Here is a 72,089-nt window from a genome sequence, read left to right on the forward strand (position 1 = left end):
TACTGCATATGCAAAATGCACACTACATTTCAAAGACTGTAAAATATCTCATTAATAAATTTTTAAATTGCTTATAGGTTAAGATAACATTTTGGGTGCATTGAGTTAAATAAAATATATTATCAAAATTACTTTCACTTATTCATTTTTCAAATTTTAATGTAGCTATCAGAAAATTTATAGCTCATATTATATTCTATTGGATATACATTACTGGTCTATTGTATATTTTTCCCCCTTGGTACCAAGCATAGAGCTTTGCATCCAGTAAGTGCTCAACACAGCCTATTGAAAAAAGGTGAGCTGTAGTTGGTAGGCTAATTGCTGTCACCTTTCTTGTCAATGTCACTTGTGGGGAACATCACAGTAAATCTTCCATCCCCAGGCCCAGGTATACATGAAGTTTTCCCATCCTGGCCTGGAGGTGCCCTATAGATTACATCAACCTTTGGTTTCTTTTCAGAGGAAGCCCCAGTACAATCATATACACAGCAATCACTGGGGTTATGGTGGAGAACTTGCAGTTCTGGGGTAACTATTTCATGTTTGGCCCTGTGAAGAAAAGGGATCAGACATGATTCTGACTCTGGGCAGTTCTTGGGAGAGACAGACACACAAGTGTGGTATGAACAGGCTTTAGACACTAGAGGCAATCATAACAGAGAACAATTGTTTTCAGTGAGAGAAGCGTGGTCAGAGAAGGCTTTTCAGAGACAATGAACATCATTATTTTCTCTCTCCATCTTTTAAGATGTAGCTAAAATCTACTTTCCCAAGAACCATCTCTTTGCCCCCTGCCCTAGAATAATCACACTCTTCTGACAGCACTTTGTACTTTTGTCAAATTACTTATCTCAAAAACATAGTTCTTTGGGTGCATGCCTGCCCAAGAATCCCTCAATATGAGCTGAGGCTCAGATAGGCTGTGCATGATTTTTCAAGGGCATATAGTTAATGAGTTACGGAGGTGGGTCTATAACTCAGGAGCTAAAACCTACAGTGGAAGACACAATGACTCTGACTCAAAATTCAGTTATTCTTTCCATTCTGGTACTGAGTGAATAAATTGATGTGTCTACAGTGTGGGACTCCAGAACTGCCTAACAGCTCTCTCCATCCAACTCTCTCCTCCCTCATCCTTAATGGGCTAACCCAGTCACCACCCCCTAACCAAGTCAAAAAGCATCCAAAATGAGAGAACTGTGTATCTTTTTGGTGGACAACAGACCTAGAGGAAAGTTCCCTTTGTGCAAAGTTGGCCCTTCTCAACATTCTTTTTGCTTCTGAGGTAAAGAGGAACTTCAATGATCCCAATATATTTGCTCTAATTCAGGTCTTCTGCATAGATGGCATGATTTGCAGGTCCTTCTGGCTCCTAATGCATTCTTTCATGGACACACTGTGTGGTTCAAAGTGATCACTATTAATTACTATTTTAGGTAAAAAAATTGTCTCCAAAATGCCCCTGTTACAAAGCTAGTAGATTATTTTAACTGATGTGTCAGAAAAAAAAGGAGTGGAAAGCTGAAATTACTCAATCTCTGTGGAGTGAGTAGAAAGGAGGGAGTCCCTCCCTAAGAAAGTGCCACAGGACAATCCTGACTCTACCCCAAGCTTTTAGTCAGAAACAAAAATAAAAAGGAATTGAATCTTTCCAGAAGCCATATCTGGGGAAACTGTCTCAAGGTCATAGCCAATAAATCATTCTGGTAGAAGGAAATTTCTGCAAAGTAGTGTAACAGAAAGTGGGAATCTCTCCCAAGCTGAAGCCCACAATGAGAGAGGGGCAGGGATAGAGAGGTTTATAAAGAAACCAGGGAATATTTGAGTTGGAGAGGTCACTAAGAACATCTAGTCAAGCTTCTACTGAATAAGTGAAAAACCAAAGATAAGGGAGGAAACAGAGCTAACAGATCTGGGACTGGGGCACATGGTTCCTTCTTGGCTCCAGCATATAGGCTTTTCTCTTGAACCTTAATTTAAAAGACTGTATATAGCTTGGATAGATTATTCACCAGGGCTTGAGCACTGCTCAGGGTCCTACTTCTGTTATGTAGATTAAGGACTGGGACTTGAGCACTGCAATCATTGAAAGCAATCACAGGTATACCTTAAAAGCATTGAAAAAATTGTTTCTCCCTTCTGCCATGTTATCAGTATTCATGACATAGATCACTGCATAATGGGAATCCAATGTCTTCTAGGCTGTGAATGGGGACTGCCCAAGGATTACAAACACATGGTGCTAGGAAGTCACTCACTTTCTTCTCACACTTTTCATGAAGCCTGAAAGTCACAGTTGAACCTAAGGGTCTTTTACCATATTTTCCTTCTCAAGGTCAGCTACTTTACTCTCTCCTTGTAGCCATTGTGGGAGAGTAGAAAATGCTTAACATTTGGAATAAAAAAGATCTGAATACGAATTCTGTCTTCTCCATTAATTTTTAGTTTTGTGTTTGTAGGCAAGTTATTTATTTTCTATGTGCCTCAGTTTCTTCATCCTCTCATAGGGATGATGATATCGTAACAGAGAGTTGATGATTAAATGAGATAACACATGTAAAGCACATAATCTTATTATTAATAGATGTGAATTTCCTTCAAAGTGGCTGGATGCCAAAATATGATCTATAGTCAGAGCTGCGCCAGCAAGGGCCTGCTTCATAGGCATGTGACCTGTAAAATTTCCCAGGTGCCATGCTTAGAAGACCCCACACAAACAAAGGTTAATGTTCTGCTGTTACCATCCTTAAATTCTTATTATTTTTTTTTAATAGCAGGCCCCTCATTACGTTTCACACTAGGTCCTGCAAATTGTGTAGCTGAGAAGCCATGTGTTTGTGAGAAGCCATGCTACAGGGAAGTAAAAAGGGTACATCAGGATAAGGAGGCATTCTAAGAGTGAAAGAACCCTTGTTTTGGAGTTGATAGAAGTGGGTTTAAATTCCAACTATGCCACTAATTTGCTTTTTGATATCAGGCATTTTCTTTCAACTCTCGGATGGTCTGTTTCTCTTATTTTGACAACATGGATTTTCATTTGATAATGTCTCAGCTGTGACATCCCAGGATTCTCTCATTAACATTGGGAAAAGCATTAATGCAGCTTGGATCTCCCTTATTGCAGCTTGGAGAACCAGTATCTGTTAGAGGTCAGCTATGAGTGGGCGGAGGTGGGGGCATGAGGGTGGTTCATGACAGTGGGAACTGTTGCTGCAGTAGCAAACCCTTTCACAACAGCACTGTTTTGTCATTTTGCACCCAGATTTCCGTTGGTTAACCTCAGCCTTATCTTCCTCATTTCTGTTTCCTCTTGAAGACACCAAAGGCCCTTCAAAACACACGGCCTTCCTACTCCAGACAAAAAGCTCAATTACATCTGGCCTCTGCAGTTTGTCTCATCACCAGGGAACCTTTGCCTCCTCTGAGAACAAGGCACCACTCCAGTAACAGGTATAATATCTGTTTGTTCTCTCTGCTTGGATTCCCAGGTTGAAGTAGTGTTCGTGGCTACCAAACATGGCTTGGACCTGCCTATCACATTCTCCTTACACTCTCTTCAGAGATTCTGGGTCAAGGGTAGGTGAGAGGAAGGTTCCCAGTGGTCTTCTATCCTAAACATTCTAATAGTGAGAAGGTAGGATGACATTTCTTCTTCAAACAGGCTTTTAAGAGCCTCATGGAAGTGGAATATTTTCTGGACTCAGAGGTCAGGAAATTTGAGTAGTAGCCCTGATTTTGCCATTTACCTATATATGCTTTTAGTTTTTATAACCCTTATTTTGATGGTTGTCAACTCTCTGTTGAGAAAGGACATAAGAGGGATGCTGAGTAAATATTTCTGGGTGGGGCTGAATGGGGTGATGAACCATGCCTAAAAAAATCCATACTGCCTCCAGTATGTATGAGGAGGCCCAACTGGATCAGGTGCAGTGCAAGTCCTGTTGTTTGTTGTGTTAACCTTGCCAGGGTAGGTCAGGGGACAAAGGATGTTTTTTTATGTAATATGTTAGACCAAGGGAAGATCTTTCAGAGTTCCTTAATATTATTATGTAGTATTTATATCTTCTTCCTATGGGTCTGACCAGCCTCTCTCAACTGAACCTGATTTTCTTATGGATACTATTGTGGAGAGTCAGGGACTAGAACATCAAGAGTGGAAATAAAACCTACCTAGTTTCAGCTCAGCCACTGACTCCTTCCATTAATACTAGGGTAACATGGTCTCTAAGCCTCTTAGTACTCTTTGAGTGTACTAAGAAGAAATCTTTAGCCACTTCATATTACTCTCTCTGTCTGTCTGTCTGTCTCTCTCTCTTTTTTTGATGAAGTCAGAAAGGGCTTTCAGGAGGATTCTGACACCTCTAGTTTATCCAGGTCTTCTCATAGGAGGTGTAACCAATGAGGGTAATGAGAGAAAAAGGCACCAGTCCAGTTCTCTCTGTCTTGCCATCCTGAACTCAAACTCCATTAATCAGATTTCTTGGCTGGGCATACCCACAGCTCCAGGGACTGAGCCAAAGTGCCTGAGACCACCTATATGGGAAGCTCTGGAAAGCTCAACAAACACTTTCCTAACAATTCTGTCAGGTAAGTCTTCTTGTCCCCATTTCCAGAGAAGACATCTGAAGCTCAAAGAAAGACTTGCCTGATGCCATGATTGGCTAGTTGGTACCCAAGGCATTAGAATCCAATTTTGTATTATTCTTCACACTATACCATATATGGTGACCAAGATTATTGCTTTGGCTGAAAGACACACACTTCTGGGTGGCTTGAGGTGGATTGACTAGGTAACGGAAGTGAGGGGATGGGAAAAACTCTTTGTAGCCTTATATTTTAAGTCACTCCTAGATCTCAAATTTGAGAAGCATGTCACCCTCTCACCAACATACATTAAACTAAAAGAGTTGAGTTTTTTGTTTGTTTGTTTTGTTTTGTTTTTAAAACAACAATGTTGTTGTTGTTGCTGTTGTTGTTGTTCCTGAAAGACAAGTCCCTCTGCCTTGTCTTAACTAGGAGAGGGCATTCCGACCTCATGGGGGCAGTTTTCTATTCTTGACAATCTTGCAATGTTTGCCACTTTTCATCCAAGTGTTTAATATAGGCCATTTACTCTCTCACAGATCAATTGCCACAGTAGGGAGGGTGAGACATTTGACACAGACAACCTGGAATTTTTATCAACAGGATCTGTGTGTTACCAAGGGAATTTCCCTAGAAGTTCCAGACCTGACGATGTTGCTGGCAGCTTTCTCATTTCCCTAATGGCTGTGGGTGAAAAGATCCGTGTGCCTCACTGCCAAGTCTACTTCTTGTCTTTGCCATCCTTGTGGATGTGTCTCCCTTTTCCCAGAGAGGTATACATAACAGGGAGGTAAAGAACCAATGAGGAAAGCTGAAAGCCACAATGGGATGATATAGGGCACAGCCTAAACTGTGAACCACTTGTATAACCTTTAGCAACTCTCTTCCTCAATATGAACCTTAGTTTCCTTATTTATAATATGAGTGGGTAAGACTAGATGATGGTCATTTTATAGCTGCCATTCTTGAGTCCTGATGGGACAAGTGGGGCCATGTTAAGCAAACCTAAGACCATAAAGCATTCCTGTTTCATCTGTCCTGACCCTGTTAAATCAATTGTCAATGGCCCTTGCTTTCCTTCTGGTAGCACAACCACCATTTTTGAACATTTGTTATGTATCAAATACTGAATTAAAGGCTTTATATACATTATCTCATGCCATTTTCTCAAAAACTTATTAGGTAAGTACTCATACCCATTTTGTGCATGTAGAAAACAAGCTCAGAGAGATGAAATAATTTATCTGAGGTTTCCTAGCTACTTAATGACGGAGCCAAAATTCAAGCCCATGTTTAACTTCAAAGTCTATGTTCATTGGGGCGCCTGGGTGGCTCAGTGGGTTAAAGCCGCTGCCTTTGGCTCAGGTCATGATCCCAGCGTCCTGGGATCGAGCCCCACATCGGGCTCTCTGCTCAGCAGGGAGCCTGCTTCCTCCCTTCTCTCTCTGCCTGCCTCTCTGCTTACTTGTGATCTGTCTGTCAAATAAATAAATAAAATCTTTAAAAAAAAAAGAAAAAAAAAGTCTATGTTCACAACCACAAGACTGTGGGAGGGTTGGGAAGGGGTTATGGACACTGACTCTGGGATATAATTCTTTCCTGAGGTCAGAAAGGTGGGACAATGACCCAATTCTCTCCCTACTGCACATAGGAGCCCCACTGAAGCTTGAAACACCAAGAAATGTCATAGCTATAGTACATAGGCCTGAGGACACCAACTTGAGCCCTGGGGCCTCATCTGTGATCTCAATTAGGATCCATCTTCTGATTGGGATTCTTATGTCTATTTTGCTCACTTCCATATTCTGATGTTTCAGCTAGTCCTTATCCTCTGCAGTTTCTCTGGGGCTCAGGGTGTGACTCCTTTTTCTTTTTTTCCCTCCAGGGTCACATCTACCAGGAAGATCTTGCCTCCCCACTGAAGCCCCTGGTCTGGCCTCCTGCAGTGTCATGCTCCGTGTATTTGACAAGCTGAGTTGGACACTCCATGTGGCAGAGTGTCAGTTTGTCAAATACCCCAAGTGCGGCACATGCCTAACAGCTCCAGGCCAGGGTAGTTGGGATATAACAAATAAACTGCCGGCTGGATACAAGATCACTTGCCAAACAAAAACTAAGCTCTCACAAGTTATTTTCAGTGACTTTGAAGGAACTGAAGCATTGTATCTGAGGTTGCCAGGGGGAAAGTGAGGTGATTCTTGAAGCTCCAGCCTATACTGTTTCTATATTGTCAGAACCTGAGGGAGGGATAATGGTCTTGGAAAAGTACATAAGGGCCAGGGATGGAAGTGCTCTTTGATTCATATTTCCTTTCTTCACATTACTCTACAGAGTCTCCCAGTAAGGATACCAGAATTTTCACACAAGCTTCATGACAGGGCTTAGAAACCCACTTTCCTAATTTTCAACTTTGAATTCTAAACACATTTTGATTAGCATAATCCCCTCCAGTTTCATTCACGTCAATGCAAATGGTGGGTATTCATCCTTTCTGATAGCTGAGTAATATTCCATTATATATTCAATTGTATATATGAACCACATCCTCTTTATCTATTCATATGTTGAAGGGCATCTCGACTCCTTCCACAGTTTGATCATATGGTTTCATTTATATGTGGAACATAAGAAATAGCATGGAGGACATTAGGAGAAGGAAGGGGAAAATGAAGGGTGAAAATCAAAGGGGGAGATGAACCATGAGAGACTATGTACTGAGGGTTTCAGAGGGGAGGGGGCTGGGGAGATGGGTTGGCCCAGTGATGGGTATTAAAGAGGGCATGTATTGCATGTATTAGGTGTTATATGCAAACAATGAATTATGGAACAATACATCAAAAACTAATGATGAACTGTATGGTGACTAACATAACATAATTAAAAAAAAAAAGAAAAAAAACACATTTTGACCTCATCAGTCTTTTTCATCTTCCCCGTGTTTTTTTTTCCTTCTGGCAATACTTTCTCCATTTTTTTCTGCCTATTCAATTATTTCTTATACTTCTGGTCCAACCAAAGTCCAAGCTCTCCAAGGACTTTTGAAAGTTAACCTACACATCTTTTCTTCTTCATTCGAACACTCCTTGTTTTGGTCCTTATATGTACCCCTTTCTTCTCCTATTGCCTAATAGCACCTCTTGAACTATTAGTAAACTTTTCCAGGTGATATTTTTTAATTCCCCACTAAACTGTGAAGATAGCACAGTGTTTCCTTGATTGCTGTCTCCCCTTTCCATCCTTACCCCAGCATGTAGCTTAGTACTCTGGTTACAGAAAACAATAAATGTTTGCTAAATGATTGACTCTCTATTAAACCATTATCCTTGATTTTGGGTCAAAATGCCATCTATGATTTTTGTGAAAAAAAAAAAAACAAAAAAACAAAACAAACAAACAAAAAAAACCAACCCTAAACTGTTGTCATCATAATGCTGTAGGGTATGTGAGGGTTTTTCCTCCTGAGAAATATAATCAGGGTTGGAGGAGAAAGGAAAAAAAAAGTAGGCTCATATGTAGCCCTCAGAGGGCTAATATGTATTGGAATTATTTGGTAACTCAAAATTATACAAGTGTTTTATTACAGGATTTTCAGAGCCTTTAATAGTCTAATGTTGCATTGGAAATTTCCAATACAGAGCTATAGAATGAAACATTTCTCATGCTTATCCAATTGTGGAATTTTTTTCTGTAGGCCATCTCTTGGCCAAAACTTGGAAAAATGCCCTAGAAGGACCTCATATCTTCTTCTCTTGGGAATCTCCTTTAAACTTCCCCTGACTAGTCATCCACCTAAAACAATTTTATATTATCATCCCATGTTTTTTAGCCTATCCTGCAGCTTTGGGCTAGCCTAATACCCAAGACTCTCTTACTGGCTTGTCTTGTATGGAAAGAAAGTATTAGTTTTGGGGCAAAGATGATATCCAGAAGTTTTCTGCTGCAATGAATGTGCTCCTAGGAGTCCATAGACCTGCTTTCTGGTCTCTGTTCTGTCACCGACTAGATATATGTGAATTTAGACTGTTACTGTTCCTCTGTAGGTTTTATTTCCTCATTTATAATAAAGGAGAATTAAAATCAATGATCCTTAAGCTTTTTAAGACAAGAGACTCTGAAATATCCCTGGGAGTCCATAGCTTCTATGGGGGTAACAGGGGAGTGTCCCTGGGTTTGGGTTTCCTTTTATTAATGGACATATGATTAGGATTCTCTTCTTAACCCTAGTCAAGTAGTAGGAATAATGGTCCCCCCCCCCGAGACTGTGGGGTCTGGACACAGCTGTTTCGTGAAGGAAGCTGAGGTTTCCGTTGGGTGGATCCCTGTTTTAGAGGCTTGTAAGCATGATGGGGAAGAGTAAGTTGCTTCTTTCAGTAGCTATCTTAATCTGACATATGGGGGGAAACACTGAAGTTTTGACCATGGACTTGGTGGGTTGATGGTGGTGAAGCAGTAGATTCCTTCTTGTTCATTTCTTTGTACTATTTTGACTTCTGCAATCATCCCAAAGGAGAGAAGCTCTTGGTAAAACCTGAGCTGACCTTGGGACTGCACTGGAATTAAAAGTGGCAAAAACAGCTTCCATGAAGAGCAAAGAAGTTGATTTAACATGAATTATCTGAGGGAAAGGAAGCAGTGTTGAGCCAGCCTAGAAAAGGTCTTCAGAGAGGAGACCGAAATAAAGCTGTATGCATGTGTGCACATATGCAAATGGACACACACACACACCCCTACATTCCTATTTCCCATTTACACTTGATGAAGAAGACTTCCTTGCTTTGACCCTCATTCTACATTGTAGTAAGAGACCAGGGGATAGAGATGACCTATGATGAATACAACTACTGCAAAGAATTTAGGATTCCAGGAGGTAGAAATCTTTGAGGGTGGTGTATTCATACTTTGGAAAGAAAGGGAGCCCTTTATCTCTGCATCTACAGTCCCCTGAAACAGAAAAAGGGATCCTTCATTTTCATTTGTCCAACTAACTTAAGAGAGTCATCCAGGTGGAGATGGCAGGGTGACAGAGAAAGGAATGGAAGGCAGTTGGGTACTAACTTGCCAAAAATTCATTGTGTCCCAGATGGTGGATCCACCTCTGAAGTAAGGTAAAGGTGGTATGGTGGGAAAGAGAAAGACCAAAAAAGAAAAGGTGCTATTTATAATTTCAAGTCCCCAAACATCTCAACTAGTCTCACCTCAATCACTTGGTAGGTATTTGAGAGAAGACCAATACAACCAAGGTTGCTAACATGATTAGGTATTTATTGAGCATCAAAAGAACACCAGAGCACTAGAGTCACAGTTCAGGAGCAAAACTGAAATCCTGGTCTATTGCATACAAATTTTAATTAAAAGCTATCTGGCCCTAAAAAAGGGGAAGTGATCCTGAATACAACTGGTCCTCTGAGCTGGCAAAGCTGAGTTTCCCTCTGGTCTTCTGGTGGCAAGATGCCAAAGTTGAGCAGTGTCTGGAGGCAGGATGACCAAGTCTTAATGCTATGAGAAATTCCCTCTGGTGTTCAAAGAGAAGCAGTAGAAAAAGACAAAATAGATGGGTCTAAGGCCTGACCCAGTAGCAGGCTTGCCGATGTGCATATGGTAACTTCTTAGGCAAAAACCAGTCACTCTTAGGAACCTCAGTGTTGGGCAGGGAAGACATGTTGGGTGGTCCAGGAAGAGAGGTAGCAGGGAATATGTCTATGCAGAAGGCTGAATAGGAAATTATGTCAGTAGGCCCTGGCTTAGCAGGACATTTTTAGCAGACGCCAGTGTCCTTGGTGGCCAAAAGCTCATAATCTGGAGGAACTGTGTGCAGCAGGTGAGCACAGTCACTGTTGATCTGGGCGATGGTCTGGTTCTCCTGGCCCAGGCAGAGATCCTCAGAGTAGTCATTGCCTGGAGTCTGGGAAGATGGCTCTTTGCTGGAGCAACCACTTGTGAAAATTGCCACTCTCCAGGCTTCACCAGAATTGCTGGCCTCTCTGGCATGTGTCCTGTGGCCCAAGATCCCACCACCCATAAAGAGGGACTTGAGCCTGGGACTCTAGTTTCCCGCACTTCTGTCCTAAATTTGCCAACTAACCCTTAGGTTCTTGTTATCAAGGAATTCTGGGAACAGGAGGCTGATGGATCTGGTTATCCTGTGTGATCAGTGAGCCAAGAAAGAACTTCAGGAGGTTCTTCAGAGAGGAAAGAAAGCAGTGCTCTGACCCTGAAGGCCTTTGGGCTTAGAATTGGGTTTGTGCCAACCTCCCTTTCCTTCATGCCAGTGATTAACAGAATGAGGGCAGGGGAGGGTTCAGAAGATGGAAAAGCAGAGGCAGTCTTACCTGGCCACTTCATAGACATGCTCTAGAAAAGAAGGAGGCATCAAGTCAGAAGTCTCCATGGGGAGTGGACAAGGGCCAAATATGGACACTGGTTGCCAGTCAAAGGGTGAAGGAAGGGGAGACAGAAAGGGAGAACTGCGAGGTATTGGGAAGATAAACTGAAGCACAGGGATACAAATTTCTCAGAGAAAGGTCTAGGGAATCACACTTGGTTACGACCCTCTTTGGCATACTCTCACTTGGAACATTGGGCTGGAAGAGTTGCCTGGTGTGGTAGGGGAAGGGACACTGGAACTGGACACACTCACCACCCAGGAATCTTGCCAAAGATCCCAGGGAGTTTTTGTGGAAACTAGTTGGCCAGGCCAGAGCCTGGGCAGAAGGGATTGAATTAATCTGTCAGGGACCATGACCAAAGCCATTCCCAAATGCACTCATCTCCACTGGGCACCCAGAAAATGTCTTTAAGTAGATCACCATTGCCCCCTAGTGTCTGTGGAGGAGAACTATCTATATTCTGTGCAGGCTTAAAGGTTCTATAACCTGGTACAAATGTGGATGTCTCTTGATACTGCCTCCAGGAGTTTATAATCTTATAGGAATACAACTGGGAATGCATGCTTTAAGCCACAAAAAAGCAAACAGAGCATTCCCTACACCATCTACTTTGTGATACAGCCATATGTTTTCATGTCTTACCTCCCCCACTGGCCTGGTAGCTCCCATAACACAGGTGTTGTCTTTTTCATTTTATATGGTCACTGCCTGGCACATAGTGGGCAATCAGTAACTACATGTTAAATTGAATTGATGGCCCAAGGCTATCTCTCTCTTACAGAGAAGTAAATGATAGAAATTTTGGGAAGACAATCCAGAAGGGAAAAAGCATAAGGCCATGAGGTGTGTGGCCTATTTGCCTGTTGAAATTCAGTGATTCGAAATGAAAATAAGGAGTGGTGGGGGTAAAGAAGATAGGCTATATCAGAGAGGGCCTTAAATAGAATGCACCATTTTGACTTCTATCCCCTGGGCCGTGAGAATCCTTGGAAGGTTTTTGAGAGAGAAACAATAAAATATGGTTACAGTTTATACCTAGTTTCATTGAGACCATGATTAATAATTTTTAGTATTCCTGGGATTTGTGGCTACCTGGGACATCTCTACTTTCAAGTTCAACCTCATGAGTCATAGTCATGCTAACTGGCCAAGACCAGAGCTTATACTTAAGACCCCGGAGAAGGAAATTCTTAAGGCTGGAGGAAGTCATGGTGGAAACCAAGCTACTTGGGAATAGGAGCTGCTACAGAAAAAAAAAAAAAAAAAAAGACACTAATGTTAAGCAAAATGGTGAGTGCAGCAGGTATTGAGGCGTAGCTAGGTTTTACTTAGAAATGAATGTCCAAACTCTTTTCCTGCTCTGTTGGCTTACAGTTGTCAAATATCCCTGAAAAGTACACCTTCATAATGTCACTCCTTTGCTTAAAAAAAATTAGTGACTTCTAGTTCCTTTGGAAGGCCTAGAGAAAAAATTCCAGGTTCCTTCGCCTGCTATTTAAAACACTCTATAATCAAAAGTAAACTTCCCTTTCCCCTGCATTTGCTCATGTATTTTCTCCACTGAGGACCTTACTCACAGTCATCTTTAAAGCATTTGCACCTTACTTTTGTAGTTTCTCCTTCCTGGAATGCTGCCTTCTAATTTGTTTTCATCCTCCAAGGCCTGGTCTAAGTTCCATCTCCTTCTAAGAGTCCTTGTTAATCACTTAGGCTCTGACTCTCTTCTTCTCTGGAAAACTTTAGTATTGATTGTTTTCTCCAGGCTTTGAGTCTATAGCCTTTATTGCTATGTATGGATATTGATAAACTTCATGTTTCTACTTTGAATCTTCTAAATAAATTCTAAGCAACTTGAGACCAAGGATTGTGACTTCTGTTTCTCTTGCACCCTCATTAGACCATCCATTACAGAGATGGCTTGTACAAGGCTTTGTACCAAAGATTTGTGAATTAACTTCAATAAATCATATTGTTATTGTTGGCTTGCATGTCTGTCTCAATGCACCCTAAACTTCAATCCCAAACTATGCTAAGAGTCTTTTGAAGTGCCTAGCACAGTGGCTGATGCAATTTATGCTTAACTGTGCTCTCAGAATGAATTAATGAGCAATGTCACTTAGTCATACTCATCACTCACCTTGTTGGGATGTCTTCCGGCAAAACATAACATAAGCCATGATGAAGACCACAATACAACACAGGGAAATGATGAGAACAATGGAGAAGATAGGCAGGTCCTTTCCTAGAAGGCAAAACAAGACAAAGAGGTGTATTGTTGAAAATGAGTTCAGAAATAGATTCCAAGGATCAGCCCAGACCAGCCCATAACCCTTTTTTTCCCCATTTTTAATTTTCTCCTAGCTTTATTAGATAGCCAGAGAGACAAACAAGACCCAAGACCTATGAGAAAGGCTGGAAAGAGGCTAGAAACTCCATGTATAAGCACATTCTTCCAAACCCACTAATTGATGACTGATTGGCTTGGGCATTTAAATTAGTTCTCCATGCTTTCCACAGGATCAAGACTAGAGGTTTTCACCTACTCTTAAAAGAAAGTAGTATCTGACTTCCCACTTTACAAAAAAGCTTCGTTATTGATATTCTGGTCAATTACTTCTAGCCAAATTTTTTTTTTCCCCCTTGGGGAACCACTTGACACTGTGAGAATGCAAACTGGTGCAACCACTCTGGAAAACATCATGGAGATTCCTTAAAAAGCTAAAGATAGAACCATCTTATAACCCAGTAATTGCACTTCTAGGTATTTATCCAGAGGTTACAAACATAGTGATTCAAAGGGGTACATGCACCCTACCTAATGTTTATAGCAGCAATGTCCACAATAACCAAAATGTGGAAAGAGCTCAGACATCCATTGACAGATGAATGGATAAAGAAGATGTGAGAGATATATAGATATATATCTATATGTATATAGATATATAGATAGGTAGATATCTATATCTATATAGATATCTATATATAGATACACAGATATATAGATACATAGATATATAGATAAGTAGATATAGATATCTATCTATATATCTATATCTACCTATCTATATATAGATATATCTATCTAGATAGATCTAGATAGACCTATATCTATATATAGATATCTATATCTATCTATATATATAGATATATATATAGAGATAGATATTTATATCTATAGATATATAGATATAGCTATCTATCTATAGATAGCTATATCTATATATATCTATAGATCTAGATATATCTAGATCTAGATATATCTAGATCTATAGATATATATAGATATAGCTATCTATAGATAGATAGCTAGCTATATCTATATATAGATATCGATATAGATCTATCTAGATCTATCTACATAGATCCATCTAGATCTATCTATATAGATATATCTATATAGATATATAGTAGCCTATATATATATAGGTAGATATTTATAGTAGATATAGATATAGTAGATATAGTAGATATATAGATATAGTAGCCTATATATAGATATATAGATATATCTATATATCTAGATATATCTATATCTATATAGGTATATATATCTCCCAGCCATCAAAAGGAATTGAAATCTTGCCATCTGCAATGATGTGGGTGGAACTAGAAGGTATTATGCTAAGTGAAATAAGTCAGTCATAGAGAGACAAATACCATATGATTTCATTCATATGTGTAATTTAAGAAACAAAAAAGATGAGCATCGTGATGCCTGGGTGGCTCAATCGGTTAAGCATCTGCTTTTGGCTCAGGTCATGATCCCAGGGTCCTGGTATGGAATTCCACATTGGACTCCTTGCTCAGCGGGGAGCCTGTTTCTCCCTATGCCTTCTCTGCCTGCCACTGCCCCTGCTTGTGCTCTCTCTCTCTGACAAATAAATAAATAAAATCTTTTTTAAACGATGAACATAGGATAAAATAATAAAAATAAAATAAGATAAAAACAGAGAGGGAGGCCAACCATAAGAGACTCTTAACTCTGGGAAACAAACTGAACATTGCTGGAGGGGAGGTGGGTGGGGGGTGGGGTAACTGGGTGATAGGCATTAAGAAGGACACTTTCTGTAATGAGCACTGAGTGTTTTGTAAACTGATGAATCACTAAATCTTAACCATGAAACAAATAATACACTATATGTTAACTAAATTGAATTTAAATTAAAAAAAATTATCATTCCAATTTTAGTATATGTGCTGCTGAAGCAAGCACTGAATTAAAAATAAAATTAAATAATTCTTTTATTCACACTCTTTGGGCACATACTCAGGTTTCTCTTTCTTCAAAACATATTTCAAAAGATTCTCCTAAATAGCTATCCCAATTGTGCCTACAAACTCAAGGAAACCACTGGTCCGGGCTTCCAGTCCTGGATCTGTTATTTACTTCTTGTATGACCGTGGTAGGCAGAATAATGGTTATCTAAAGATGTTCATATCCAAATCCCCAGGATCTGTGAGTATTTAAGTTTAAATTATAAGGAGGAATTAAGGTTGCAGATGTATTTAAGGTTGCTAGTTAGCTGACCGTGAGTTGGGGAGATTAGCTTGATTATCAGGGCATGCTCAATGTAATCAAAAGGGTCATTTAAAAGTGGAAGATGGAAACAAAAGAGATCAGAGTTAGAGAGAGACTTGAGGATGATACATTGCCAACTTTGAAAATGGTGGAAGGCAGCCAAGAGCCAAGGAGCGTGAGTAGCTTCTAGAAGCTGGAAAAAACAAAGGAACTGATTCTTCCCCAGAGCCTCCAGAAAAAAACACAGCCCTGCTAATAACTTGATCTTAGCTCAATGTGTTAGATGTCTGATCATCAGCAGCACATAATACATTTGCATTATTTTAAGGCACTACGTCTGAGGCACTAATTTTTATAGCTGTCAGAGAAAAAATAAATACCATGACTACTCAGGTAGTAGTATCTTGTTTTCCCATAAGTTCAATGAAAAGATTGTATAATGTCTAATGTACTGTAGCTAAAATATTCTGAGTCTAGGGGATGCGATTAGGGGATAAAGAGGAGTAGGAATTCCATTGTTCTTAGGATTTTTTGCTGCAACTGGCTTTATTTTTACCAATCCCTAAAATACTTTGTCTTAGAAATCTGGAATATTACTCAGTCATAAAAAATAATACAATTTTTGTCATTTGCAAAAACATGGGTGAATCTAAAAGATATCAAGATATCATGCTAAGTGAAATAATTCAATCAGAGAAAGACAAATACCTTTTGACTTTACTCATGTGGAATTTTAGAAACAAAGCAAATGAACAAATAAAACAAGAAACAAACAACAACAAAACAGATATAAATATAGAGAACAAACTGGTGATTGCCATCAGGGAACATTTAGGTGAAGGGGATTAAGAATATGGTTATCATGATGAGCACTGACCAATGTATAGAATTGTTGAATAATTACATTATTTTCCTGAAATGAGTATAGCACTGTGTTAATTATACTTGAATTAAAAAAATAAATTTAAAAAATCTGGTATTTGTGGTCCTCAGAACTGTGGTTGGAGCTGAGAAAACTCAAGCTACATCTCTTTGATTTCCTGGTTGACCTATTCATTGTTTAGTAGCATATTCTTTCACATCAACGTATTTGTGGTTTTTCTAATTTTTCTTTTTGTGTGCTTGACTTCACATTTCATAGTGTTGTGGTCAGAAAATATGCCTGCTATGATTTCAATCTTTTTGTACTGGCCTTATTTGTGACCTAGTTTGTAATCTGTTCTGGAAAGTGTCCCATGTGCACATAAAAATAATGTGTATATGGACCACATCTTCCTTATCCATTCATCCGTTGAAGGGCATCTTGGTTCTTCCCACAGTTTGGCGACCGTGGCCATTGCTGCTATAAACATTGGGGTACAGATGGCCCTTCTTTTCACTACATCCGTATCTTTGGGGTAAATACCCAGTAGTGCAATTGCAGGGTCATAGGGAAGCTCTATTTTTAATTTCCTGAGGAATCTCCACACTGTTCTCCAAAGTGGCTGCACCATGAGAGACTACAGACTCTGAAAAACAACCTGAGGGTTTTGAAGGGGCGGGGGGTGGGAGGTTGGGGGAACCAGGTGGTGGGTATTAGGGAGGGCACAGATTGCATGGAGCACTGGGTGTGGTGAAATAACAATGAATACTGTTATGCTGAAAATAAATAAATAAAAAAAAAGAATGTGTATTCTGCTGCTTTAGGGTGGAATGAGAAAACCAAAGCTATAAACTGATGGAGATTAAAGGAAGGATCCCCTTTAGAAGGAGCCAAGGAGCAAACAAAACAAAACAAAAACTGATGGAGGATATAGGGCACACACCCAATATCTGAAAATTCCCATTCCTCCTGGGTTATCTTCACATTTTCTGAAACCAAGTCTCCAAAAATTATCTTCCAATTCCCTTGTGTTATTGGATGTTGCTCTGCAAGAGGCATGGAATTATGGAAGCCTTTAAGCCAAAGGTGGCAATGCAAAAATATCCCATTAAACAGGTTTGGAAGATGGCTATAGATAGACCAAAAAAAAAACCAAAAAAAAAAAAAACAAACAAAAAAAACCCACAAAAAAAACAAAAAACAAACAAACAAAAAAACCCAAAAACCTGCAACCAGAAGGGGAGAATTACATGGACATTAAGGATTGCACAATTATTGAACATAATAAAAATAAGTTAAAAAGTCCTCTCCCCTACAAAAAAATAGTTAAGAAATCCACAATTAATGATACACAGAGGATGAAACCAGTTATGATAGTCATTACTATTTAGCATCAACTAATTGAAACAGATGCTTACTGTAAACCTGAATTCTCAGAAGTCCCCTGTTATACTAGACATCAACAACTTTTGTTGCAGGACCATGTGTGGTATGGGGAGTTCTAAGGGATAAGGCAGAGCAGCTCAGGTGATAATAGGTTGCTCAGTGATTAAGGAAAGCATCTAATTATCAACTACTGTAACATTTTTTCACTTTTCAAACAATCAACGCAGTCATATCAGTGCATACAAGCTGACTATAAGCTTCAGGTGAAACACTAAAAAAGCTTCTCTTTGGGGTTTGGATCTTTGAGATCATGACTTAGGGATTCTTGAAACTTTGAAGAAATCATAAATCAGCTTCAAGCTGCTTGGTGAGCCCTGGGTAAGAGCTCAAGTAATGAAACCCTGAAATTACCCTTAGGTAGTCCAATGTCCATCTCCTAGGAAAGTTGGCTGAGGTCATGGTTCCATTCCTATTCCTGCTTAGAGTGTTTGGGAGGTGTATTACTATGACAACAGAGGACCAGCTAAGTACACATCTACCACTTAACCGCACTTTGACTTTGCTCATTACTGAATTTGTATCTCTCCCTCTCCATATCACCCACCCTGCTCATCTTCAGGGCCTTTGACCATTGTTTTGAAGAATTGTTTTGAAGAATTAAATTACACAGAACAGTGTGTATTGTGGGAAGTTTCAGTTGCGAAGTTCAGAGCCAAAAAGGAAGGATGGAAATCCTGAATTTTTCTTACCTGGCTCAGCACTGGTCTTCCCAAGATAGCCATCCACATCAGTGGTCCAGGTCCAAATCAGGTTCGTTGTAGATGTTGCTATGAGAAAAAAGTGTTTGGCTCAGAGGGCTCTCTTCCATCCAAGAACTATGAGGTAGAGGGTGACTGCAAAGTTTGGGTGCCTTCATTGGGCATCAGTGCTGAGCTTTCCAGAATTCCTGGTCATGTATTGGTCATTATTACTATGAGATGAGGTATCTTAGTTTCTTATTGTTAGTGGTAGGAAGAGGCACATGGAGAGGGTGGTGCAACATATCAAAAGTCCCATAGAAAGATAAGCAACAAAACAGATCTCAGAACTTTCTCTTTTCCCATATGTGCATTCCAACTCTCTCTTACTTTTGTCTCAGAAGTTTTCACAAAGAGGAGTATACATATTTATGATTCCACTTTTTCACAACTTTTTAATCATTGCTACCTTTCTTTTGTTTCCATTCTGTTATTTTCATGTGTCCTCTGAGGAACCCAGTGACCTCCTATTACCCATATAATGGCTCCTTTAGCTTCTATGGCATCATTTCAGGACTCTATTACACCTGAACCATAGTGAAACTCACCTTCCAAGGGATATTTCATGGTTGTAGGTGTTTCAGTCTTAGTCTTGACTGACTTTGAGGAGTCTGCAAGGAAAAGGGAGTCCAGTCAAGGGTGTTGGCACCCTAAAGTGAACAATTGAATTCCCTGGGGGAAATCAGTAAGTAAGAAAACCAACTAAGAGGAAGTAAGTAAAGGCCAGTCAGGTCTATACCTGGACCTCTCTCAACACTTTTCTCATGATGCTGGAAAGATGGGTGTTACCTGTTCATCCTTCACATCATTTTAAGGTAGGATTATTAAACCAGAGTTCATAGACCTCCAAGGAATGTGTAACTAGAGTCCAGAGTGTCTTTCAATATGAAATGGAAAGACATTTTGTTTTTACTAACTTCTGAAATTTAGCTATTAATTTTCTTGAGAGGGACTTAGAAGGTATTACAAGGAAGGAGGCTATGGTTGATGTCAATGGGATTGGTAGAGTTATGACCTCTGGACACTTGTTTCTTCACAAAAGCAATACAATAACTGACAACATTTTTAAAAATCAGTATTTTTTCCAAGATTTAAAAAAAAATAGTCAAAGATTTGCATCAATCCAGGGAACATTTTTTTAAGAAAACAAAACAAAACACTTCTTTGTTGTTAATAACAGCAGTTTTGTGCCGTTTGAACTTCCCCTAACCCCTTTACTCCTCCCCAGGACAATAGTAGGTTTGAGTGACCTGAACAGATTAATTTCCAAACCACTTGTGCAGTGGTTTCCTGACTCAAAAGGCTTGTCTTTTTGGTTATCCAGTGCTAAAACTCTCCCTTGGGAGAGAGGTATATGTGTCACAGAACTGCCTGAGACAATGGATAACAGTTGAGTGAAACAAGAGACTGACCAAAAAACTTAGAAAGGAAAACTGAATAATGAAATGTCAACTGGAGCTTTGAAAATCTCTGACACATTCTTAATAATCTGGAAGTTCACTGCCAAGCATAGTGCTGTGTGCATGCTCAGGAAAGACATGAGAAGGTCAAAAGCTTTCACCTCTGGCTAGCCTTGAGACTCCATGTAAGCAAGAAGTAAAGGTTATGGCACCATTATAAGCTACCTGGGTGAGTGCTAAAGACATATTTCAACAGGCAACAGAGCCCTTTAGAAAAGACTGGGGAATGTATTGGTTTTGGGTATTTAAAGATATCTCTAATTATTAGCTGACTACTAAGCTAATATAGTAGAGACTTCACTGCTTCACTGGCCATCTGTGACAAAGAATACCAGAAGTATACTGGATTAATTCAGAAAAGTCACTAAACAAATAAACAGCTATTAGCACAACAAGCAATGTCAACAAGAAGCCCTGGAGGAAGATTGAGAATCAGACTTCCATAACTGTCACATTATATTACTTAAAAACTCCAGTTTTCAACAAAAATATGAGATATTAAGAAAAACTAGAAAGCTCATAGACAGGTAAAAAAGTCAATAAATGGAAATTGTTTCTGAGGAAGCAAAGGTATTAGATTTGCTAACCAAAGATTCTGAATAAATTATTTGAGACTGTGTTAAAAAGTAAAGGAAAATATGCCTAAAGAACTGAAAATATGAAACTGATTCAAACCAAATAGAGAATATCCATAAAGAAACATATATTATAAAAGAGGAAATAACTGGAGTTGAAAGGTAAAATCACAAAAAAGTCATGAAGGGCAGAAAATTTTAATAGAGCTGATCAAAGTGGCAAAAGAAAGAATCCATAAATCTGAAAAGATGAAAATTGAAATTAGCCACAAAAACAGAAAAAAAAAGAGAGTGAGGAAAAATGAGCAGCACCTCAGAGACCTGTGGGACATCATCAAGTGTGTCAATGTACACGTAATAAATGTTCTAGAAATACAGGAGGAAAAGGACAGAATATTATTTATGAATAATGTCAAAAAAGCCCCAATATGATGAAAAACATTATTCTGCAAATATGAGAAGCCCAATGAACTCCAAGTAGGAAAATTAAAAAAAAAATCTACACCTAGACACATAATTAAAAGCCAAAGCCATGAAACAATAATGAAAGCAGCAAGAGAGAGTCGAGTCATCATGTATAAGAGATTCTCAATAAGATTTATGACTGATTAAAAAAAGATTTATGACTGATTTCTCCCTATGGAAAACAGAATAGGGGTTCATCAAAAAGTTAAAAATAGAACTACCTTATGACCCAGCATTTGCACTACTAGGCCCTTAACAAGAAAATAGTGATTTGAAAAGGCACATGCACCTGAGTGTTTATAGCAGTGTATATAACCATATTTTGTTATATTAAAGTGTGTAAATGGGGTTTTTTTTAAACTACTTTTCTTACTTTTCTTCTATCTGATTTTAAAAGACAACTACACAGTCTCCAGATGGCCGAGTAGTAGGGGGAAACATGGAAACATGGAAAGAGCCCAATGTTCATCAACTGATGAGTGGATAAAGAAGATGTGATATATATATATATATATATATATATATATATGAATATATAAATATATATATATGAATGAATATTACTCAGCCATCAAAAATAATCAGATTTTGTCATTTGTGATGATGTGGATGTAACTAGAGGGTATTATGCTAAGGAAAATAAGTCAGTCAGAGAAAGACAAATACCATATGATTTCACTCATATATGGAATTTAAGAAACAAAACAGAGGAACATAGGGGAAGGGGAAGACAAGCAAGATAAGATAAAGATAGTGAGTGAGGCAAAGCATAAAAGAGTCTTAACTATAGGGAACAAACTGAGGGTTTCTGGAGGAGATGGGGTAATTGGGCATTAGGGAGGACAGTTCATGCAATGAACACTGGGTGTTATATACAACTGATGAGTCACTAAACTCTACTCCTGAAACTAATATTACACTATATGTGAACTAACTTGAATTTAAATAAAATCTTTAAAGAAAAAAATATTTATGGCTGATTCCTTACTGGAAACAAGGGAAGACATGATACACTGAGATGACATTCAAAGTTCTAAAACAAACATCCCATCAATCAAGAATTCTATATTTAGCAAAACCGTATATATTTAGCAAGAACATAGGAGAAATTAAAGCATTCTAAGATAAAAAATAACTGGGAGATTTTGTCACAAGCAGACTTGTCCTATGAGGAATCCTAAAAAGAATTCCTCAAACTCAAGTAATAGGACACTAGGTAGTAACTTGAATCAACATGAAGAAATAAAGCATCAGTGAAGATAACTACATAAGTAAATATAAAGAGTATTTTTTTTTGTAACTACTTTTCTTCTATCTGATTTTAAAAGACAACCACACAGTATCCAGATGGCTGATTAGTAGGGGGACCCTATGCTTGTTTGCCTTGTCCCTCAAACACAGCCAGATAAATGACAAATCATTCTGAACACCCCAAAAATTAATCTGAGGACTGAGAGAGCAAATTGCACATCTAGAGGCAGAAAAATGGCCACACTATGGAAGGTAGGAGATGTGGAAAGTTGATTTGGGGGAGGAAAGAATTGCAGGGGCTGCAGAGGCAAGAGACCCCTGATCACAGAGAGAGAAGTGAGAGAAAAAGAGAGAGAGAGAAAGAAAGAAAGAATGAAAGCAGTGTGTAAGGGAAAGAAAGAAAGAGAAAGAAACTCTTCCCCAAAACCATTGGCTGGGAAAAAGAGAGGGACTATCACAAGTTTTTATAAGCAGGGGAGCTCAAAGTTGGAAGTTTTAGAAGTCTGCAGCATTACCATGGTAATGCCTAGTGGGCTTAGCATTGTTTCTGTGGGGAAGGAAGGTAGAGGCCAAGAACAGATAGCGTGGTCTGAGGATTCCCTAGGTTGAATGGGGAGAAACAGTTCCCTCTCTTGGAGTGCGTTTGGGAGAGGTGGCACTGTCTCTCAGGGGATAAAAGAGAATATGGGTGCTATTGGGTGGTCCCATTAATTAGCATTGCAGGAGAGGCAACTGCTGAGGACAGCTAACCCGGAAGCCAGAATTTGGCTCTGTTTTACTATAAGTTCCTCGCCCCACATCGTTATGTGACTACATTTCTAGGGGAAAAAAAAAAAAAAAACAACAGCAGTCACAGCATGGTGAGACCATCCCCCAGAGGATCAGTGCAGGTATGACCTGTGCCAGGTCCTTGAAATTTCGAGCTTTGAACCCCAGACACATGCCTGAGATAGGCACAAGAGTAAAGTGCCACCAGGTAAACAGAAGACTCAGACACAGAGTGAAGGCACAAGAGTTGAACATAAGAGGGGAGATTGTTCACTCTTCTGTGAGGGCTTCCTAAACAGCAACAGGTGAAAACTTCCCTTTCTGGGGATGAGAGAGTGGGGTGACACTATTTTAGCTCTGCCCATCAGAAGAGACTGAATTCAGTGAGCAACACAGTGCTCCCCGTATAGGCCGGAGCAGCTTACCTCAAACCTCACACTACACCCTGCAAGTACATCTATACAAGGACAAGTAGCCTGAGGACCAACACAGCACACCCTTGCCCTGGAAGACTAGCACAATATCCCTTCCTGCATGTGCCAAGTCTACTGCTGCAAAGCTTCAGTTCCTGGGGAAATAGGATCTAGCTTTTTCTAACAAGCACACCAAAACGCACCTTGTTAAAAGTTGGCACACGCTGGACCAGGTCCAAACACTCCACACTATGAGCAAGAAGAAACTCTGCAGAAGACTGATCATAAGGAAAGAAGAGCCAAAACACAAGAGTGGAGTGCACACAGCATACAGCAAAAAAAATCTTCTTAAAGCACCATGCTCTGGACAGTATATGATCTCTTCTTAATATAACCATTACTTTCAAGAGCAGGAAACATAACAGCTTTTCCTAACACACAGTAAACAGAGGTCTAAGCAAAATGCCAAGATGGATGAATTCATTCCAAAAGGAAGAACTGCAAGAGATTACGGCCAGGGATCTAATCAGAACAAACCTAAGTTGGCCAGGGGGAAACATTAAGATGGTGGAGGAGTAGTGGACCCTAAATTTGTCTGGACACTGGAATTCAGCTAGATAGTTATCAAAGCATTCTGAACACCTAAAAATCAATCAGAGATCTGAGAAAAGAAATGTTGCAATTCTACTAATGGAAGAGTGACCATTTTTTTGGAAGGCAGGAGGTGCAGAGACTTGAATCCATGCTGATATATCGGAGGATATGGCAGAGGGGAGGGTGCTGCTTAAGGAGGTTACCACAAAAAAGTGATAAGCAGCAGAGCACAAAATCAAAACTTTAAGAGGTCTTCTGCAGTAGGGGAGATTCTTTGCTTATAGGTTCTCAGGTGGCAAAGCAGAGTAGAATCCCAGGTGGGACAGCATGGTCTCAGGAATCTCAGAGTCACAAGAACAGGGGTGCCTGAGTTAGGCAGAGTTCCCAGGCATAAGAATGGAGAAGCCAGCTGAAAAGAGTGAGTTTAGGTGCTGCCTTTCTGTGCTATGTTGCCATAAATTGCAAACCGCTGCTTGGTCATGCCTCCAGTATCCTGGCAGAGGCCCATCTAAAGGCAGAGTTATGGCAAGATCCACCCCTTCCACTGGGAGGAATAGCATGGTCTGTGCTGCAGGTGTCTGTAAAAATTGTAGTCTTGAAACTCAGTTGCATGTGTCAGATGAAAATGCTCAATCACAGATCACAGGCTGGGTGGACACAGAGTTCAGACAGAAATCAGGGAGATAAAAGTGATTGACTGCTTCTCTGTGAGGGCTCACTGAAGAGCTGTGGGACACAAACCTTAAGCCTAAGGGTTAGAGAGTGGAGTGCTGCCATTTTCATTCCTCCCATCGGTCCTGAAATCCTTCAGAGAGCAAAACAGCACAATATAGTGGATTCTGAAACCACTTACACTGAGCCTGGCCCCCTAGCAGGGAAGGCACATTTCTGCAACTTCAAAGGCACCTGAGAATCATCTCAACAGACACTTCCTGCAGAAGACCACCAGGAAAAACTGGCTATCACAAAGTTTACAGGTAATAAAAAACTGAAAATCTTCAGCTCTTGGGGAAAACAAAATATAGCACTTATGGGTTTCTTTAAATTCTTTAGTCTTTCAGTATTATTTTTTCTTATTCTTTCAATTCTTTTTTACTCTTCTTAAATTTTATTTTATATATGTGTCATACACACACACACACACACACACACACACACACACATATATATATATATATATAAAAGAAATCCTGGATCCTATTTTGGGATCTCGTTTAAGTAGTTGGGATCTTGTTTCTTTTAACAAGCAGACCAAAACACACTGAGGATCTAGTTTTGTTTTGTTTTGTTTTTTTGCACACTTCTGTTTTGTTTCTTGTTTGATTCATTCTTATTTTGTTTTGTTGTTTTTTGTTCCTTTTTTTCCCCCTGTTGTTCTTGTTATTACTGTATTTTATTTTTCTTTTATTTGTTTTCTTGATAAAATGACAAAATGAAGAAATTCAACCCAAAAGAAAGAGCAGGAAGTAGTACTGACTGCCAGGGATTTAATCAATACATATACAAGAGAGATATCTGAACTAGAATTTAAAACAATGATTATGAGGATACTAGCTGGGCTTGAAAAAAAACATGGAGGACACTAGAGAATCCCTTACAGTAGAAATAAAAGAACTAAAATCTATTCAGGCCAAAGTTAAAAATATTATTACCGAGATGCAGTTACAAATGAAGGTTTTAACAGTGAATATAAATGAGGCAGGAGAGAGAGTCAGTGATATAGAAGGTAAAATGATGGGAAATAAGGAAGCTGAAAAGAAGGGGAAAGACAAGTATTTTATTACAAAGGGAGACTTAGAGAACTCAGTGATTCCATAAAGCAAGCTACTATCCAGATAATAGAGGTGCCAGAAGATGAAGAGAGGGAGAGAGGGGCAAAACTTCATTTTGACAAATTGTAGTTATGAACTGCCCTAATTTGGAGAAGGAAACAGGCATTCAAGTCCAGGAGGCACAGAGTACCCCCCTCAAAATTAATAAAAATAGGTCATCACCTTGACATAAGATAGAGATGCTTGCAAATTTCAAAGATAAAGAGAAAATCCTGAAAATAGCTTGGGGCAAGAGGTACTTAACCTACAAAGGTAGAAACATAAGGCTGGCAGCAGACCTATCCACAGAGACCTGGCAGGCCAGAAAGGACTGGCATGATATATTCTACATGCTAAATAGGAAAAATATGCAGCCAAAAATACTTTATCCATCAAGGCTCTCATTTAGAATAGAAGAAGAGATCAAAAGTTTCTAGGACAAACAGAAACTAAAGGAATTTCTGAACACTTAAGCAGCCTTACAAGAAATATTAAAGGGGTTACTTTGAGTGAAGCGATAGCCAAAAAGTAACAAAGGTCAGAAAGGAACAGAGAGAATCTACAGAAACAGCAACTTTACAGGAAATACAATGACACTAATTTCATATTTTTCAATAATTACTCTGAATGTAAATTGACTCAATACTCTAATCGAAAGACATATGGTATCAGATTGGATTAACAAAAAAGAAGGCCCCCAATATACTGGCTACAAAAGACTCGTTTTAGACGCAAAGAAATCTCAAGATTGAAAGTGAGGGGGTGAAGAACCATTTACCATGCTAATGGGCATTAAAAAAAAAAAAAAGCTAGAGTAGCAATCTGTAAATCAAAAGAACTAGATTTTTAAACCAAAGGCAGTAATAAGACATGAAGAAGGACACTATATCATAAGGAAAGGGCCTATCCAACAAGAATATCTAACAATTGTAAATAATTTTGCCCTAAATTGGAAGCAGCAAAATATATAAATAAATTAATAACAAAATTAAATAAACTCATTGATAATAATACAATAAGAGTAGGGGATGTTAATACCTCATTTACTGCAATAGACAGATAATCTAAGCAGATCATCAAGGAAACAAGGGCTTTGAATAACATAGTAGATAAGATGGACTTAACAGATATTTTCAGAGCATTTCATCCTAAAGCAGCAGAATACATATTCTTTTCAAGTGCACATGGAACATTCTCCAAAAATAATCACGTACTTGGTCACAAATCAGGTCCCAACTGGTAGCAAAAGACTGAGATTATACCATGCACATTTTCAGACCACAATGTTTTGAAACTTGAAGTCAAAGACAAGACAAATTTGAAAGGAACACAAATACAAGGAGGTTAAAGAGCATCCTAATAAAGAATGAATGGGTGAACCAAGAAATTAAAGAAGGATAAAAAAATACATGGAAGGAAATGAAAATGAAAACATGACATTTCAAACCTTTGGGATGAAGCAAAGATGGTCTTATGAAGGAAGTATATAGCAATACAGGACTTTCTCAAGAAACAAGAAAAGCCTCAAATATACAATATAACCTTACACTAAAAGGAACTGGTAAAAGAAAAGTAAATAAAGCCTAAATCCAGCAGAAGAAGAGAAATATAGTCTTTAGACTATATCAGAGCTCAATGATATAGAAATGAAAAAAAATAGTAGACTAGATCAATAAAACTAGGAGCTGGGCCTTGAAAGAATTATTTAGATCAATAAACCCCTAACCAGACTTATCAATAAGAAAAGAGAAAGGAATAAATGAGATCAAATAAATAAAATCACAAATGAAAGAGGACAGATCACAGTCAACATTGAAGAAATACAAACAAATACAGGAGAATAGTATGAGCAATTATATGTCAACAAATTAAGCAATCTGGAAGATATGGATGCATCCCAGAAACATATAAACTACAAAAACTGAAAGAGGAAGAGAGTGAAAACCTAAACAGACCCATAACCAGCAAAACAATTGAATGAGTAATCAATAATCTCCCAAACAAACAGGAGTCCAGTATCTGAGGGCCTCCCAGGGAAATTCAACCAACCATTTAAATAAGAATAAATAACTATTATTCTAAAACTGTTTCAAAAAATATAAAGGGAAAGAAAACTTCCAAACTCCTATGAGGTTAGAATTACTTTGACCTACAAACCAGACAAATACCTCACCAAAAAGGAGAACTACAGACCAATATCCCTGATGAACATGGATGCAAGAATTTTCAACAAGATACTAGCTAATAGGATTCAACAGTACATTAAAATGATTATTCACCATGACCAAGTGGTATTTATTACTGGGCTTCAAGGGTGATTCACCATCCACAAATCCATGTGGTACACCACCATGGATAAAGGAAAAGAACAAATCAGTGATATAGAAGATACATTTATGGAAAATGATGAAGCAGAAAAGTAGAGGGAAAAAATATTTGATCACAAATGTAGACTTAGGGAACTCAGTGACTCCATAAAGCATAATAACATTTGTATCATACGATTCCCAGAAGAAGAGAGGAGAAAAGGGACAGATGGTTTATTTGTGAAAATTATAGCTGAAAATGTCCCTAAACTGGGGAAGGAAAAAGACATCAAAATCCAAAACACACAGAGAACTCCTATCAAAATCAATAAAAAAGCCAGTCAACACCAAGACATATCATAGACAAATTCACAAAATACACAGACAAGGAACAAATCCTGAAAGGTGCAAGGGGGAAAAAGAAAAAAAAAAAAAGACCCTTAACCAAAGGCAAATCAGGTTCACAGCAAATCTCTCCACAGAAAATTGGCAGAGAAGAAAAAAAGTAACATGATATATTAAATGTGCTGAATTAGGGAAAAAATGAAATAAAAAATACTTTATCCAGCAAGTCTGTCATTCAAAATACAAGGAGAGATAAAGAGTTTCTCAGAAAAACAAAATGTGCAAGAGTTCATAACCACTAAACCAGCCCTCCAAAAATATTAAACAGGACTCTGTGAGTGGAAAAGATAGACCAAAAGCAACAAAGACTAGAAAGGAACAGGGAACATCAACAGAAATACCAATTTTACTAACATAATTGAGCTAAATTCCATATCTATCTATAATCACTCCAAATTTAAATGAACTAAATTCTCCAAACAAAAGACATAAGATATCAGAATGGGAAAACAAACAAACAAATAAGACCTATCTATATGCTGGCCACAAGAGATTCCTTTACACCTAAGACACTTGAAGATTGAAAGGAAGGGGATGGAGAACGATCCATTATTCTAAGGGACATCAAAGAAAAGTTAGAGTAACCATACTTATATCAGACAAACTAGACTTCAAAAAAAAAAAACAACACTAGTAATAGATGAAGAAGGGCACTATATCTTAATTAAGAAGTCTATCAATCAAGAAAATCTAACAATTTCAAATATGTATGCTCCAAATTTGGAAGCACTCAAATATAAAATCAATTAATAACAACCTTAAGGAAACTCACTGATGATAATACAATGAGCGTAGGGGAACTTAACATTTCATTTACAACAATGGACAGAACATCTAAGCAGAAAATCAACAAGGGAATAATGGACTTTAATGACACACTGGACTAGATGGACATAACAGATAAATTCAGAATATTTAATCCTTAAACAGCAGAATACACATTCTTTCCAAGTACACATGGAGCATTATCCAAAATACATCACATACTGGGTCATAAACCAGGCCTCAGCAAATACAAAAAGATTGAGATCATACCATGCATATTTTCAGACCACAATGCTATAAAACTTGAAGTCAACTACAAGAAAAAATTTGTAAAGACCACAAATACATGGAGTTTAAAGAACATTCTAGTAAAGGATGAATGGTTTAACCATGAAACTAAAGAAGAAATAAAAAAAGTACATGGAAGCAAATGAAAATGAAAAAAGGACAGCCCAAAACATTTTGGATGCAACAAAGGCAGTCCTAGGGGGGAAGTATATAGCAGTACATGTCTACCTCAAGAAGCAAGAAAAGTATCAGATACAAAATATAACCTTACACCTAAAGGAGCTAGAAAAATAATAGAAAGTAAAGCCTAAAACCAACAGAATATGGGAAATAATAAAGATTAGAACAACAAGAAATATAGAAACAAACAAAAAACAATAGAATAGATCAACCAAATGAGGAGGTACTTCCTTGAAAAAAAATGATAAAATTGATAACCCCCTAGCCAGACTTATCTAAAGAGAGAGAGAGAGGGAGGGAGAGAGAGAGAAAGGACACAAATAAGTAAAAATCATGAATGAGAGAGGAGAGGTCACAACCAAAACAGAAATAAAAACTATCACAAGAGAATACTATGAAAAATCATATTTCAAAAAAACTGAGCAATCTGGAAGAAATGCAAAATTCCTAGAAACTTACAAACTACCAAAACTGAAACTGGAAGAAATAGAAAATTTGAACAGTCCCATGGCCAGCAAAGAAATTGAATCAGTAATCAAACTTGATTCCAAAACCAAAGACTCTACTAAAAACAAGAATCACAAATCAATATCACTGATGCAAAAATTCTCAACAAGATGCTAGCAAATGGAATCCAAATGTACATTAAAAGAATTATTCACCCCAGTCAAGTGGGATTTATTCCTTGGTCTGTAGGGGTGATTCGATATTCACAAATTAATTAATGTGATATACTGCAATAATAAAAGAAAGGATACGAACTATAGTATCCTCTCAATAGATACAGAAAAAGCATTTCATAAAACATGCCATCCATTTTTAGATAAAAACCCTCAACAAAGTAAGGATAGAGGGAATATATTGCAACATCATAAAGGATATATATATAATCTCCACAGCTAATATCACCTTCAATGGGGAAAAACTGTAAGCTTTTCCTCTATGATCAGAAACAAGACAGGTATGTCCCCTCTCACCATTATTATTTAACATAGTACTGGAAGACCTAGCCTCACCAAATAGGCAACAACAACAAAAAAGAGGTGTCCAAAATGGCAAGGAAGAAGTCAAACATTAACTGTTTGTAGATGACATGATACTCTATGTAGAAAACCTGAAAAACACCAAAAAAAAATGCTAGAACTAATACATGAATTCAACAAAGTCACAGGATATAAAATCAACATACAGAAACCTGTTGCATTTCTATACACCAATAATGAACCAGCAGAAAGAAAAATCAAAGAATTGAACCCATTTATCTTTGCACCAAAACCCATAAGATACTTAGGAATAAAGTTAACCAAAGAGGTAAAAGATCTGCACTTTGAGACTTATGAAAGAAATTGAATAGGACACAAAGAAATTGAATAGGACACAAAGAAATGGAAGAACATTCCATGCTTATGGATTGAAAGAACAAGCATTTTTAAAATATCTGTACTAAAAAAGGCAATCTACACATTTAATGCAATTCTTATCAAAATACCAACAGCATTTTTCACAGAGCTAGAATTTCCCTAAAATTGGTATGGAACCACAAAAGACCCCGAATAGCAAAGCAATGTTGAAAAAGAAAAACCAAGCTGGAAGCATCATGATTCCAGACTTCAAGCTATATCACAAAGCTACAGTCATCAAGACAATAAGGTAGTGACATACAAACAGACACATAGATCAATGGAATAGAAAATCCAGAAAGGGACTCAGAACATTATAGTCAATTAATCTTCAAGAAAGCAGGAAAAATAAACCAATGGCAAAAAGACACTCTTCAACAAATGGTGCTGGGAAAACTGGACAGCAACATGCAGAAGAATGAACCTGGACCACTTCCTTACACCATACACAAAAATAAATTCAAAATGGATGACGACCTAAATTTGAGACAGGAAACCATCAAAATCCTAGAAGAGAACACAGGCAGCAACCTCTTTTACCTGAGCCATAGCAATTTCTCAGTAGACAGGTCTTTGGAGGCAAGGGGAACAAAAGAAAGTATGAACTATTGGTACTTCAGCAAGATAAAAAGCTTTTGCACAGCAAAGGAAACAATCCACAAAACTAAAATACAGCCTTTAGAACAGGAGACAACATTTGCCAATGACATATCAGATAAAGAGGTAGTATCCAAAATATATAGGTAACATATTTCCTTCTTTTTGAAATTCAGAAGAATTTTTAATTCACCCAGAAAGAACCAAAATGACCTTCCTTGCCCACATCAAGGGTTTATAACCATCTTCCCCTCTTATTCTTCTGTTAGTGTTTCTGTGTATTTGTTTTTGTTTTTTACTATATAAATCTTATTCTTGGGGTTCATTTTGCTTAGGTTTTGCTTTTTTTTTCTTGTATTTTACTTTTGTCGAATATTTTTATTATGTTATGTTAGTCTCCATACGGTACATTAATTTTTGATGTAGTGTCCCATGATTCATTGTTTGCATATAACACCCAGTGCTCACGGTAATATGTGCCCTCCCTAATATCCATCACTGGGCTCACCCATCACCCCAACCTCCTCCACTCTAAAACCCTCAGTTTGATTTCAGGAGCCCATAGTCTCTCATGGTTCATCTTCCCTCTGATTTTCCCCACTTCATTTTTCCCTTTCCTCTACTAATGTCCTCCATGCTATTCCTTATGTTCCACATATGAGTTTAACCATATAATAATTGTCTTTCTCTGCTTGAGTTGTTTCACTTAACATAATCTCCTTCAGTTCCATCCTTGTTGATGCAAATATTGGGTATTCATCCTTTCTGATGGCCGGGTAATATTACATTGTATATAAGTACCACATCTTCTTTATCCATTCATCTGTTGAAGGGCATCTTGGCTCATTTAACAGTTTGGGTATTGTGGACATTGCTGCTATGAACATTGGGGTGCAGGTGCCCCTTCTTTTCACTACATCTGTGTCTTTGGGGTAAATAACCAGTAGTACAATTTCTGGGTCATAGGGTAGTTCTATTTTTAACTTTCTGAGGAACCTCCACACTGTTTTCCAAAGCGGTGTAAAAATAACATATTTCACTCACCACCCAAAAAAAACAAATAATCCAGTTAAGAAATGGGCATAAAACATTAACTGACATTTTTCCAAAGAAGATATCCAGATGCCTAACAAACATGAAAAGTTACTCAACATGACTCATCAGGAGGGAAATACAAATTAATACTACATGGAGATATCACCTCACACCTTTCAGAGTGGCTAAAAAACAACAATACAAGAAACAACAGATATTGGAAAGGGTGAGGAAAAGGGGAAACCTGCTACACTAGTGATGGGAATCCAAACTGGTGAAGCCACTCTGGAAAGGAGTATGGAGCTTCTTGTATAAGTTAAGAATTTAAGAACTCTATGATCTAGCAATTGTATTACTAGGTATTTACTCAAAGAATACTAAAATATAGATTTGAAAGGGTACATCCATCCAATTTTTATAGAAACATATCAACTAAAGGCAAACTATGGAAAGAACCTGAGTGTCCATTGACTGATGAAGGGATAAAGAATAGGTGATGTATATATCACAATGGAATATTACTTAATCATTAAAAGAATGAAATATTGCCATTTTCAATAACATGGATGGAGCAATAGTGTATTAGGCTAAGTGAAATGCCAGTCATAGGAAAAGAGATACCATATGATTTCATTCATATCCAGAATTTAAGAAACAAAACAAATGAACATATGGGAACATATGGGAAGGCCAAGAAGAGGGAGGGAAGCAAACCATAAAAAGATCTTAACTATCAAGAACAGAGTTGATGGAGGGAGTTTTGAAGGGGATTGGCTAAACAGGTAATGGGTATTAAGGAGGGCAATTGTTGCACTGAATATTGACTGTTATATAGATGTGATGAATCACTAAATTCTACACCTGAAACCAAATGAATTTTACCATATATGTTAACTAACTATAATTTAAATAAAAAATTGAAAAGCTTCTTTTTTACCTTCATCAAGATCAAAAGCTTCTGCACAGCGAAGGAAACAGTCAACAAAACAAAGAGGCAACCCACAGAATGGGAGAAGATATTTGCAAATGACACTACAGACAAAGGGCTGATATCCAAGATATATAAAGAACTCCTCAAACTCAACACACACGAAACAAATAATCACATCAAAAAATGGGCAGAAGACATGAACAGGCACTTCTCCAAAGAGGACATACAAATGGCCAACAGACACATGAGAAAATGTTCGGCATCATTAGCCATCAGGGAGATTCAAATCAAAACCACATTGAGATATCACCTTACACCAGTGAGAATGGCCAACATTAACAAGGCAGTAACCAACATGTGTTGGAGAGGATGTGGAGAAAGGGGAACCCTCTTACACTGTTGGTGGGAATGAAAGTTGGTGCAGCCACTTTGAACAGTGTGGAGATTACTTAAGAAGTTAAAAATAGAGCTACCCTATGAACCTGCAATTGCGCTACTGGGTATTTACTCCAAAGATACTGATGTAGTGAAAAGAAGGGCCATCTGTACCCCAATGTTCTGAGCAGCAATGGCTACAGTTGCCAAACTGTGGAAAGAGCCAAGATGCCCTTCAACAGATGAATGGATCAAGAAGATATGGTGCATATATACATTGGAATATAATGCTTCCATCAGAAAGGATGAATGCCCAACTTTTGAATAATATGGATGGGACTGGAGGAGATTATGCTGAGTGAAATAAATTAAGCAGAGAGAGTCAATTATCATATGGTTTCACTTACTTGTGGAACATAAGGAATAGCACGGAGGACATTAGGAGAAGGAAAGGAAAAGTGAATTGGGGGAAATTGGAAGGGGAGACGAAGCATGAGAGACTGTGGACTCTGAGAAACAAACTGAGGGTTTGGAAGGGGAGGGAGGTGGGGGGTTAGGTGAGCCTGGTGGTGGGTGTTAAGGATGGCACTTATTGCATGGAGCACTGGGTGTTGTGCATAACCAATGAATCTTGGAACACTGAAAAAATAAAATAAAAATTTTAAAAAGGAGGAAATAAAAATAACAAAGCTGAAGTTACTTAAAAATAAAGATGAATATCTGACATTTACATTGACATGGATGCAACTAGAGGGTACTATGCTAAGTGAATTAAATAAGTCAGGCAGAGAAAGACACTTATAGGGTTTTACTCATATGAGAAATACATTAAAATAGCACAGAGGATCATAGAGGAAGGGAGGAAAAATTTAATGGGAAGAAATCAGAGGGGTGACAAACCATTGGAGACTCTTGGCTCTGGGAAACAAACTGAGGGTTGTGGAAGGGGAGGTGGCTGGGACAATGGGGTAACTGGGTGTTGGGCATTAAGGAGGGCACATGACTTCATGAGCACTGGGTGTTACAGGCAACTGATGAAACTTTGAACACTACATCTGAAAATAATGATGTACTCTATGTTGGCTAATTGAATTTAAATTTTAAAAAAAGCACACTTAATGGTAAGACTAAATGTTTTTCCTCTAAGATCCAAAACAAGACAATTATGTCCACTCTCACCATGCTTATTTGCAATTGTACTGAAGGTTTTTGCCAGGGAAATTATGTGAGAATTAACAAGCATCCATATTGGAAAAGAAGAATACAAATATTTACACCTTCAGATTATGTAATCATATTTAGAAAATCCTAAAGAATTCATAAAACGATTAGAGCTAATAAGTGAGTTCAGCAAGGTTGAAGGACTTAAGAACAATATACAAATATTTGTTGTATTTCTGTACTCAAGCAACAAACTATCCAAAAAAATGAAGTTTAGAAAACAATTCTATTATACTAGCATCAAAAATAATAAATTACTCAGAAACAAATTTAACTAGAGAAGTACAACACTTGTATACTGAAAACTACAAGACATCGTTGCGTGAAGATTCAGATAACTGGGAAAACATCTCCTGTTCATGGATTCAAATATTTAATATTGTTAAGGTGGTAACACTGTCCACATCTGGAGAATAAATTCAGTCATATCAAAATCTCAATTATCTATTTGCAGAAATGGAGAAGCTGATCCTGAATGGATCAATATAACCCATATGTAATTGTCACAAATCCTAAATAGACAAAAAAATCTTGAAAAAAAATTGAAGACTCACTTACCAATTTCAAAATTTACAACAAAACTATGGAAATTAAGCAATGTGGTACTGGTATAAATATAGGCACATAGATCATGTAAAAAAATTGAGAGTCCAGAAATAAATCTGTGTATCATTGGCCATTGATATTTGACAAGAGAACATTCAGTGGGAAAGTTAATTTCTTCAACTAATAATGCTGGGGCAACCAGACAATAAAATAATGAGAGTGGGTCCCTATATCATGCTATATAGAGAAAAATTAATTCAGAATGAATAAAATACCTAAATGTATGAGCTAAAACTATAAAACTCTTTAAAGAAAGCATAAGGGCATATATTTATGGCTTTGTATTTGGTAGTGGATTCTTAGATATGACACCAAAACCACAAGCATAAAAAAAAAATAGATCAGTTGGACGTCATCAAAATTAAAAACTTTTTTGCATCAAAGGAAACTACCAAGAAAGTGAAAGGCAACCTACAGAAGGGATAAAATATTTGCAAACGATATATTTGAAAAGAATCTAGTATCCAGAGTGTGTGTGTGTGTGTGTGTGTGTGTGTGTGTGTATAAACCATCTGGCAACTCAACAATTACAAACGCAAACAATAAAATTTTAAAAGTGAGCAAACTTTAAATTATAAAACAAGAATGGGTATACAATGTACAGCGTGGGAAATATAGTAAGCAATATGTAAAAACTTTGTATGGTAACAGATGGTAGCTAGATTTGTCATGGCGATCACTTCATAATGTTTATAAATGTTGAATCACCATGTTGTACACCCAAAACCAATATAATATTGTATGTCAACTACACTTCAATAAAAAAATAATGTGCAAAGTATATTAATAAACTGTTCTCCAAAGAAGTCATACAAATGGCTAATAAGCATATGATTAGACACTCAAGATCATTGGTAATTAGGGACGTGAAAACTGCAACAACAATGTGATACTCCTTCACGCCCACTTAGTTTGCTATAATTTAGTAAATAAAATAGAAAGGAAAGTGATGAAAAAATGTGGAGAAATTGCAACCCTTATACATTGCTGATAAGAATGTAAAATAATACATCCACTTTGGAGAAGATTTTGGCAGTTACTTAAAAAGTTAAACATGGAGTGACTGTATGACCCAGCAATTCCATTCTTAGTCATGTACCTAAGAGAATTGGAAAAAAATTCATGTGAAAAATTCCACATGACTGCTAATAGCAGCATTATTCATAATAGCTAAGAAGTAGATAAAATCCAAATTCCCACCAATTGGTGAATGAAAAATAACATGTGTTTTATCCATGAAATGGAATATTATTTAGCAATAAAAAGAATGAAATGCTGATGTATGTTACAGTATGGATGAACTTTGAAAACATTATGTTAAAAGAAAGAAACCAGACTCAAAAAGTAACATATTGTATGGTTCAATTAATTTCAAACACCCACAATAGATAAATCCAGAGAGACAGAAAGTAGACTAGTGATTTCTAGAGGTTGCAGGAATGGGGGATGAAAATGACTGCTTAATAGGTGTGGGATTTACTTTTGGAGTGATTAGAATGCTCTGGAACTAGATAATGGTGATGGTTGTGCAACTATCCTAACTACTGAACTGTATATATTAAAATGTTGAATTTTATATATGCAAAGTATACCTCATTATAAAAAGATATCAATGAAAGGTTTATAGAATTTCTTCAGGCAAAGAAAGAAGAAGAGCATTACAGGCAGGGAGAACAGCATTTTATGTTACAGATGTGGAGAGATAAAGAGGGAGAGGTAGGCAGAGGATGCACTAAGAGAGTTTAAACATTGTTTTTGGTTGAAGGCTCCATGGGGAGTAACATAAGTTTTCTGAGGAAGGAATAAAAATTGCCCAATCTAAGTTTTGGAAAAATAGTTCTGAACAACAGTGTGGTGAGGTTTTTGAAGGCGAGGGAGTGGTATATTTGTCCATTCATTTACAAGTATTAATTAAGTGCATCCTATGTGCCAAGTACTCTGCAAGGCCATCAAGAAGCAGTCATAGATTTTATAACTTGCAACATAAAATAGGTAATAAATGCTGAATAAGTTAATGGTTTGGTGAGGATGGATGGACATAGAAAAGTCATTTAAAAGGCTATTGAAATTGCTCAGGAAAAAAAGATAATGAAACTATGAGGGTATGGGAAAATAAAGTCAGAGCTTAATAAGAGAGCTGATATGGTGGTTGAATTCATAACACTTGGTGATATTGATGATTATGTGAGAGGTAAAAGGGAGAGGGGTCATAGATATTGACAAATCTTCAAACTAGGTCTTTGAAAACACTTATGAGCAAGAGGTAAATTAGGAAAAATACAGCAAAGGGGCCTGAGAAGGACCAGTCGGTTAGATCTTAGGAAAACCGAGAGAGAATGGTGGTGTTGATAGTGTAAGTTGAAAGAGCTTGGGGGATTCATTGTTTATGCACCACACCCAGTGTTCTATGCAATATGTGCCATCCTTAATAACACCAGGCTCACCTATCCCTCCATCTCCCTCCCCTCCAAAACCCTCAGTTTGTTTCTCAGAGTCCACAGTCTCTCATCTCCCTTTCCAATTTACCCCAATTCACTTCTCCTTTTCTTCTTGTAATGTCCTCCATATTATTCCTTACACTCCACAAGTGAAAACATATAGTAAAATTTAAAAAAAAAGTAGTAACAGAAAGGAAAGGCAGACAAAGAGTAAAAAACAGTGATCTCAGAATTTCCTATACAATAAAATTGTAAAAATGGCCTCAGTTGCCAATGTAGTTTATTTCATAAAACTAGGAAAGTTCATTACTATATGAGTCAAATAAAGTCTCCAAATACTTTATTTTTGTTATTGTTCTCTGAAATTTCAAAAAAAAATGCTAAAAAATTTTCAGTAAAAAAATAAAAGAGCTCTGAAGAGGAAGGAACATCAACTATTACCTTGATGTTAAGGAAGAGGGGTGTGAATGAAGAGGTCTTGGGCTTTGGTGATTTGGAGGTCAGTGATGACTCCAATTTATGAGGTTATATTGTAGTGAATCAAGAGAGACATTCAGTGTAAACTGTCTTTTTCAGAAGTTTGGTAGTGGTCATAGGAGAGAGGAGGAGTGGCAGATGTTATATACAGATATATGTATGTAAATATATGTATATAAATATGTCTAATATATATATTAGATGTAAATACATACATATTATAATACATACATACATATTAGGCTTAGGCATAGAATAATAGGTGGGCCAGGAAATTAGATTATCTGAGGTTAAATGCACAGGTGGAGGGTTTTCTGTGGAGAGAAGAAATGCTCATCTTACTGTGGGCTAAGAAGGAAGAGGTAGGGAAAAGTCAAGGCAGAGAGGGTAGTTGATAGAATTCACAATTGAAGTGACTCTGGAAATTCTCAAAGAAGGAAGAGGTTAACCTCATGTTCTGAGAGCAGGTCTGGAGGCCTAAAATAAAGTGAAAGTGTTCTGAACAGGTGATATCAAGAATGGGACAAAAATAAGCAAACTGGTAAACATCATGAAGATAGGCATTTGACATCATAGAGCATGAAACTAAACTGAGACCAATGCATCTCTGCTGTCTGTTTTATGAGAGCTTAGCAGTCCAGGAGTATGAAGAAGTTTAAAACATACAGGGCCATTCCAGAACTTAGAAACAACATAGAGGATAAGGCAAAGTGATGACAGTTGAGAGCTATGTACATCAGAGATGAAACAGGGAACCATAATCATGGAACCAGGTTGATATACACAAGGAAAGAGAAGGCTCAAAGAGCAGGGAAGGGTACAAAGCTGAGAATAACTTCTCTGAGCCTGTTTCCTTTTTCATCAGTAGGGAGCAATGGTAAGCACTGCCTAACATATTTGTTACCTGTAAGCTTAAACTTTAGTAGGGAATACAGAGGGGGTGATATGTTGTAAGCAAGGTCCTTCCCAGATGGGCTAGGAACTAACTCACAGAAAGGTGAGAATGCTCAACCTAGGTCTTTATGAAGTATACATTCTTGGACTTTCTGGCCATGCTATGTCCTCTCTGCTTGCCCATATTGTCAACTCTCAGAGAACTGGGCCATATAATTCTCTGTGAGTGAGATTGCCTTTGTTCCCCCAACAACTGGTAGACCAGGATCTACAGCACACTCATTACAACTCAGCTTTGGGAAACAAATGCTTCCAGGCAAATACAGGAGTCTCAAACCAACATTAGTCTCCTAAACCAAATAGTGAGAGCCAGTTTGCTTATCTTCCTTATACAGTGCTATTTTGTAATGATAGTAATTTTCAGGTGGCTCTGAGGATAAGTCCCCAAAAGCAGTTTTGGGCAATGGCAATCTTGTTGAAATAAGTTTCTTCCCTTCCAGGGTGATCTCTTGGAAGGCAAGATTCATTTAGACATATCACTGCTGGGCTGTTCATTTAAACCTCAGCCTGCAATATTTATGTACATGGTTTGTAATGCTTCCAAGATAATGCTGTAAGAAATAGCCAGACCTTTATTAACCAGAGTCAACCTTCATTGAGACCTCAACCAGAACTTGCATTTGACTTTAGGAAGAAGATTTGGGGGGTGGTCCTTAAAAATCCATGTAGATATCTGGGCTTTATTTCATGAAACAAATTCAAACACAAACAATAAAATAATAATAAAAATCTTCATTGAACAAAACAAACAAAAAGAGCAATAAGATATCACCTTACACCTGTCAGAATGGCTAAAATAAAAAAGGCAAGATGTAACAAGTGTTGTGGAGAAAAGGCACCCTCATAGACTATTGGTGAGAATGTAAACTGGTGAAGCCACTGTGGAAAATAATATGGAGTTTTTTTAAAAAAAATAGAAATACTATATGATCCAATAATTCTGTTATTTGGAATTTACTCACAGAAAATAAAAACACTAATTTGAAAAGATATATGCACTTCTGTGTTTATTGCAACATTATTTACAGAAGTCAAAATATGGAAGCAACTTAGATGTCCATCAATAGACAAATGGATAAGGAAGGTGTAGTGTATACATACAATGGAATATTACACAGCTATAATAGAGGATAAAATCATGCCATTTGAGACATGGATGGACCTAGAGGGCATTATGTTAAGTGAAATATGTCAGACCAAGAAAGAAATACTAGGGCACCTGGGTGGCTCAGTTGGTTGAGTGTCTGACTTTGGCTCAGGTCATGGTCTCGAGGTCCTGGGATCAAGCCCCAGGTCAGGCTCCCTGCTTCACTGGGAGTCTGCTTGTCCCTCTGCCTCTGCCTCTGTTCCTGCCCCTCCCCTTGCTTGTGCTTTCTCTGTCACTCTCTCATAAATAAGTAAATAAATGAACAAACAAGTAAATAAATGAACAAACAAGTAAATAAATGATAAAGACAAACACCATGTGATTGCACTCACATGTGGGACCTAAAAAATGAATAAACAAAAAGTAGAAACGGACCTATAAATGCAAAGAACAAACTGATGGGGAGAAGAGTGGGGAGATGGGCAAAGTATGTGAGGAGATGTGAGAGATACAGGCTTCCAGTTAGAGAATAAAAGAGGAAAGAAGACACAGCAAAAAGAATATAGTCAATGGTATTATAACAGTGATATAATGGTAGCTACACATGTGGTGAACATAACATAATCTATAAACTTGTCAAATCACTATGTGATGTACCTGAAACTAATGTAACATCATGTGTCAACTATACTGAAAAAAAAAAAAAAGAAAGAACAAATAAAAAAGTTTCCAAAGGGTGACCAGGAGCTAATATTCAACCATAAGAGACAATCAGACATAATGGAAAGAGTATGTGATCTGTGTGCAGGTTCCAACTTGAACTTCCTAACTGTGAACTCCTGTGGGGGGGGGGGGAACCTTCTGATTTTCAATTTCTCCTTCTGTAAAATGAGAATAGTGATAGCTATCTCATGAGATAGACATGGGATTCAATTATAGAATGTATGTTGAGTTCTTGTGAATTGTATCTGGCAAATAAGATTTGCTTAGAGAATGTCACTTTCCTCTTTACCATTTTTTAGATTCTTGTAAGAAGACAGGCATTGTCTCCAGCCTTATTATCATCAGTTCAGAATTTTTCTTTGCAATTGTGCAACCCAGAACACTCTCTCTCTCCACACACACATAAACTCTGTTCTCTGGAATAAAGGCACTACTGAGGTATTTCCAGTGCAATGTAGTCCATTGCTAGGATCACCAAGAGAAAGGGTTGCTTACCTTCGACCAAAAACTTCACAGTGTTGCTGCGCTGCTCAGAGCCTACCCGGGCCTTGGCAGTACAGAAATAGGAGCCTGAGTCAGCCACCATGGCTGGCTTGAAGAGTAAGGTACTCAAGACTGATACTTTGATGGGTTCTTGATTGTTGGTCTGTTCCTTGTACCATGTGTAACTGATGGGAGGAGAGCCCCAAGCCTGACATTGAAGGCTAATCGTCATTCCCTGGGGCACTGTGAAGCCATAGCCACTGCCAGTTGTCACTGTGGGTTTGGAAACAGAGACTGCAAAGGAAAAACAAGAAAGGAGGCTCTGGGAAGTTATAAGGATATGTGAAGACAAGGCTGAGTCATCCTTGCTGGGCATAGGGGTAATTATATATCTGCAAAGTGAACTAAAAGGAGCTCCTAACTTGGAACGGGGTAAGAAATAGGATAATGTAAATAAAAATAGTTTTGTTTGGAAGATTAGATACTGTTTTGTGTTATACATGGTTTTGAACTGTTTGGAGTTAAAAATCTACTGATTTTTTTTTTTAATATAGAGGTTTTCTTAGGCTTTAGTAGATAGAGTTTTTGGATTATCTGCAATTTTGGATTACCAGGGCCAGGTTTTCATAAAATTGTCAAGTCAGCAAAATGTATCTTGGCTAACCCCAGTAACCCTTTCCCCAGAGCTTCTATGTCAGCATCTATTTACTCTCCAATATCCTGATTAGAAAGATAGACTCACTTTTATGAGTTTTAAAATCCAGAGCCCAAGGAGGGCAACCAGGGTATGGATGTTAGAATTTCTGGGATGCTTGAAGGGGTAGAGATTTGAAGGCCAGGAATCCTTCCCAACACTTCTTAAATTATACTATGAGAGTGATGACCCTGAGGATCCTCTGCCTGTCCACTTTCCCTGATTAGCACATACAACTGAAGAAAGACTGTGTACAAGTAAACAAATTCTCTGGGTTTCTAAAGCTTTTCTAATATTACAGTCCTCTATTTGGTCTTTGTCTATCAGTGCTTTCCTATCATCACAGTCACTCACATTTCTGGACACGGAGCTCAATGATCTTTTCTCTCACCACTTGGTTGCCATTAGGGGTCTGCCAAGTGACTTCACATGTGTAGTGGCTCCGGTCATCCATCTCCAGGGCATTCAGCTGGAGGGATACATCTCCTGGAATCTCGTGGTTCACTTGCAGGCGGCCCCGGTATTTTGCTTGTTGGATATGGTCTCCAGAGGAATCATGTAGGAAGATGGTGACTGGATCCAAGCCACGATGTACCAGCCACTTTACCAAGACTTGAGTGTAGCCTTGCAGAGGACCATAGGTGCAGGGAATATTCACATCCCCTTTCCAAGGTCCTGTCACACTCTCAGGTGCTTCCAGGATGGGATGGCCTGAAGAATAAGAAGAAAATGGACATAGATGGCACACCCACCTGGGAGCTAGGATGGCAGTGGCAGATCTCAAAAGACTTCTGAAAAACACCTCTAAAATTTCCTTCCATCATACTTTCGAATTCCATGTGCTCTTTTGTTCTCTGCCTGCCTTCCCATAAATCAGAACACATCCTCAGAAGGAAAACTCTTAACACTGTTTGGCTCTTGTCAGTTTCAAGTTCCTTTCCTGTCACTGCCTTGCTGTGAGATGACCCCGGATAAGCCACTTTGTACCACAAGGACACATGTTCTTCATCTATAATGTAAAGAGTTTGAATGGAATGATGTCTAAGGATTCTTTAAGCTCTGAAGTTCTGTAAGTCTATGAAAAAGAACCTCTTTCAATATTTTCCAAAAGAAGTGTAGGAACAAATGCTGAACAGTTGTGTCTGGCCCATTTTATTATGTAATTATATACCTGGAGAAATGTTTGTGCTGCAGGGCTAGGAAAGAAAGGGCCATATTCCCTGCTTATTCCCCATTGCTCCTCAGAAGAGTTCAGTATTTGGGTCCCTGACCCTAACTCTTCTCTGGAAGGGAGGCTGGACACATACAGGGCAATTCTGAGGGTGGAAACTTGTGTGAAATGTACTTGTGTTTAACAAAATCATTAGTTATTGTTAAGTTTGAAATCCTCACTTTGTAAGCCTGACCTTTTTTTTTCCCCCTGATTTCTCTTTATTTCCCTTTTGGTTTCTCTTAGATTTCACCAAAGGTACATTGGAAAATTATATCTTGAGGAGGAACGGAGAGGGAAATGTCAGGAAAGGAAAAGGATCTGAATAAATCCTAAAGCTGGCTGTGGTAGGAATGGTTGTAGGACCAAAAGGAGATTCTTCCTTGGTGTGTGGGGGAGGGAAACATAGGTGACAGGATTTGGTAGTGTTAAGAGAGGCATCACTTCATATTAGAAATTTTCATTCGGGGTGCCTGAGTGTCTCAGTTAATTAAGTGTCTGCCTTCATCTCAGGTCATGATCCTGGGGTCCTGGGATTGAGCCCTGCATCAGGGTCCCTGCTCATGAGGAGTGTTCTTCTCCCTCTCCCTCTGCTCCTCTCCCTGCTCATGCTGTCTCTTTCTATCTTTGAAAAAAACAAAAAAACAAAAAAAGAAATTTTCATTCATAAGCTCTTATTTTGAAGATTCTGTGTTTTATTTAACTCCAACCAGGAGCGAGATATTATATGTAGACAATTAATTTATCTCTGTCCTAGAAAAAGATGGTTCAAAATGTGAAATATTACTGAATAAATGCCTGTTATGTAGCCCAGGATTCTCAGGCTTCAGTCAAACAGATGGTAGGGTAGGGGCATGCCTTCTAGCTCCCAGAATTTATTGCCATGTACCAAATACCAGGCCTCTAGCCTTTGCTCACCAGAGATTCTTACAACATCACTAGCATATTTTGACCAAGATAAAAGCCTTGAGTAGAAAATAATAAATAAACATGAGTCCATGTTGCTAAATCAACCACATAGTCTCTGGAGGGTTTCAGATTGGGCAGGGAGCAGAACTCAGACCCATGAATGAGAGTGCAGTAGGTCAGATTTTGGTTTGTCCTAACAGTGAACTTTGTAATTAATCAGAGTTTTTTATTGATGAACTAAGCAGTCTGGGAGAAGTTCTGATCTTTTTTGGGTCTTGGACAACATTACTCTTTAAGGTCCCTTCAATCTTGGATCGTTCAATGCTAATAGGGTATAATGGAAATGAAAGTTAAATAATTACATTTTCTAGCTGGTGGTGAACTTTCACCAGATGGTGGTGTTTCACTGTGCTATTGCTAGTTCAGGCCTCCATATGCATGCAGATGCAGCTTATAATCATCATGAACATGGATGTGTCACTTAAAGCACACACGTATCAGCCTTAAGCCCCATGAAAGCCATCTGAGTCTTTCAGTTAAATGTGATCTTTACCATTATTTTTTTTCCAGCTCTCACAAATCTCCCACTCCTCCTCTGAAAAGCATTCTCTCTCTTTTTCTGACAACAAAGTAACATTCTGCTCTGGGGACATCTGGAACAGCTGAAAATGCCTTTGTTTATGTGTATGTGTGTCTTTCCTCTGGCCTTGGAGGAAATGCAAGGCTTGGTTTGCATTACCCTCTCTGAGAACCCCCTGGGGACTCTCACATAGCCCACTATGGTCTGTCAATTTTAAGAATAGCCAATCTCAATTTCTCAATCTTGAAAGTCACTTCTAAAAGTAGGTCAGGCTTGACTCCTACATTCCAGAATAGGGTCATGGAGCAGAGTTAACCAGACTTCTAAGAATTAAATGTTTTTGCTCCATTTACTTCTCCCCTCCTTCCTTCGCCTTTCCTTCCTTCAACTCATCTTTCCATCTGGCTTCTATTCTTACTCCTTCTTTTCTTGTCTCCTCTTTATCCTCCTGCTTCATTAGTATCACAGAGACAGTATATGGTAGGCACAGGGCATCACACACATAAAAAAGACATTGTACATCATGTCCTCTGATCTCCAAAGTGAAGGTAAACTCAGTAGAATTGACTTATACCTTCCAAATATCCTTTGGTTCTCAGAAAGCCTAGAGAAACACTGAATAGAAGCACCTAGTGAGGTCAGGAGAATAGTGAAGGAGCACATTTTGTAGTAGTCCAAGGTCTGTCTTAACATGCGACCCATGTCACCATGTCTCTATGTGACCCTGAGTAAATTGCTAAACCTGTCTGAGCTTCATGTCATTATCAATAAAATGGAGGTTAATAATATACCTTCCATGGAGGGTTATGTTGAAGAGCAAATGAGATTATAGGTGTGAACGCACCTAGAATAATGTCTGGTATTCAGTAGGTGCTGGATAGATTAGTTTTATAAAATATTTGTAATGTTTATAAAATAAAAATGTTTGGGATTTATTTTACTATGATTATTTCAACATGTGCTTTGACAGACTAGCTGTTTCTGCCCCATAGAAGTTTTTTTTTTTTTTTTTTTTTAATGAAGGTACAGTCCTACAGAGATGTTCAGCTGGCAGGGCTGTTTGAGGCCAGCAAATTGATTCCCTCCCTGTGCAAATAGAAAGGAGACACTGAGATCCAGGGAGTGGGATTGTGTTATTGGCCATTTTGTATGTCCTGAGCTTCAGGTCTATAGTGTTAAACACTCCACATAAAAGAAAGACCTGTTTCCAGGGCTAGAGGCTCTCACAGGCTGAGGATGGAATGATATACATGAAAGCACTCACATGTACACACATGCGATTTAACTTTCACATGTACAACATGTTCTCCTGAGCCATAGTCCTGTCTCTGTAAGTATCAGCTCAAACCAACAGATTTGGAGAAGGTAGAAGGGGACCCTCCAAAACATGTTAGAGAATGAAAATATTGTATTTAAAAAATAACCTGTATTATTTAATAGTATTAACTCTGCCACTAATGCTCTGTGTCCTGGAGAACATTCTTCTCTTGCTCAGGTGACTTAATTTAGTATCCTTTTTAGCTTTGAGGCTCTAGAATTTGATTGGTCACAGAGCCCCAGGATAGAGTTAGCATAATTTGAGTCAGCTATGAAAAGACGTTCTTTCTGACCACATAAGGTACACCAAGCTAACATATATCTGGCCTCTCCTTGTAAAGATATGGAATAAGTAGATATGCAGCAAAAACCCATTTGCTGTATCTTGGGTCTCACTTAGCAATTACTTAGACTTAGTTACCTAAAACTCTATTTCAATTCTCAGGGATATAAAAGAGGATGGAGAAATACCTGAAGAAATAATGCTTCTATGGGATAGGGATAGTAAGACCTCTTTTTGGAGATATCTATCTATCAATTATATGTATGTGTGTATATATATATATATATATATATATATATATATATAATCATCTATCTATCTAGGTAGATTTGTAATCTCCAGCATTAATTTCCCAGAAGTAGCCTGGACAAACTGGGCTATATTCACAGGGAAATGAGTTACCCAAGGAGATGGTAAGAAACAAGTCCTGTGAAGACCAGTTGAAGGAGTTAGGGCTAGTTTATCTTGAAGAAGAGATGAATCAAGAGGACATGATGTCTGCCATTAGAACTCTAAAGGGCTGTCACAGCATCGAGGGAGAAGATATGTTCTATCTTCTAGAAGATATGTTCTATCTATCTAAGAAAGAGAGCTGGGGTCTTAAGATGGAAGCCACAAGGAAGTGGATATAGTTCAACTCAAGGAAGAACATCTTAACATTTGTAACTGCCCTGGACTAGACTGGATAGACTACATAGTCTGGGAAAATCATCAACTCTCAGTCACTGGAAGTATGTGAACAGATATTTTGAGCAAAGTTCATAACAGCAAAGCATCGGGTCTAGGTTACCTTTAAGGTCCAGTCTTGCTCTTAGACAACATTCTTTCTTTGAAGGTTATATATATTAACAGGGATCAAGACCTGGAGACAGAAGGGTTAAGGTAAAATGGTAGAATTTCAGGTGAAATAAGATGGAGGAGGGATTTGGGTGTCACTGGCCACCTTCTTAATGCCCATGAGATATGACAAGTACTAGAAAAATCATGTGGTTGTTTTTCAAGAAAGGATCTTTCTCAATTTCTATCCAAACTTACCTCCTGGCTTCTTCAGCAGGCTTCAACTACCCAAAGCTGAGAGAGTCTGCAGCACTGTCTGAGAACATTCAACTATTCAACAGGAATAAGCTTTCCCCAGTAGCCATTCAATCCCAAACCCTCAGCTTGTTGCTGCCTTACCATAGGTGATCACTGTTAGGTGGTCCAGAAGCAGGAGGCCCAATAAGAGCCCCATCACAGCCAGAACCAATCTTGTCCTTTCTTCTAGCCTCCTGCTGTCAAAAAGTCATGAACCGCTGATGGCTGCCAGTGTCTGTGCCTGCTCACTTCCCTTCCTTCTCTATATCTCTCACTTGGACTCCCAGCCCCATCTCACATTCTCCTTCCTTCCCTATTTCAGCATAAATCATGTGAGTAACCCTCCCACCCCTGCCTGGGATTGGGGGTTCAGTATGAATGAAGAAGTTCCTCCCCCTGCTAGGGTATTGACTTGACTTTCCATGGAGTCAGTAATGTTCTCTGGTCTTTGATGTCCCAGGCTGTGTTTATTTTCAGTTTATTCCAAAAAAATCAGAGGTTGGGGGAGTAATATTTGGGATGAATTTTATCCTTCCAGTATGGGGATATTTTCCTTTCCGGTGGTCCTGGGGAGGAGAGATCAACATTGCTGACCTGTGCAATATTCAGCAATCATACTGTTAACTCCTGCCTTATACACCTATGCAAATGAACAGAGTGTTGGGCGTGGGTGCCTGTGGGCTTCAGAGTATAAGAGATTAAGTGTTTGAAAGAACTTTCTACAAATCAAAGCTTAAATATTTCTCAAGCCCACAGATAAAGTTGTTATGGGGATATATACTCCCGTATCTCGTATACAGGAAGCTCTTTGAATCACTTTCTCCAATAGCTCCACCTCTTTGGTGGTAAGTGTTCCCATTAGTGCTAATTTGGGTTCTATTATTTATTTCTTAAAGGGAAAGTTAAGTTTAACATACAATGTACTTACCCATTGACCTGGTAGTGGTATATGCTCTATTAGGTTAACATTTCAATGACTTTTAATTGGTACATATCTGTGATCAGCAAGAGATAGGCATTAGATTTACTAAGAAGCTTAATTTCTTCTCTTCACAAGCCCCAGAGTGTTATTTCACCAACAGTCTACTCCTAGGTTTGGCACTGCTCAAAGTCTATTAAATATTGAAAATATGAACACCTCCAAAAGGAGAATACATCCAATAAATTCATACCAAACTATAAGTAAAGTCTAAGCTTGGCTTATTCTTTTTTAATTGGAGGGCTAAGGGGAATGGTGAGCTTTGCAGAAAGGGGTAGTGAGACCCCAAGGACAGACAGTATCTCCTCCACATGCTTGTCAAGGGATAGTTATATACAGATGATTTGGTACTGGAAAAGGTTAAGATGAGAGTCCAGCATTTTAGGCCCCAACATTTTTACGTGGAATTCTGTTAACACCTCTGTCTCCCAGATTCAGTCCCTCTTGTCTGGGTGTCCCTTGATATTTGGTTATTTCATTCAGTCTATCTCATTTGAAATTCTAGTCATTGTTTTCCATTGGGTTCCTCACTCAGAGAACCCTGAGCTTTGGAGATCCCCTCTTTTGTATTTTACAACTGACACCCTAACACACACACACACACACACACACACACAGACCCCTCCCCTTTTCGGTATTTCCTAATGAAGAGCTGAAAACCCATGCCTCATTGGACTAGTGTCAATTTCTATCTGGCATGGTGACTGTATTTTTGAACTGCCTCTGGCTTCTTGTTAAGACCCTCTAAATGTGAAGATAAATGTCCCAGAAAACATGCACAACATTTTTCTGAGGAAGAATTGCAGTCCTACAGTGGGATCAGTAGCCTTGAGAAGAACATTGGAGAGGAAGTCAGGAAACAGAGAAGGGCCTGGCTCTGCATCTATTTCATTCTGAGAATTTGAACAAGTTAAATATGAACTTCAGCTTCCTCAATTGTAACATGAGCACTGTTAGATTTGATGTTTACATCATTTCAGATTTTTAAAAATCAAACTACACTATACATACAATAACAACAATAAAAATGATAGCTGCTATCTCTTGATCTTTTACTCTTCCAAGCACTGTACTAACAGTTTTCATGTATTAATTCATTTGGTACTTACAATCTTTCATGGCAAATATTTTACTCTTTCCTTTTTTGCAGTTTTTATTTTAATTCCAATTAGTTAACATATAGTGTTATATTAGCTTAAGGTACATAATACAGCCATTAAACACCTCCATAAAAACCTGGAGCTCATCACAGCAAGCGCATTCCTTAATCTTCATCACCTATATAACCCTGCCCTACCAAACTCCCCTCTAATAACCATCAGTTTGTTCACTATAATTAAGAGTCTGATTTTGACTTTTCTCTCTCCTCCACTATCTCTCCTTCCCTTTGCTCATTTGTTTTGTTTCTTAAATTCCACATATAAGTGAAATCTTATTGTATTTGTCTTTCTCTGACTGACTTATTTCATTTAGCATTATACTCTCTAGCTCCATCTATGTTGTTGAAAATGGCAAGATTTCATTCTCTTTTATGACTAAATATGGTTAAATATGTAATATTTATATACTATATATTTATACATAATCATCTTAATCATTCTTCAGTCAATGAACATTTAGGCTTCTCTATTCTTGGCTATTGCAAATAATGCTGCTATAAACATAGGAGTGCATGTGTCCCCTCAAATTAGTGTTTTAATAGTCATTGAGTAAATACCCAGCAGTGCAATTACTGGATCATAGGGTAGTTCTACTGTTAACCTTTTTTTATATTATTACCTTTTTTAAAGTCATTATTTTAATTCCAGTTAGCTAACTTATATTGTTATATTAGTTTCAGGTGCACACTATAGTAATTCAACAGTTCCATATATCACTCTGTGTTCATCATAAGTGGAATCCTTCAACCCCATCACTTACTTAACCCATCCTCTCACCAACCACCCCTCTGGTAATCATCAGTTTGCTCTCTATAGTTAGGAGTCTGTTTCTTGGGGGTGGTGGCAATATGATGGGGGATTTGGAGACCCTATTTCAACTGGCCCCTGAATTGAGCTGGATATCTATGAAACCACTCTAAAAAACCATGACATCAGCCTGAGATGTAAGAAGATATATCTGGATATATACCAACAGAATATCTCTGGTGCTTAGTTTTGATGTATGAAGCAGGGAACCGTGATCTTGTGGGCAGATATCAGAAGATAAACAGAAAGGAGAGGGAACCTCTGGGACTCTGCATGCCACTGGAGCTCAGAAGTCTCCTGTGCTGGATACTGAGCACAGACTCACAGACCAGTAGTGGCAGGAAAAGGACTTTAAGGCAGTCCCCCAGACTGAAACCTGGAGCTGTGGGGGCATGTATGCAAATAGGGGGCAGATGGCAGTTTAAGAAGCACAAAGTGCAGAGACATGCCTAGACCTTGAAATGAGGGCTGGGAGTGTGGCTGTGGGGTGCACAACACAGGATGCTGCAATTTTTAGCAACACAGACAAAAACAGAGTCAGTGTGTACTGGAGGGCTTTCTAGGGAACAGGCTGTGATCTCTGTTCTGAGACAGAAGTTTGCATATGGTCACTTCTGCTCTGAATCTTGGAAGAGACACAGAAAGCCACCAGGGAAAGCTGCCAGAGAACAAAAGCCTCCCAAAACTGGTTTTCCCTGAGCCCATCCCCCGCACCAGGGGCAGGGCAACTCTGCTCAACTGGGTTGCCTGAGCAACAACACAACAGGTCCCTTCCTCAGAAGACCAGCTGAGGGGCACCTGGGTGGCTCAGTGGGTTAAAGCCTCTGCCTTCAGCTCAGGTCATGATCTCAAGTTCCTGGGATCAAGCCCCGCATTGGGCTCTCTGCTCAGTGGGGAGCCTGCTTCCTCCTCTCTCTCTCTGTCTCTCTCTGCCTGCCTCTCTGTCTACTTGTGATCTGTCAAATAAATAAATAAAAATATTAAAAAAAATTCTAAGAAGACCAGCTGAAAGAATGAGAGGCCAGCAACCCTAAGGTCCCTTAAAACAGGTCCATCTTGCTTGGGCTGTGGTCAGCACTTTAGACTCTGTACCTTCCCTCAACCACCCCTTAACAGAATGACTAGGAGGAGGAACCACCAACACAACACAAGAAAAATTCAGAGACTTTGCCACTTTGCTTATGGATATAAGCAAGATGTCAGAAATAGACTTCAGGGGGTGCCTGGCTGGCTCAGTGGGTTAAAGCCTCTACCTTCGGCTCAGGTCGTGATCCCAGAGTCCTGGGATCGAGTCCCACATCAGGCTCCCTGCTCGGTGGGGAGCCTGCATCCCCCTTTCTCTCTGCCTGCCTCTCTGCCTGTTTGTGATCTCTGTCTGTCAAGTAAATGAATAAAATCTTAAAAAAAAAAGAAATAGACTTCAGGGTAACAGTTATGGAGACAATAGCTAGGCTAGAGAAAACCATTAATGGCAACATAGATTTTCTAAGGGCAGAAGTGAGAGCTAATCTGGCAGAACATAAATTTGCTATCAATGAGATCCAATCTAATCTAGATATTCTAACAGCTAGGATAAATGAGGAAGAATAACAAATACTGATCTAGAGATAAACTGATAGAAAAGAAGGATCAGGAGGAGGTCTGGAACAAACAGTTTAGAATTTATGAAAACAGAATTAGAGAAATAAGTGACACCATGAAATGTACCAATGTCGGAATTATTGGGATCCCTGAGGTGGTGGAGAGAGAGAGGTCTAGAAGATTTCAACAAATCATAGCTAAGAACTTCCCTAATCTGGGGACTGAGCAAGCATTAGTGTCCTAGAGGTAGAGAGAACACCTCACAAGATCAAGGAGAATAAACCAACACCCAGACATGCAATAGTAAAACCCACACATCGTAAAAGCAGGGAAACCATCTTAAGGGCAGTTAAGGGGAAGAGATTCTTTACATACAGAGGGAGGAACATGAGAATAAAATCAGACCTGTCTACAGAGACCTGGCAAGCCAGAAAGGGATGCCAAGACATATTCAGGGTAATAAATGAGAAGAACATACATCCAAGAATACTTTATCCAGCAAGGGTGTCATTTAGAATGGATGGAGGGATAAAGAGCTTCCAAGACAAGCAAAAACTGAAAGAATATGTGACCACTAAGCCAGTTCTGCAAGAAATATTAAGGGGGAGGTTCTATAAAAGGATAAAACCCCCAAGAGTGATATGGAACACAAATTTACAGAGACAAACTATAGAAACAAGGACCTCACAGTCAACATGATGACAATAAATCATACCTTTCAATAATCACTCTCAATATGAACAGCCTAAATGCTTCCATAAATCAGCACAGGGTTGCAGATTAGATAAAAAAGCAGGACCCATTCATATGCTGTATACAAGAGCAGCATTTTGAACCTAAAGATACATCCAGACTGTGAAAGTGAAGGTATGGAGAACAATCTTTCATGCCAATGGGCCACAAAAGAAAGCTGGTGTAGCAATTCTCATATTAGACAAATTAGATTTTAAGCTGAAGACGGTAGTTAAAGATACAGAAGGGCACTATATGATTCTTCAAGGGTCCATATAACAAGATGTAACTATTATAAATATTCCCCAACATGGGAGCAGCCAACTGCATAAGCCAAATGTTAACCAAAATAAAGAGACATATTAATAATAGTATGTTAATTATAGGAGACCTCAACACTCCACTCTCAGCAATAGACAGATCATCTAAGCAGAAAATCAATAAGGAAGCAAGATCTTTGAATGACACACTGGACCTGTTGGACCTCATAGATATATACAGAACATTCCACCATAAAAAACCAGAATACTCATTCTTCTTGAGTGCACGAGGGACTCTCACCAGAATAGACTACATACTGGATCACAAAACAGGTCTCAAATGATACTGAAAGACTGAGATTATTCCCTGAATATTCTCAGATGATAAGGCTTTGAAACTTGAACTCAATCACAAGAAAAAGTTTGGAAGAAATTCAGATACTTGGAAGCTAAAGACCATCCTGCTTAAGAATGATTGGGTCAACCAGGAAATCAAAGAACTTTAACAATTCAGGGAAACCAATGGGAATGAAAACACATAGGTCCAAACCCTATTGGATACAGCAAAGGTGGACCTAAGGGGAAAATACATACCCATCCAAGCCTCACTGAAAAAAGAAAATAGAAAATCCTGAATACACAAATTAACTTTACACCTTAAAGAAATGGAGAAAGAACAACAAATTAAGCCTAAGCCCCACACAAGAAGAGAAACAATTAAGGTTAGAACAGAGATCAATGAATTAGAAACCAGAAATAGAGTAGAGCAAATCAACAAAACTACAAGCTGGTTCTTTGAAACGATTAGGAAGATTGATAAACCACTGGCCAGACTTACCCAGAAGTAAAAAAGAGATGACCCCAGTTAACAAAATTATTACTGAAAGGGGAGAGATCATGACTAACACCAACGGAATAGAAACAATCATCAGAAATTATTATCAACAGCTATATACCAAAAAGTTAAGCAACCAAGAAGAAATGGATGCATTCCTGGAAAGCTATAAAATTCCAAGACTGAAACCGGAAGATTGACACCCTGAATAGACCAATAACCAGCATGAGGTTGAAACACTGATTAAAAAAACCTCCCAAAAAACAAGAGTCTGGGACCTGCTGGATTCCCTGGGGAATGCTGCCAAACATTCAGAGAAGAAATTATATTTATTCTTCTGAAGATATTTCCAAAAATAGAAACAGAAAGAAAACATCCAGACTCCGTCTATGAAGTCAACATTAACTCAATCCCAAAATCAGCCAATGAGCCCATCAAAAAGGAGAATTTCAGACCAATATCCTTGTTCAATTTGGATGCCAAAATTCTTAAGATTCTAGCTAATAGGGTCTAACAGTACATTAAAAAGATTATCCACCATGACTAGGTGAGATTTATCCCTGGGATGCAAGCGTGGTTCAATATTTGCAAATCAATCAGTGTGATAGAACAAATCAATAAGAGTAGAGAGAAGAACCACATGCTCCTCTCAATTGATGCAGAAAAAGCATTTGACAAAATACACCATTCTTTCCCAATTAAAACTCTTCAGAGCATAGGGACAGAGGGAACATTCCTCAATTTCATAAAATCCAACTATGAGAAACCCACAGCGAATATCATTCTCTGTGGGGAAAAGCTGAGATCCTTTCCCTTCAGATCAGGAACAGGACAAGTGTGCCCACTATCACTACTATTGTTCAATATAGTACTAGAAGTCTTAGCGACAGCAATCAGACAACAAAAGGAAACAGAAGGTATTCAAATTGGCAAAGAAGACGTCAAACTCCCTCTCTTCACATATGACATGATACTTTATGTGGAAAATCAAAAGACTCCACCTCCAAGTTACTAGTACTCGTACAGAAATTCATTAATGTGGCAGGATAAAAAACCAATGCACAGAAATCAGTTGCTTTCTTATACACTAACAATGAAACTCTAGATAGAGAAATTAGAGAATTGATTCCATTTACAATAGCACCAAAACCCATAAGATACTTAGGAATGAATGTAACCTAAGAGGTAAAGGATCTATACTCAAGGAATCACAGGACACTCATGAAAGAAATTGAAGAAAACACAAGAAGATGGAAAAATTCTATGCTCATGGATCAGAAGAATAAACATTGTTAAAATGTCTATACTGTCCAGAACAATCTATACCTTCAACACCATCCCAATTGAAATATCATCAGAATTTTTCAAAGTGCTAGAACAAACAATCCTAAAATTTGTATGGAACCGTAAAAGACCCTGACTCCCCAAGGAAATGTTGAAAAAGAAAAACAAAGCTAGTAGCATCACATTGCATAATTTCAAGTTATATTAATACAAGACTGGGATCACCAAGACAACATGGTACTGGCACAAAAACAGACACAAACATCAGTGGAATAGAATAGAGAGTCCAGATATGGACCCCCAACTCTGTAGTCAACTAATCTTCATCAAAGCAGAAAGAATATCCAGTGGGAAAAAGATAGTTTCTTCATTAAATGAAAATTGGACAGATAAAAACAAGAGTCCATTCTTCTATATATAGAAGAATGAAACTTGACCGTTCTCTAATACACCGTACACAATGATAAACTCAAAATGCATTAAAGATCTCAATGTGAGACAGGGATCCATCAAAATCCTAGAGGAGAATATGAGCAGTAACGTCTTTGACATTGACCACAGAAACTTCCTTCAAGACATGTCTCCAGAGGTGCCTGGGTGGCTCAGTAGCTTAAGCTTCTTCCTTCAGCTCAGGTCATGATCACAGGGTCCTGGGATGGAGCCCCACATCAGGCTCTCTGCTCAGCAGGGAGCCTGCTTCCTCCCCCACCTCTCTCTGCCTGCCTCTCTGCCTACTTGTGATCTCTGTCAAATAAATAAATAAGATCTTAAAAAAAAAAGACACATCTCCAAAGGCAATGGAAACAAAGTGAAAATGACCTTTGGGACTTCTTCAAGATAAAAATCTTCTTCACAGCAAAGGAAATAGTGAACAAAACAAAGAGGCAACCCACAGAATGGGAGAAGATATTTTCAAGTGATACTACAGACAAAGGGCTGATATCTGAGATATATAAAGAACTTCTCAAACTCAACACCAAAGAAACAAATAATCAAGTCCAAAAATGGGCAGAAGACATGAACAGACACTTCTCCAGTGAAGACATACAAATGGCTAACAGTCACATGAAAAAATGTTCATCATCACTAGCCATCAGGGAGATTCAAATTAAAACCACATTGAGATACCACTTTACACCAGTTAGAATGGCAAAAATTGACAAGGCAAAAAACAAATGTTGGCGAGGTTGTGGAGAAAAGGGAACTTTCTTACACTCCTGGTGGGAATGCCAGGTGGCACAGCCACTTTTGAAAACAGTGTGGAGGTTCCTCAAAAAATTAAAAATAGGGCTACCCTTTAACCCAGCAATTACACTACTAGGCATTTACCCTAAAGATATAGATGTTGTGAAAAGAAGGGCCGTATGCACCCCAATGTTCATTGCAGCAATGTCCGCAATAGCCAAACTGTGGAAAGAGCTGAGATGCCCTTCAACAGATGAATAGATAAAGAAGATGTGGTCCATATAAACAATGGAATGTTACTCAGCCATCAGAAAGGATGAATACTCAGCTCTTGCATCAACATGGATAGGACTGGAAGAATTTATGCTAAGTGAAATAAGTCTAGCAGAGAAAATCAATTGTTATATGGTTTCACTTATTTGTGGAACATAAGGGATAACATGGAGGAAATTAGGAGAAGGAAGGGAAAAGTGAAAGGGGGAAATCGGTGGGGGAGATGAACCATGAGAGACTGTGAACTCTGAGAAACAAACTGAAGGTTTTACAGGGGAGAGGTTGGGGGGTGGGTTAGCCTGGTGATGGGTATTAAGGAGGGCATGAATTGCATGGAGCACTGAAAGTTAAATGTAAACAGTGAATCATGGGACACTACATCAAAAACTAATGATGTACTCTATGGTGACTAACAAAATAATATAAATAAATAAATAGATAAATAAACAAATAAATAAAACAAATAACATAGGGAATGATTTGAAAGAAGAATCTGTTTCTTGCTTTGCTGATTTTTATTTTCCTATGTTCATCTGTTTTTTTTCTTAAATTCCACATATGAGTGAAATCATATGGTGTTTGTCTTTCTCTGACTGACTTATTTCACTTAGCATAATACTTTCTAGCTCCATCCATGTCACTGTAACTAGCAAGATTTCATATTTTTTATGGCTGAATAATATTTCAGTTTATATGAATACTACCTCTCCTTTACCTATTTATCAGGTGATGGACACTTAGGCTGCTTCCATATCTTATTTACTGTAAATGATGCCCTAGAAAAACAGGGGTGCATGTATCCTTTTGAATTAGTGTTTTGGTGTACTTTGGCTAAATACCTAGTAGTGCAATAGTTGGATCACAGGGTCGTTCTATTTTCAACTTTTTGAGGAAACTCCATACTCTTTTCCAGAGTGGCTGCATCCATTCACACTCCCACCAACAGTGCAAGAGGATTCTACTTCATCCACATCCTCACCAACACCTGTTGTTCCTTTTGTTGTTGATTTTAACCATTCTCATAGGTGTGAGGTAATAGCTTATTGTAGTGTTGATTTGAATTTCCCTGATGATGACTGCTGTTGAGCACCTTTTCATGTGTCCATTAGTCATCTGTACCTCTTCTTTGGAAAAATGTCTATTCAGGTAGTCTGCCCATTTTTTTAATTGGATTATGTTTTGGGGAGTTTAATTTGGGGAGGTTGAGATTTATAAATTATTTGTATATCTTGGATCCTAACCCTTTATCAGATGTCATTTGTAAACATCTTCTCCCAATCTATAGATTGCCTTTACTTTTGTTGATTGTTTCTTTTGTTGTGCAGAAGCTTTTTTTTTAATGAAGTCTCAATAATTTATTTTTGCTTTTGTTTCCCTAGCCTCAGGATACATATCTAGAAAGAAGTTGCTAAAGCCAGTGTGAAAGACCTTACTGCCTGTGTTGTCCCCTAGGAATTTGATGGTTTCCTATCTCTCATTTAGGTATTTAATCCATTTTGAATTCATTTTGTTTTAATTTTCTTTCTTTTTTTTAAGATTTTATTTATTTATTTGACAGACAGAGATCACAGGTAGGCAGAGAGGCAGGCAGAGGGGGAGGAAGGGAAGCAGGCTCCCTGCCAAGCAGAGAGCCTGATGCGGGGCTCCATCCCAGGGCCCTGGGATCATGACCTGAGCCGGAGGCAGAGTCTTTAACCCACTGAGCCACCCAGGTTCCCCTTGAATTCATTTTTGTGTACAATGTAAGAAAGTGATCAAGTTTCATTCTTTTGCATGTGGCTCTCCTGTTTTCCCAACACCATTTGTTGAAAAGACTGTCCTTTTCTGCATTGGATATTATTTCCTGCTTCATTGAAGTTTAACTGACCATATAGTTTTGGGTTCATTCATGGGTTTTCTATTTTGTTTCATTGATGTATGTATCTACATTTTGTGCAAGTACCATAGGGTTTTGATCACTACAGCTTTGTAATATAACTTGTAGTCAGAATTGGAATGTATCCAGCTTTATTTTTCTTTTTCAGGATTGCTTATTCTATTTGGGGTCTTTTATGGCTCCATACAAATGTTAGGATTGTTTGTTCTTGCTCTGTGAAAAATGTTGTTGGTATTTTGACAGGTATTACATTAAGTGTGTAGATTGCTTTAAGTAGTATAGACATTTTATCAATGTTTTCTCTTCCAATCCATGAGCATGAAATATCTTTCCATTTCTCTGTTTTATCCTCAATTTCTTTCAACAGTGCTTTATGTTATTCACAGTACAGGTCTTTTATGTTTTTGGTTACGTTTATTCCTAAGTATCTTATTTTTTTTGGTGCAATTATAAATGGGATTGATGTCTTCATTTCTCTTTCCACTGCTTCATTATTGGTTTATTGAAATACAAAAGATTTCTGTATGTTGATTCTATATCCTTCAACTTTACCAAATTCATGTATCTGTTCTATCAATTTTTTGGTGGAGACTTTTGGGTTTTCTATACAGAGTATCATGTGATTTGCAAATAGTGAAAGTTTTACTTTTTCATTACTGGTTTGGATGTATTTTACTTATTTGTGTTGTCTAATTACTATGGCTAGGATTTCCAGTACTATGTTAAATAACAGAGTAAACATCCCTGTCTCATTCCTGACCTTAGAGAAAATGTTCTCAGTTTTTCCCCATTGAGAAGGATATTAACTGCATGTTTTTCATATATAGCTTCTATTTGTTGAGATATGTATCCTGTAAACCAACTTGTTGAGAGTTTTTATCATGAATGGATGCTGTATTTTTTGAATTTTTTCTGTATCTATTGAAATGATCTTATGTTTTGTATCCATTTTCTTATTGTGATGTATCATGTAGATTCATTTGCACATATTGAACCATGCTTGCAAGCAGGGTACAAATCACACTTGACTGTGATGAATGATTTTTTTAATGTGTTGTTGGATTTGGTTTTCTAGTATTTTATTGAGAATTTTTTCATTGTTGTTCATCAGGGATATTGGCCTTACGTTCTCTCTTTTTTAAATTTTTTATCCATTTTTTTTAAAATTTCTTTTCAGTGTTCCAGAATTCACTGTATATGCACCACACCCAGTGCTCTTTTTAAATGGAGTCTTTATCAGATTTTGGTATCAGGGTAATGCTGACCTTTTAGAATGAAATTGGAAGTTTTCTTTTCTTTTCTGTTTTTTTTTTTTTTGAACAGTTTGAGATGAATAGGTATTAACTCTTCTTAAAAATATTGGTAGAATTCACCTGTGAAGCCATGTGTCTTGGACTTCTGGTTTATTTAATTTATTTTATTTTACTTTACTTCATTTTATTTTACTTATTTTATTTATTTTGATTAGTGACTCAATTCTTTTGCTAGTTATCAGTATGGTCAAGTTGTCTATTTATTTCTGTTTCATTTTTGGTAGTTTATATGTTTCTAGGCATTTATCCATTTCTTTTATTTTGTCCAATTTGTTGACATTTTTTTCACAATTTTCTCTTATTAATGTTTGTACTTCAGTGGTTTTGATTGTTATTTCTCCTCTCTTATTTGTGATTTTATTTATTTGAGTCCTTTATATTTTCCTTCTAATAGATCTGGCTCGAGGTTCATCAGTTTTATTAACTTTTCAAAGAACTAATTCCTGGTTTCATCGATCTGTTCTATGGTTCTTTGTTTTGTGTTTTTTAAAGATTTTATTTATTTTATTTATTTGACAGAGAGAGAGAGATCACAAGCAGGCAGAGTAGCAGGCGGTAGAGGGGGGGAAGCAGGGTCCCTGCTGAGCAGAGAGCCCAATGTGGGGCTCAATCCCAGGACCCTGAGACTATGACCCAAGCTGAAGGTAAAAGCCCAACCCACTGAGCCACTCAGGTGCCACTGTTTTTTTTGTTTGTTTGCTTTTATTTGTAGTTTCTATATCATTTATTTCTGCTGTATTTTTTTTAAATTTTTAATTAATTAATTAATTTATTTTAATAAACATATAATGTATTTTTATCCCCAGGGGTACAGGTCTGTGAATCGCCAGGTTTACACATTTCACAGCACGCATCATAGCACATACCCTCCCCAATGTCCATATCCCCACCACCCTCTCCTGTCCCCCCTACCCCCAGCAATCCTCAGTCTGTGTTTTGTTTTTCCCCCTCAGTCTGTTTTTTGAGATTAAGTCTTTTATGGTTTGTCTCCCTCCCAATCCTATCTTCTTTCATTTTTTCTTTTCATACCACCCCAACCCCCCCACATTGCATCTCCACTTCCTCATATCAGGGAGTCATATGATAGTTGTCTTTCTCCGATTGACTTATTTCGCTAAGCATAATGCCCTCTAGTTCCATGCACATTGTCACAAATGGCAAGATTTCATTTCTTTTGATGGCTGCATAGTATTCCATTGTGTATATATACCACATCTTCTTTATCCATTTATCTGTTGATGGACATCTAGGTTCTTTCCATAGTTTGGCTATTGTGGACATTGCTGCTATAAACATTCGGGTGCATGTGCCCCTTCGGAGCACCACGTTTGTATCTTTAGGATATATACCCAGTAGTGCAATTGCTGGGTCATAGTGTAGCTCTATTTTCAGTTTTTTGAGGAACCTCCACACTGTTTTCCAGAGTGGTGGCACCAGCTTGCATTCCCAATAAAGGTGTAGGAGGGGAACCCTCTCTCCGCATCCTCGCCAGCATCTGTCATTTCTTGACTTGTTCATTTTAGCCATTCTGACTGGTGTGAGGTGGTATCTCATAGTGGTTTTGATTTGTATTTCCCTGATGCCGAGTGATGTGGAACATTTTTTCATGTGTCTGTTGGCCATCTGGATGTCTTCTTTGCAGAAATGTCTGTTCATGTCCTCTGCCCATTTCTTGATTGTATTATTTGTTCATTGGGTATTCAGTTTGCTAAGCTCTTTATAGATTTTGGATACTAGCCCTTTATCTGATATATTGTTTGCAAATATCTTCTCCCATTCTGTCAGTTGCCTTTTGGTTTGTTAACTGTTTCCTTTGCTGTGCAAAAGCTTTTGATCTTGATGAAATCCCAATAGTTCATTTTTGCCCTTGCTTCCCTTGCCTTTGGCGATTTTCCCAGGAAGAAGTTGTTGTGGCTGAGGTCAAAGAGGTTGCTGCCTGTGTTCTCCTCAAGGATTTTGATAGATTCCTTTCTCACATTGAGGTCCTTCATCCATTTGGAGTGTATTTTCGTGTGTGGTGTAAGGAAATAGTCCAATTTCATTTTTCTGCATGTGGCTGTCCAATTTTCCCAGCACCATTTGTTGAAGAGGCTGTCTTTTTTCCATTGGATATTCTTTCCTGCTTTGTCGAAGATTAGTTGACCATAGAGTTGAGGGTCTATTTCTGGGCTCTCTATTCTATTCCATTGGTCTATATGTCTGTTTTTGTGCCAGTACCATACGGTCTTGATGATGACAGCTTTGTAATAGAGCTTGAAGTCTGGAATTGTGATGCCACCGACTTTGGCTTTCTTTTTCAATATTCCTTTGGCTATTCGAGGTCTTTTCTGGTTCCATATAAATTTTAGGATTCTTTGTTCTATTTCTTTGAAAAAAATGGATGGGATTTTGATAGGGATTGCATTAAATGTGTAGATTGCTTTAGGTAGCATAGACATTTTCACAATATTTGTTCTTTCAATCCATGAGCATGGAATATTTTTCCATTTCTTTGTGTCTTCCTCAATTTCTTTCATGAGGACTTTATAGTTTTCTGAGTATAGATTCTTTGCCTCTTTGGTTAGATTTATTCCTAGGTATCTTATGGTTTTGGGTGCGATTGTAAATGGGACTGACTCCTCAATTTATCTTTCTTCTGTCTTGTTGTTAGTGTAAAGAAATGCAACTGATTTCTGTGCATTGACTTTATATCCTGACATTTTACTGAATTCCTGTACAAGTTCTAGCAGTTTTGGAGTGGAGTCTTTTGGGTTTTCCACATAGAGTATCATATCATCTGCAGAGTGATATTTTGACTTCCTCTTTGCCAATTTGGATGCCTTTAATTTCTTTTTGTTGTCTGATTGCTGAGGCTAGGACTTCTAGTACTATGTTGAACAGCAGTGGTGATAACGGACATCCCTGCCGTGTTCCTGACCTTAGTGGAAAAGCATTCAGTTTTTCTCCATTGAGAATGATATTTCCAGTGGGTTTTTCATAGATGGCTTTTATGATATTGAGGTATGTGCCCTCTATCCCTACACTTTGAAGAGTTTTAATCAGGAAGGGATGCTGCACTTTGTCAAATGCTTTTTCAGCATCTATTGAGAGTATCATATGTTTCTTATTCTTTCTTTTATTAATGTATTGTATCACATTGATGGATTTGCAGATGTTGAACCAACCTTGCAGTCCTGGAATAAATCCCAATTGGTCATGGTGAATAATCCTTTTAATGTACTGTTGGATCCTATTGGCCAGTATTTTGGTGAGAATTTTCGCATCTGTGTTCATCAAGGATATTGGTTTGAAATTCTCTTTTTGGATGGGATCTTTGTCTGGTTTTGGGATCAAGGTAATGCTGGCCTCATAAAATGAGTTTGGAAAGTTTTCCTTCCATTTCTATTTTTTGGAACAGTTTCAGGAGAATAGGAATTAATTCTTCTTTAAATGTTTGGTAGAATTCCCCTGGGAAGCCGTCTGGTCCTGGACTTTTGTTTGTTTGGAGATTTTTTTTTTGGATTTTATTATATTTTATTATAATTATAATTTCATCCATATTTCATAAAGAAATCTGAAAATCCATATGGCTTTTATTATAGGTATATTATATATACCTAATATATAGGTATATATTATTATATACCTACAATTTATTTATTCTATATTATTTAATTATTTATAATAAACCATTATTTATAATAAATTTATAATCATTTATAATTACATATAATAGTATACATATAGGAATAATATTATAATTATATGAATAATATAATTATATATAATAATTTATAATGAATTATTTATAATTTATTTCTATATTCTTTCTATATTCTATATTCTATAATTTATTCTATATAAATTCTTCTTGAAGGCAATACTCTTCAACTTTTTGTAGACAATTAGTATTGCATAGTAATGTTATATAAAATTTCAATTACAACTGGTCATGTCATGAATAAAATATGTTGTTCCAAGTTCTCTGTAAATTCATCTTTGACTTAATATTTAAGTCAAATATTTAAATATTTGAAGATTTAACTATTAAATATTTAAATATTTAAAAAATATTTAGCAAACTTTTTCTTCCTTTTTTTTTTAAAATTTTTTATTTCTTTTCAGCATAACAGTAATCATTGTTTCTGCAACACACCCAGTGCTCCATGCAATCTGTGCCCTCCCTAATACCCACCACCTGGTTCCCACAACCTCTCACCCCCAGCCCCTTCAAAACCCTCAGGTTGTTTTTCAGAGTCCATAGTCTCTCATGATTCACTGCCCCTTCCAATTTCCCTCAACTCCCTTATCCTCTCCATCTACCCTTGTCCTCCATATTATTTGTTATGCCCCACAAATAAGGGAAACCATATGATGCTTGACTCTCTCTGCTTGACTTATTTCACTCAGCATAATCTCTTCCAGTCCTGTCCATGTTGCTACAAAAATTGGGTATTCATCCTTTCTGATGGAGGCATAATACTCCATAGTGTATATAGACCACATCTTCCTTATCCATTCATCCATTGAAGGGCATCTTGGTTCTTTCCACACTTTGGCGACCGTGGCCATTGCTGCCATAAACATTGGGGTACCGATGGCCCTTCTTTTCACTACATCTGTATCTTTGGGGTGAATACCTAGTAGTGCAATTGCAGGGTCATAGGGAAGCTCTCTTTTTAATTTCTTGAGGAATCTCCACACTGTTCTCCAAAGGGGCTGCACCAGTTTGCATTCCCACCAACAGTGTAAGATGGTTCCCCTTTCTCCACATCCTCTCCAACACATGTTGTTTCCTGTCTTGTTAACTTTGGCCATTCTAACTGGTGTAAGGTGGTATCTCAATGTGGTTTTAATTTGAATCTCCCTGATGGCTAGTGATGATGAACATTTTTTCATGTGTCTGATAGCCATTGGTATGTCTTCATTGGAGAAGTGTCTGTTCATATCTTCTGCCCATTTTTTAATATGATTGTCTGTTTTGTGTGTGTTGAGTTTGAGGAGATCTTTATAGATCCCGGATATCAACCTTACTACAAAGCTGTGATCATCAAGACAGCATGGTACTGGCATAAAAACAGACACACAGACCAGTGGAACAGAGTAGAGAGTCCAGATAAGGACACTCAACTCTATGGTCAAATCATCTTCGACAAAAAAGGAAAAAATATCCAGTGGAAAAAAGACAGTGTCTTCAATAAATGGTGCTGGGAAACTGGACAGCTATATGGAGAAGAATGAAACTTGACCATTCTCTTACACCGTACACAAAGATAAACTTGAAATGCATAAAAGACCTCAACGTGAGACAGGAATCCATCAGAATCCTAGAGGAAAACATAGGCAGTAACCTCTTTGATATCAGCCACAGCAACTTCTTTCAAGATATGTCTCCAAAGGCGAAGGAAACAAAAGCGAAAATGAACTTTTGGGACTTCCTCAAGATCAAAAGCTTCTGCACAGCGAAGGGAACAGTCAACAAAACAAAGAGGCAACCCACGGAATGGGAGAAGATATTTGCAAATGACAGTACAGACAAAAGGTTGACATCCAGGATCTAGAAAGAAATCCTGTTTGGAGATTTTTGATGACTCTTTCAACCTCCTTATTGGTTATGGGTCTGTTCATGTTTTCTATTTCTTCCAGTTCATTTCTGGTAGTTTATATATCTCTAGAAATGTATCCACTTCTTCCAGATTGTCGAATTTGTTGGCGAAGAGTTGCTCATAGTATGTTCTTATAATTGTTTGTATTTCTTTTCTGTTGGTTGTGATCTCTCCTCTTTCATTCATGATTTTATTTATTTGCGTCCTTTCTCTTTTCTTTTCGATAAGTCTGGCCAGGGGTTTGTTAATCTTATTAATTCTTTCCAAGAACCAGCTCCTAGTTTCGTTGATTTGTTCTATTGGTTTTTTTTTTTTAAGTTTCTATTTCATTGATTTCTGCTCTGATCTTTATGATTTCTCTTCTTCTGCTGGGTTTAGGCTTTTTTTGTTGCTCTTTCTCCAGCTCCTTTAGGTGTAGGGTTAGGTTGTGTATTTGAGACCTTTCTTGTTTCTTGAGAAAGGCTTGTACTGGTATATATTTTCCTCGCAGGACTGCCTTTGTTGTGTCCCACAGATTTTGAACCATTGTGTTTTCATTATCATTTGTTTCTATGATTTTTTTCAATTCTTCTTTAATTTCCTGGTTGACCCATTCATTTTTTAGAAGGATGCTGTTTAGTCTCCATGTATTTGCGTTCTTTCCAAATTTTCTCTTGTGATTGAGTTGTAGCTTCAGAGCATTGTGGTCTGAAAATATGCAGGGAATGATCTCAATCTTTTGGTACCAATTGAGACCTGATTTATGACCCAGGATGTGGTCTATTCTGGAGAATGTTCCATGTGCACTAGAGAAGAATGTATATTCTGTTGCTTTGGGATGGAATGTTCTGAAGATATCTGTGATGTCCATCTGGTCCAGTGTGTCATTTAAGGCCTTTATTTCCTTGTTGATCTTTTGCTTAGATGATCTGTCCATTTCAGTGAGGGGAGTGTTAAAGTCCCCTGCTATTATTGTGTTACTGTCAATGTATTTCTTTGATTGTGTTATTAATTGTTTTATATAGTTGGCTGCTCCCAAGTTAGGGGCATAGATATTTAAGATTGTTAGGTCTTCTTGTTGGACAGACCCTTTGAGTATGATATAGTGTCCTTCCTCATCTCTTATTATAGTCTTTGCCTTAAAATCTAATTGATGTGATATAAGGATTGCCACCCCAGCTTTCTTCTGATGTCCATTAGCATGGTACATTGTTTTCCACCCCCTCACTTTAAATCTGGAGGTGTCTTCGGGTCTAAAATGAGTTTCTTGTAGGCAGCATATGGATGGGTTTTGTTTTTTAATCCATTTTGATACCCTGTGTCTTTTGATTGGGGCATTTAGCCCATTAACATTCAGGATAACTATTGAGAGATATGAATTTATTACCATTGTATTGCCTGTAAGGTGACTGGTACTGTATATTGTCTCTGTTTCTTTCTGATCTACTACTTTTAGGGTCTCTCTTTGCTTAGAGGACCCCTTTCAATATTTCCTGTAGAGCTGGTTTGGTGTTTTCAAAGTCTTTCAGCTTTTGTTTGTCCTGGAAGCTCTTTATCTCTCCTTCTATTTTCAATGATAGCCTAGCCGGATATAGTATTCTTGGCTGCATGTTTTTCTTGTTTAGTGCTCTGAATATATCATGCCAGTTCTTTCTGGCCTGCCAGGTCTCTGTGGATAGGTCCACTGCCAATCTAATCTTTTTACCCTTGTATGTTACCAACTTCTTTTCCCGGGCTGCTTTCAGGATTTTCTCTTTGTCGCTAAGACTTGTAAGTTTTACTATCAGGTGACGAGGTGTGGACCTATTTTTATTTATTTTGAGGGGCTTTCTTAGCATCTCCTGGATTTTGATGTTTGTTCCCTTTGCCATATTAGGGAAATTCTCTCCAATAATTGTCTTCAATATACCTTCTGCTCCCCTCTCCCTTTCTTCTTCTTCTGGAATCCCAATTATTCTAATGTTGTGTCATCTTATGTTGTCGCTTATCTCTCGAATCCTCTCCTCGCGGTCCAGTATTTGTTTGTCTCTCTTTTGCTCAGCTTCTTTATTCTCTGTCATTTGGTCGTCTATGTCACTAATTCTTTCTTCTGCCTCATTTATCCTAGCAGTGAGAGTTTCCATTTTTGATTGCACCTCATTAATAGCTTTTTTGATTTCCGTTTGGTTAGATTTTAGTTCTTTTATTTCTCCAGAAAGGGCTTTTATCTCTCCGGAGAGGGTTTCTCTAATATCTTCTATGCCTTTTTCGAGCCCGGCTAGAACCTTGAGAATCGTCATTCTGAACTCTAGATCTGTCATGTTACCAATGTCCGTATTGATTAGGTCTCCAGCCTTTGGTACGTCCTCTTGTTCTTTTTTTTGAGGTGAGTTTTTCTGCCTTGTCATTTTGTCCAGATAAGATTTGCTTTCTCCTGCTGTGGAATTCTGCTGTTCTTGGTGACTGAAGTCGTTTTTGGATGGGTTTCTGGTTGATCTTCTGGGGGAGGGGCCTGTTGTAGTGATTCTCAAGTGTCTTTGCCGCAGGCGGAATTGCACTGCCCTTGCCAGGGACCTGGCTAAGTAATCGGCTCGGGTTTGCTTTCGGGAGCTTTTGTTCCCTGAGCACTTTCTGTAGAGTTCCAGAGAACGGGAATGAAGATGGCGGCCTCCCAGTCTCTTGGTCCGGATGTGCTGAGAGCTTGGGGATTCCGTTCCTCAGTGCACCCTCAGAGAAAAGCGCCCAACCGCCCCTCCTCCCTGGCCTGTTGTCATGCCTGGAGGAAAGCAGTCAATTGCTGGAACCTGGAGAAAAGTGCCCGGTCACTTCTGTCTCCGTTGCCTCCGGCCATGGTCCGAGCCCACCCAGCCTGCAACTGGCACAAGGTAACCCTGGGCTGAGAGCTCAGTCCTCAGCTCTGTCGCTGTAACCAGCTTCCCTGCTCCAATACCTGTGAGCTCGCGGCCCTCAGACACCCCGGATCCTTCTGTGACCCCGTGGGACCTGGGGTTATGCTGATCCCGCCTGGGTTTCTCCCCAGTTTAGCCCCTGGAGCGATGTCTCCCAGTGGAGCAGACTTTTAAAAATCCCGATTTTGTGCTCCATTGCTCCGGCGCTTGCCGGGAGACAGCCCCTCCCTCCGGGGTCTATCTTCCCGTCGCTTTGGATTCACTTCTCCACAGGTCCTGCCTTTCAGAAAGTGATTGATTTTCTGTTTCTAGAATTGTTGCTCTTCATCTCTTCGTTTTCCTGTTGGATTTGTAGGTGTTCACAATGGTTAGATATGCTATCTAGCTGATCTCCTGTTGTCGTCTCAGCCTGCTACTTCTCCACCATCTTGACTCCTCCCCCCCATGTATTTGTGTTCTTTCCAGAATTTTTCCTTGTGGCTGGCTTCTAGTTTCATAGTGTTGTGCAAAAAAGTTGCATGGTTTGACTTCGGTGTTACTCTATATGTTGAGTCCTGATTTGTGACCTAATATGCGATCTATCCTGGAGAACATCCCATGTGCACTTGAAAATAATGTGTATTCTGCTGCTTTAGGATGGAATGATTTGAATATATCTGTTAAGTCCATCTGATCAAAGGGATCTTTCAAAGCCACTGTTTTTCTTGTTGATTTTTTCTTTAGATTATCTGTCCATTGACACAAGTGGGTTGTTAAAGTTCCCTGTTCTTAATGTATCATTTTTAGTTAGTTCCTTTATGTTTGGTATTAATTGTTTTATATACTTGTGTGCTCTCGTGTTTGATACAAAAATATTTACAGTTGTTAGATCTTCTTGTTTGATTGTCCCCTTAATGATTCTATACTGTCCTCATTTGTCTCTTGTTACAGTCTTTTTAAAATTTATTTTATTTTATTTTATTTGTTCAGTCAGTCACGTTTTGGTGGCACAGAAACGAATTCATTATACAGGCTTTAGAAACAGTCTTTGTTTTAAAGCCTAGTTTTTTGAGTATAATTATTGCTGCTTTGGCTTTCTTTTGACATCCATTTGCATGATAAGTGTTTCTCCATCCCCTCACTTACAATCTACAGGTGTCTTTAGGTCTAAAATGGATCTCTTGTAGGCAGTATATAGATGGGTCTTGTTTTTTTTTTAATCAATTCTGACACCCTATGTTTTGATTGGAGTGTTTTATTCATGTATATGAAAAGTAATTATTGATAGATAATAGATATGTACTTACTACCATTTTATTTCTTGTTTGTCATTCTTAGAATTTTATTTTATTGTTTCTTTTTTTTGTCACTTTTGGTCTTTCCTTTGCACTCAAACTATCCCTTTTACTATTTCTTACAGGTCTGGTTTAGTGGTCATGAAGTCCTTTAGTTTTTCTTTGTCTGGGAAACTCTTAATTTCTCCTTCAATTATGAATGATGATAGCCTTCCTGGATAGACTATTCTTGGCTCTAGATTTCTCCTACTCAGCAGTTTGAATATATTATGCCATTCTCTTCTGGTTTCCCAAGTTTCTGCTGAAAGATCTGCAGCTAGCTTTATGGTTCTTCCCTTGTAAGTTAGAGACTTACTTTGGCTTCCTGCTTTTTTTTTTCATTTTTTAATTTGTTTTAACATCTTAATTTCATTTTCTTTTCATGCTCCAAGATTCATTGTTTATGCACCACACCCAGTGCTCCATGCAATATGTGCCCTCCTTAATACCCACCACCAGGCTCACCCATCCACCCACCTCCCTCACCTCCATAACTCTCAGTTTGTTTCTTAGAGTCTACAGTCTCTCATCTTTCGCATTCCCCTCTGATTTACCTCAATTCGTTTTTCCTTTCCTCTCCTAATGTGCTCCATGTTATTCCTTATGCTCCACAATTAAGTGAAACTATATGATAATTGACTTTCTCTGCTTGACTTATTTCACTCAGCATAATCTCCTCCAGTCCCATCTATGTTGATACAAAAGTTGGATATCCATCCTTTACTATGGCTGCGTGAAAAGAAGGGCCATATGTACCCGAATGTTCATAGCAGCAATGTCCACAATCACCAAACTGTGAAAAGAGCCAAGATGCTCTTCAACAGACAAATGGATAAAGAGGATGCAGTCCATATATATAATTGTTTGCTGCTTTTTAAGACTTTTTTCTTTATCACTGTATTTAGGAAATGTAATTTGCTATGTAATTTGCTATGTCTTGCTGTTGGCCTGATTATATTGATTTTTATTGACACCCTATATTTTTTGATTGGAGCATTTAGTCCATTTAAATTTAAAGTAATTACTGAATAGATATGTATTTATTGTCATTTTCTTAGTTGTTTTGTCATTGTTTATGGAAATTTTCTCTTGTCCTTTCTTTTCTTTCTCTTTTTCACGTTTTGCTGATTTTCTTTAGTGATGTATTTTGGGGGAGTTCCTTTTTTATTTAATTAACTTTATTTATTAATTTATTTATTAATTTAATTAACATATAGTTTATTATTAGTTTCAGAGGTAGAGTTCAGTGATTCATCAGTTGCATAGAACACTCAGTGCTCATTCCATCAAGTGTCCCCCTGAATGCCCATCACCCAGTTGCCCCATCCCCACACCCTCCTCTCTCCAGTAACCCTCAGTTTGTTTCCTATGCTTAAGAGTCTCGTATGGTTTGTCTCTCTCTCTTATTTTATCATGTTTTATTTTTTCAGGGTTTGTTTCTTTTACTAGCCAGAATAATGCTGTATGTATTGTTCTTCGATGTGCTTGTTGCAGGTGTTCTCAGCCTAGCACAATCCTTTTATTCATCATATATTCCACAGAGTTAGTATCACTGTTTGAGTTCATTCTGCTGTTATAATTATGCCCACTTTTGTACACAAATTTAAGCACAGCTGCTGGAAATTGAGGGAAAGAATGCCAGTTTGAGCCCTTGGCAATCTGAGTTGAAGCTGTGTTGACTTGGCATTAAACAGGTGCCACCCGTGCATGCTGACTCAGGCAGGAGGGTGGCTGGACTGTGAATTTGGGACCCGCAGGCCAATGGCATCATGAGTGACAGGGATGTGGCTGGTTTTGCTTTTATTTATTTATTTTTTTTCTGGGAAA

General features: G+C 38.1%; 1 protein-coding gene across 1 annotated transcript; it reads right to left on the reverse strand.

Moving 5' to 3' along the window:
• Positions 1-9,836: 9,836 nt before the first annotated feature.
• Positions 9,837-48,369, reverse strand: VSIG4 (V-set and immunoglobulin domain containing 4; the record flags this gene model as incomplete). Its single annotated transcript, XM_080795866.1, has 7 exons — positions 9,837-10,622; positions 13,107-13,215; positions 18,490-18,567; positions 19,086-19,148; positions 42,158-42,439; positions 43,194-43,550; positions 48,315-48,369. The coding sequence occupies 7 exons, from the start codon at positions 48,367-48,369 to the stop codon at positions 10,343-10,345; spliced, it is 1,224 nt and encodes a 407-aa protein (XP_080651992.1). The 3' UTR covers positions 9,837-10,342.
• Between the last annotated feature and the right edge of the window lie 23,720 nt (positions 48,370-72,089).

Source organism: Martes martes (assembly GCF_963455335.1).
Source record: "Martes martes genome assembly, chromosome: X".
Taxonomy (NCBI): domain Eukaryota; kingdom Metazoa; phylum Chordata; class Mammalia; order Carnivora; family Mustelidae; genus Martes; species Martes martes.